The 72,089-nt window shown below is 39.2% G+C and overlaps 2 protein-coding genes and 1 long non-coding RNA gene across 3 annotated transcripts; all 3 read left to right on the plus strand.

The window, feature by feature from the left end:
* The first annotated feature begins 5,125 nt into the window (after window positions 1–5,125).
* LOC142630821 (uncharacterized) lies at window positions 5,126–7,444 on the plus strand. Its single transcript, XR_012843445.1, has 3 exons — window positions 5,126–5,188; window positions 7,055–7,150; window positions 7,305–7,444. It is a non-coding gene; the product is annotated as an uncharacterized LOC142630821 (long non-coding RNA).
* A 1,445-nt stretch (window positions 7,445–8,889) lies between these two features.
* On the plus strand, window positions 8,890–23,866 carry LOC142632127 (uncharacterized). The gene is made up of 8 exons (XM_075806543.1): window positions 8,890–9,018; window positions 9,130–9,270; window positions 9,510–9,558; window positions 20,009–20,543; window positions 20,716–20,935; window positions 21,791–21,883; window positions 22,983–23,117; window positions 23,203–23,866. Exons 4-8 carry the CDS (start codon window positions 20,257–20,259, stop codon window positions 23,209–23,211), a joined length of 744 nt encoding a protein of 247 aa, XP_075662658.1. The 5' UTR covers window positions 8,890–9,018; window positions 9,130–9,270; window positions 9,510–9,558; window positions 20,009–20,256; the 3' UTR covers window positions 23,212–23,866.
* A 5,966-nt stretch (window positions 23,867–29,832) lies between these two features.
* LOC142631028 (succinate--CoA ligase [ADP-forming] subunit alpha-1, mitochondrial) lies at window positions 29,833–37,767 on the plus strand. Its single transcript, XM_075805087.1, has 7 exons — window positions 29,833–30,275; window positions 31,179–31,388; window positions 32,045–32,215; window positions 32,744–32,867; window positions 33,487–33,548; window positions 36,098–36,179; window positions 37,396–37,767. The coding sequence occupies exons 1-7, from the start codon at window positions 30,066–30,068 to the stop codon at window positions 37,533–37,535; spliced, it is 999 nt and encodes a 332-aa protein (XP_075661202.1). The 5' UTR covers window positions 29,833–30,065; the 3' UTR covers window positions 37,536–37,767.
* Window positions 37,768–72,089: the final 34,322 nt, after the last annotated feature.

The raw sequence follows: 72,089 nt of genomic DNA on the forward strand, positions 1-72,089 counted from the left end.
TCATCCAATTAAGTACACAAATTACATCCTGTATACAATTAGGGACCAATATAATCAAGTACACAAATTACAAGCATCCATCAAAGCATAAACTGAGAAAAGAGAATGATTTCCTACAACTAAAATCTATTCCGATAACGTTTTATAGAGGAAAAGAATTCCAGCTTTACTTGCCAACTTTACTGCAATCAGAAACTTTGGGTTGGTTCTATCTTCTATTCAAAAAAATAAAAATAAAAGAACAAACTATGGGCTAAATTAATCATGCCATTTTGGAAGAGTAGGCATAATTTAATGGGACACGTTTCAGATCTTTAGAAACAGCAGAATACTACCAACAAATTTGGTCATGCCAAAAAAATATCCTGGTAATATCTGCTAGAAATTCCTTGTATGTATTTGTTTGTGGGAAATGAGACTTGGGGACAGATTTACTTTAAAGAAATCATGCTAACTTCAAAGATATAAAGCTTTAGGCAATTGATGCATTTTCTTCTAATTTAATATGTAGTATGGCTGCCGTTGCTGAGGTGGATGATGAGTTCGGTCCTGGTCCCAGGGTTCCTTCGGTGTTAAGGTTTCTAACAGAACATCGATCATCTGCTGTTTGGGAAGGCCAAGTAAAATTAAAATCGACGACCTGCTGAATTTCTATATTCTTTTTTTATCCTTTCACATTATGTTGATTTTTTTTTTTCATTTCTAAAATCCTAAGTTTGTCAATGGTATCACTAGCTTTGAATGCATAGTAATGCTTTTGCAAAATGGTCTCTAAATAATTATCTACCTCTTATCATTTTCATTTTAGGTTATACTCCTGATTTTGTTGATGTAATTCTTCTTGAGCATAACCTTAATCTTGATATATAGCTTTTGTATTTTTGGTTTTTGTATAAAAAAAATAAGAAGACTACAAACCCTTCGTTAAATAAGTTGTCATAAACTCATGGAAATTCCAATTGAAGAACTTATAGTCTATTTTCCCAACAATAGCTACAATCATTTATACAAAGGTTATGGCATATTACATCTCATCACCATGGTTCTATCATGTGTAGGATCCGGGGGTATTGAAATGTCGTGGTCGTAATGAAGAGTTTCGAAAACGAAGCCCGATGGTGGATGATCGCATCCTCGACATTGTCAAGAGAATTGGATTAGAGGGGCTGTATAGGACCCCATTTAGAGAGCTTGACCATAATTTGATAACGGCCTTTGTTAAGCGATGGCGGCCTGAAACCCATACCTTCCACCTTCCACATGGTGAGATGACGATCACATTACAAGACGTGGAGGTTCTGTTGGGGATTCCAATCAATGGTGAGGCAATTGTTGGAACTTGTGCCTTGAGGTGGGCTGTTGAATGTCAAGAAATGCTTGGAATTGTTACTAATTCCGTGGTGCTTAAAGGACAGAGGATCGAAATCAAGAAGCTACTTGAAAAAATTGACCAAGGGTTGCCCGATGGTGCAGAAGAGGTTGTTGTGCATCAGTATGCACGGTGTTATATTCTAGCACTCCTAGGGGACACAATTTTCGCTGACAAGTCTGGCGATAGGGTGCATACAATGTGGTTGCAGATGTTGAGGGACCTTCACAATCCACCTCGGTACAGTTGGGGGAGCGCTTGCCTTGCATGGTTATACAGAGAGTTATGCAGGGCAACCGACAAAAACGCTAGTCAGATTGGTGGGGCCTTAATACTCGTTCAATATTGGGCATGGTCCAGATTCCCTTTTTTGTGCCCAAGGATGGACCTCCCACCAGATGGTGCATATGGCCCACCATTACCATCTTCGCCATTGTCTATTAAGTAAGTCTCTTCCTTGACCGATTCTCTCTATTTTTTTTGGATCCATCATTTTAAACGATATGACACATTGAACTTAGCATTATTCAACATACATATCCTTTTTCTTTTTTATTACATTGCATATTTGGTAGATATTGATTTCCTCTTTCTTCATTGTAGGTTGGTTTGGGTTGTGAGCACGAAGAATAGCCCCGCCGAAATCTGTTTGGTTCGGTACCGTCAGCTTCTAGATTCTATGTATCCCAACCAGGTATCCAAATTGTGTTTCTTGTAATGTTATCTTAGTGTATACTGTTATAACTGTAAAATATGTCAATTCAAAATAATGGAACATTGCATAATGTGCTGTGCTTTTTTTTTACTACAACAGGTGGTGTGGCAACCATATTAAGCCGAATTAGGCCACCTGCCTGCGTTCTGTGTAGCAGGACGGGACATGTGGACGGCGAGGGTGTCACTTGTATGTTTCTGGCTAGTAGAGAAACATACACCGGATCGTGTTCTTCTTCAGTTTGGGATGGCGCAAGAAATTCCCAAAGATGTTGATACTGATGATGCCCTTCATAAGATAAACTTGAGGGGGAAGATTGAAGTGGATTGGAGGGTCAGACATTTTAGCCACATCCAAGTATGGAATACGAGAGCACAGAAATTATTACATGGAGCACGACTAGAGGGTGCTATGTCGAGTGTTCATCCATACTTCGGCTGGTATGGTAAAGTCACATGGAGGTTTCTCGACCACACTAGCGCCTCTCTTCTTATTATGGTAATCGCTTTGACCTTTCTTTCCAAATTTTGTTACGTATTACCATTTTTGCGTTAGGTGTACTAATTGTATTACAAAAATTGCAGGTCGCCATGCACAAGCAGATGTTGATGTGTTATGTAGTAGACAGTCCTGAGCACAAGCTAATTACAGCTATGCTGAAGGAAGTGGATCGCCTTCACCGTCTAGCTGCCCATCTTCCCTTGGAAGATGCGGATACAGCAAATCCAGAACTGCCAGAACATAATGCACGACCAAGCACGAGCTCAACTCCTGCCAGCCATAGCCATGGCTAGTGTGTTGCACCCCATCAAGGCCAAAATCAACCCCCTCCACCCTCACATGCTTATCCTGCCCTAGAGTTCCCTCCACCCCCATATGCATCACCTGCCCCAGAGTTCCCTCCACCCCTACATGCATCTCCTTCCCCAGAGATCCCTCCTCGTACTACTCTCGCATTTCCTGACCTACAGATCCCTGTACCCACTGCACATGCATCTTCTTACCCCGAGATCCCTTCACCCACCCTATGTACATTTTCTGACCGCGCTCATCTATCCCTTACTCCACCATCCTTTGATCTCGGCATTGATTTCAATGACACCCCTCAGGTCATGCACACTCAATCTCCCTTGTACTGCATTGGTCATATACACCATGTACCACCCCATAGTGACTCTATGTCATTCATGCCCACTCCTGGACTGCATACAGCTCCTATGACTATGAGCATCACTCACATTTCGTCCGCTACACCATCCTCCCCCGCAGTTGTAGTATCTTCAGTTGTTGGGAGTCAAGCAAATCAACCAGCTGTGCATGTCGAGAATGAGCAAGTTGATGAGCTACAGTCACCCGCACAAGGTCGGCCTAAACGCACAAGAAAAGCACCTCCTTGTGGGACAGGTGGTCATAAAGCAGGACACAAGGCTGGCCCCACGGTATGCATTGGTCATTTACTAGCTTTGAATACTTTCGTGACTGCTGTTATAGTTGGTATTAAAATTCATTTGATCCATTTTTTCTTTGTAACTTCGTCTTTGCAGCAACGCAAGGAGCCTGACCAAGGAGATGCGGTACCCCCTCCCCCACATACCAGACATAATACAATACAGCGTAAGCGTCAAGTGCCATAGGGTTAGCACCCCATCTGCCTACAAATGGTGTTCAACTCAGCATGTATATTTTGCCCAACTCAGCACCCCTTGCAAGATTTGTAAGGCTTATCAATATGCTTGAGGGTTTATGTTATCTCTTTTTATATGTTTATGCTACACTAGTCCTGAATATTTTTTTTTGAAATTATCTTATGGTTGAGACCATGGAAAGCATCTCTACGTTTATATTATAAATAGTTTTTCACTTCATTTGTCTGCAATAGAATGAAATAAATAAATGTAGTAGGAAGAGGTGTTTGCTTGCATTGTTAGTATGATGGTTTGCTCTATATCCTGATGCTGTTATTGGTGTTTGTTCAATTTATTATTCTTTGTTGCAATTGTTTAATAATAAGTCTCTATAGACTTGCCTTTTCCAGTTCATGGAATTATGTGAAGTATGAGTGGTCTGTTCTATTATTTTGTTGTACATGATTGTCTATATATCAAGAATTACCTACTTTTTTCCCAGCTTCTTACACCTGGTAGATTTTGGTGTGTGTGTGTGTTTGTGTATTCTCTACTTGTATGAATCTAATCGCATAACTGTGTTGCAAGGCCATTTTATAGATTCATGTTGACTGTGACATCAGTATATGTGGTTAAATCTAATTAGCTGATGCGTTTTCACAAACAGCTCTTTGCAGTGCTTGTACCAATCATTGGCTTGGGTGCTTTACTCTGGTGGGCTGGACGGGATATAGTTCAAGGCACTGTGAAGCTTCTTCAATTTTCTGCTACTTCCATTCTTGAAAATATTTGGTTTCTTCAACTGGCTATTTATGAGTTGTACAAAGCAGTTATATTATCTTCATAAAATTGTAACTCAAAATTGTTACTTAATTTTTTTCTTTAATAGTTCGTGAACCTGTAACTCATAACATTGGTTCAAGTACTGAAGATTATTTTTTACATCTGTTGGTCGGGCTGTGTTCAAATTGATCATTAAGGCCTTAGCATGTTGTATAAATTTGCATATGAGTGGATGGTTATATACTATGGGATTAATTAATTATGTGGCAACTGGCAAGTCATCACCCCTATTGAATAAACTAAGTTTACCCTGCCTAATTCATTAGGGGCTTCTATACATTAGAGATCCTAAACACATAGAGGATTGACTGTTTATTCATCAGCTTCGTTTGATTTGTTTTTTTGGAAATGAATAGCATATGTATTAGTTAGATGATCAGGATTTCTAATTTCTATATAATAGTTGCACCATTGAACGGATGATCTAGCTGGATAAACAGGATGCAGTGCTGGTTTGTTTCTCTATGGATGATGACTAGCATGAACCAAATGTTTGATGCTCAAACCTTTCTTTCCATATCAGAAATTGTATTAAAAATAAATAAGTTTTCTGACTTGACAGTGATGTTATCCTTTGCAGATCCGCCCCAAACGATGATTTACAGTTTTTCCCCTTCTGCACTCAACCTTTCTCTGGTAAAGTTAAATATGAATTTCCTGAATTCCTTTTATCAATTTGTTCCAGTACTAGGGTGTAGGCATTTAACTTGCAGTGATACTTCTAATCATAATATGGCTGAATTTCACTAAGTTGGTCGTTAGTTGTGTATAGTCATTGAGCTTTTAACTTTTAGCAAGGCTTTAGAGTTGTCAGGTGGAACATTTGTATCTTATAAAATTTTGGTGGAAGTACTGTTGATAGGTTTATGATTATTAATGATAAACTACTGTTTGATATTGAAAATTGTCCTTTCATTCCTAGCCGCAGCTTTGACAAACTTAGTCAGGTGACTTTGTTGTTATCTTTTATTATTATTATTATTTATTTATTTTTATTTTTTTAATTTACATATTTTTTAAATCCAAACCATGTAACTTTCATTTTCTGTTTTTATGTTATCCATATGTCATCATTATATGTAATATAGACTAATATTGTCATGCTCATACATACTGATGTGATCAGAAGGGAGTTAGTTGACACTATTTAGTTGTGCTCCATTTGGTTTGTTGATCAACTTCCAGTGCACTTGAAAGTGATTCAAACTAATTCCACTTCTCTGGCTCTCACTACCAATAATTAGGCTTCACCTTTTGGACTTATATTTGTTCCCTTGATTGATAAAGCCAAGTCTAAGCTATAATCAGTCATACCTTTGCAGTTTGTCGAGTGACCTATATTAACACCCCCCCCCCCTCCCTGTCCCACCCCATTCCTTTTTCTCCTCTTACCTCTCTGCCTATGGATAGAAAGGATTTTGCATTGATCATTGTGCTATATACAATTTCAAGGTGGCCCAAAACTGGAACAAACTAGGGAAGCTCTAAAGATGCATCAAACACAGAGCCCTAAAATATGCTTCTTTTAGGCCAAAAAAAGTCCATTATTGATATATAAAGATGATCAACAACAGTTAAGATATCTAAAAAATCTATTTAGACCCTTATGTGATTAATACAGTGGAATTATGGATTTATTGTTCAATTGCAGATTAAGTAATCCACAAGGTAATACAGTTTCACCGCAGATATCAATACCAAATCTATAAGCAATAAATATGAAAGCAAATAAAAGCATGACACAAGATTTGGTAACGCAGTGGAAAACCAAATAAGAACCTCTTTGATGGAAAAACAACTTTGGGAACCCAATCCCGTAGAAAATTCACTAAGAAAAAATGGTTACAATAGTCTACTTAGAAAACCTTTCTATTGCTAGAGTCTCTATTGCCACCTCCGCAAATGCCTTGCTTGCTTTTCTAGCCTAGAACCTTTGGAATCTTCCTCAACAAATCTCCTCCACAAACTCCTCGTCTGCACAAACTAGAACCCCTGCCTCTCCAAAGAACCTCGTTGAAATTTTTTCTGCAGTGAACCTTATTGGGAAAAGAACCAAGTGGTTTCAATCTCTCAAGCACTCTTTGGCTCACTAGATGAGTGAGTAAACGACTAAGGTTTTTGTATTTTGACTTAGTTGAAAAGAGGCACAAAGTAGTCTCTCAATAACACAGAGTATGGCTGCCTCTACTCACTGCAAGAAGCGTGCAAATGTAGCTTTATATAGGTGCAAATTTAAGGTTTAAAGAGATGGCACAAAACTAGGTCAAAAGTCAAAACAGAACTAGGGAAAGGAACTTGGGCATTTTTGCTTGAATTACACTAAAATCCTAGCAATGTCTTATCAATGGCTCTATTTAGCAGTATTATGGATTTTCTAGCCAACATCCTAGTTGGTGCAATTCATTTGTCTCTCATAGATTCAAATAAATTTGTTCTGGTAACTTATAGTATATGTATGTATGTCTTCATTTTTCTCATTTTGACAGTTGGCTTTATTTTCAGTGGTGGACAATAAGTTTGTAAGGGACTCTGTGCAGTTCTCAAACGAATCTACAACATTTGGGCAGGCTTTCAATGATTTTTCCCGCTCCAAGAAAGGTATTCTCTACAAAGCTTGCTGCTTTTTTTTCTTTGAGAATTTATGCAATCAAATATGTAAGTTTTATATGTTATATATATTTTTATAAAACTACTGCATTTTATGGTTATTAGCACCCATATATTTATATTCCTGAACTTGTGTCTTTTCCAGGAAAAGATTCTTCTAAAGCAGTTGTTGATGTTGAAGCAGAAATAAAAGATGCAGACTGAGGCCTCATAGCCATTATAGACTGGTATGCAGTAAAGATCCTTGTGATGGTCTTTTCAAATTATTGATTTAATGTGATGATAATATAGGCTTGGTAGAAATATTCTTGGTTACCTTGTTTGAAAAAAAAAGGTTCTATTTTCATCTTGGAAAAATTATAATGTCACCTATTTGTCCTTAAGTCCACTTTGTTTTTATTTGTGTCAGCATGTCTAATAGAATTGATATTTTAGAAATGAAAATAGGAATTAAACTATATTTTAGGAACAAAACAAGAAAAGAAAAAAGTTGAGGTTCTATTGAGGTTCTATTACATATCATCCAAGTTTTATCTTTGTCCTTGAAACTTAATAGGAGTGGACAGAATGACAAAATGTAACATTTTTAATTTTAAGGATGAACATAGAGCCTAGCCCTGGGATATATTTTAGGAATGAAAAGATATATTTATTTTAAAGCCAGTGGACATTTCTCCTTGCCCTTTAAGCTAATTAGTGACATCGCAAACTGTAATATAAGTTTTGACAGTGATGTTTCTTGTGTTATATTTTTGTAAATCATTTACTGTAACAAGTTTGTTGAGATAGAAAGTCATAGAATTGTAAGAAGGCTGTGTTGTTGTTTGCTTAATAGACGGACTCTCAGACGAGCTTGAAGTAAATTGTCTCACTTCCACCCAATGCTAACTCACACCTGCTTGAAGAAACTCTCTTAACTAGCATGACAACGTGCAAGGCATGTGCTAATATCTTTCATTAGAAATGTATTTGCTCTGTATGAGTAGTCATGCATGTTGTTTTGGTAAAAATTCTATTGTAGGCATCTTCGGTGGCAAAAATAATTGTTACAAGTCATTTGTTGAAAAATGGGCCATCCTTTGTCATAGATGATCAGGGATTCAGGGTAGACTAATCCAAGGTGTGATCCAAATTTGGGTGGGCTAAGAGTTGGTTTTACTTTTCTTTCTTTATCATAGGATGATCAGGGTGGACTCCCACACCTAGTAGAGTGGTTTATCATAATTCTCTTTTGAACTTTCACTAATCCAGGGTGTGATCCAACTTAACTGTAAAATAAGGGGCATAAATTGTTTTGCACCTCAGAAGTCACCCTCTGTGACCAATGAAGAACCCATTGGAACATGTTAAATTGGAAACTGCAATTTTGATTAAAATCAATTCATTTTGGTCTTGTGAATGTGTCCATTATATTAGATTTTGTGGAACTATGCTGTTAATATGGTGAATTTTTCCTTCATAAACCTTTCTATTTTCCACATCCACTTTCCTCCGCATAGGCCCAAATTGTACGAGCTGAGCCCATCTCCCAAAATCTTAAAACATAACAAATCTTCTTGAACTGCCACAGAAAATCTAGTGCGATGGTTCTCCAACCTTCTGCAAACAGGCATGGTAAATCAGAGTCAACACAAAATAAAAAACGTTGATTTTTTAGAGGCATAAAATTGTCCAGGAAAAAATGAACAGCTAAACACGCGTCTGACAGGCACATTTGTTGTATTGCAGAGATTTCTTTTCTATATTACCCTGGTTTTGCACTTATTTTCCTTTGGGCAATTTCTGTGCAAGCAAGTAATCAATTGGTTGGTTTTTTGGTTTCTACATATCAGACTGGCTATAAAATTGTATCATGATCAGTATGTGTTCATTCGTACTTTTTTTATTTTTTATGCTTCTGGTAATCAAAAGTATTGTTGTGATACATTATGATATAATTGGTTGTTTTTGTGTTCTATATATGGCTTCAGGACAATATACTACCAAAGTTGATGACATCCACTGGCTCCTATGAGGATCTTCTCAGGAAGGAGATGTCAAAATATGATCGCATTAGTGAAGATATTGCCCACAATATTGAGGCACAAGAACAACTGTTGCTGCAAATCCAGGTTTAATTCTTTGTTTTATTGCATATTTTTTTTACTTTCAATATCAGCTTTGTTTTTTCTTTTACTGAATGTGATGTTTTGCCAAATGAAATTGGTTTTGACTGGAGAATATGTAATGAACCAAATTTGATATCTTTATTCATATAATTGTTAGTCTCTAATATCTTCTCAGTTAAAAAAAGGAGAGATTTTAAGAGGCATTTCATGATCCTCAAATTATTGTTTGACATTTCTTTCAGGCTCAGAATGATGATTTTTCAGCCATCTTTAATCTTGAAGATTATAAAGGTTGGTTGAAGTGGTTTTTGGATTATAATATTTATTTTTCTTTTATCTGTTTGTCATATAGATTTTTTAAGCATTCATTCAATTTTCTGGCATTGATGTTGATATGGGATGAAAACACTCAAACCACCCAAACCGTCCATGGACGGTCATCACCTCGGCAGCCGTCCAGAAGTTATCCTCAGGACGAGGGTAACGAACGAGGGCGTCCAGAGGGTGATAGCGAACCTACATCCCTCGTCCGTGGGATGCGCACAGCCTACCCTGAGAGGACTCGTCCACGTGAAGATCCATGGACTAGGATTTTACACTTTGAATCAGCAGTTGGCGCTCGACGAAGGAAATTCAGGACGAGGGCACCATACTTGGGAGAATCTCCGAATATAATGTGACAATCCCTTATCCCACACATAACGGTCATGTATCCGTTGTGAAATAGAAGTGTAACTCCTGGACGGTTATGGCAGTTACGTTTAAGCCTTGAATCTAGGAGAGGTTCCTACTTCGATAACCGTCTATGAAGGCACTATATAAAGACTGATTCAGACAAGGTAAAGGTATGTTCAGTTTTTACTCAAAAAAGTTGGAACTCAGATTGCTTAGAGGGAAAACTAACTTTACCATCGGAGGATTTTTGGCCGGCAGCCCCGGTCGCCTTTGATACGCTTTTCTTTCTTCTTCAGGCCGTAGAAAGAACCAGTAGTCCTTTCAAGTCCGAAGCATCCAGCCTACTAATTTTCTTGGCATCATCAGTTGGCGCCGTCTGTGGGAAACGGTAAACTTGTTATTCTATCCCAGACAAAAGGTTGAATGGTTCGAACAAGATCAAGGGCTACCAGCCCAGGCCACCAGGAGAGTAGGGATGCTTCCAAAGAATCCCCTTCGTGATCGCAGAGATCGGCACGTAATGCAACCGCCTTCCATGCGGCACATACAATCCATGGCTGCCGCTATGGCGGGGCGACGCGTCGGAACCGGGAATTGAATAAGGAGATCAACTTCGTGAGGCGGCGTCAAGGACACATGGAAGGAAGGGCCCCCGAATCGGGAAGGAGGAGGGAGAATGTAGAGTCCGAAGATCAAATAAGTGGTACCGCTTCAAGAAGGGTGCCGCACTTGGAAAAAGAAATGGACCGGATGAGAAAAGCCATGGATGAAATGAGGGAAAACATGAGGCGAGCAAACCCGGTAGATGATATGGTCCACCGAACGGACTCCTTTCACGGCCTCCATCAACGGTCACCCTCTACCCCCGAAGTTCAAAATGCCTTCTCTAGACTCGTACGATGGAAATCGCGACCCATGCGATCACATTGCAACTTTCAAGACGACCATGCATCCGCAGGGGTCCCGAACGAGATCATGTGCGAGCTTTTCCCACTACACTCAGCGGACCGGCGCGAGTGTGATTCGGCAAGATTCCCCGAAACTCGGTAGGATCATTTGAAGAACCGAGTAGTTGTTTGTCAACAACTTCATTGGAGGACGGCGTCACAAGCGTTCCTCCTCTAGCCCGCCGACCATAGAGCAAGGGGACAATGAGAGTTTGCGATCTTTTATCACCCGTTTTAACAGAGAAGCCTTAACGGTGGACGAGATGGATGACAAGCTATTGCTGGCCGCTTTCCATAATGGGGTCAATTCTGACTTGTTTATTCATAAGCTCTACGAGCAGGAACCACAGACTATGGCCGAGCTTGTCCATTCGGCCCAGAATTTTATGAATGCCGAAGATGCCATCATAGCCAAGAAAAGAAAAAGGGCAGAGCGCTCGGAGGTGGGCCACCATCGCTACCAGGACCAGGGACCTCGTCCGAAGAAAGTTCGGGTAGACGAGAGAAAAGATAAGGATGGTAAGAAGGCCAGTTCCTCTACAAGGAATCAGCAATACACGCCCCTGTCTATGCCGCTAGAGCAGGTTCTTATGCAGATCAAGGATGATCCGTCCTTGAAGTGGCCAGACAAAATGAAGGGAGATCCCAACAAGTGTAATAGGAGCAAGTACTGCCGTTTTCATAGGGACCACGGGCATGATACAGACGAGTGCTTTGACTTGAAGCAACAGATAGAAAATCTCATTAGACAGGGGAAATTGAGGAACTTCCTTGGACGAGACCAGAGAGATGAGAAAATGAAGGCCAAGGTGGAAGAATCATCACGCCCCCCACTAGGAGAAATAAGGGTAATTATAGGAGGAAGCTCGACGGTGCAGTCGTCCAAATCAAGGAAGACATACGAGGTGGTACGGCAGAACATCCAACGATGCGGACGACCTCCTGGACGAGGAGGTAGACCAACGAGCGGCATTACTTTCACGGACGAGGAGGCGGGACGAATTCACCATCCACACGATGACGCGATAGTCATCACCCTACTCATCTCTCGACTACATGACCGGGGAGGGTATTGATAGACAATGGCGGCTGCGGACATTCTCTACTACCCCGCGTTCCAACAAATGAAGCTAGGACGAGATCGGCTTCGACCAGTGAACTCGTCGTTGGTGGGATTCGGAGGAATGAAGGTGCAACCTGTGGGCACCATCATGTTGCCAGTAGTCGTCGGGACGTATTCGCAGCAGATAACCAAAGAGGTGAATTTCCTTGTTGTTGATTGTGCATCGTCATATAATGCAATAATTGGAAGGCCAACTTTGAATAGCTGGAAAGCGGTAACCTCTACCTACCACCTGTCCATTAAATTCCCGACCAAGCACGGAGTAGGCCAGGTACAAGGAGACCAGCTGGCTGCCAGAGAATGCTACCTAGCCATGCTGGCCATGGACGAGCATATGCAAACGATGAGTATAGATGGAAAAAGGGTTGTGGCTGAGCCCACTGAAGCATTAGAGGACGTCCCTTTGGACGATGACCAGCCCGAGAAGTCTACCAGAGTTGGGGCGAGCATGGAAGAGGGGGCAAAGCACGCTTTGGTCCGGTTTCTGAGGAAAAACCTCGACGTCTTCTCATGGCGTCATGAGGACATGCCTGGCATTGATCCAAACGTCATTACCCACAGCCTGAATGTGTGTCCCTATTCGAAAACAGTGCGTCAGAAGAGAAGAGTTTTTGCTCCCGAGCGAGATAATGCCGTTAAGGAAGAGGTGCAGAAGTTGGTCGCCGCGAAGTTTATCCGAGAAGTTCATTACCCAGACTGGTTGGCGAACGTAGTCATGGTCAGAAAAGCCAATGGCAAGTGGCGGATGTGCGTGGACTTCACGCGATCTCAACAAAGCTTGCCCCAAGGATAGCTACCCATTGCCACGCATTGACCGAGTTAGTGGACTCGACGGCGAGGTCACAGGGGATACTTAGCTTCATGGACGCTTTCTCGAGGTACAACCGCATTCGGATGAATGAAGCGGATCGAAGAAGAACCTCATTCGTCACAAGCCAACGGGTTGTATTGCTACAAGGTTATGCCCTTCGGTTTGAAGAACGCAAGGGCGACCTACCAAAGGCTGGTTAACCATATGTTCCGTCCTCAAATCGGGCGAAATGTGGAGGTTTATGTGGACGACATGCTGGTGAAGAGCCAGGACGAGGATAAACATCTTGAAGACCTTCAAGAGACTTTTGACACATTGCGACGGTACCACATGAAGTTAAATCCGAGCAAGTGTGCTTTCGGAGTTTCGTCGGGTAAGTTCTTGGGGTTTATGGTGTCGCACGGGGAATTCGAGGCGAATCGGATAAAATCCGGCGATACCGAACATGGAGCCACCGAGAAATATCAAGGAAGTCCGAGTCTTTTACTTGGACGAGTCGCCGCCCTCAACGGGGTTTGTATCGAAAGCTGCGGACAAATGTTTACCTTTCTTTAAGGTCCTTAGGAAGGCTTTTGAATGGACGGACGAGTGTCAAAAGGCCTTCCAAGACCCGAAGGCGTATCTAATGACGGCCCCATTGTTGAGTCCGTCTATACCACAGGGAAGAGTTGTACTTGTACTTGGCAAAGATGTCCCCACACGCGATGAAAGCTCGAGCGTTGATCGAGAGAAGAGGGAAGAGTCCGAGAGGCCGGTTTATTACACAAGCCACGCGATGAGAGGGTAGAAGGATGATACCCGATGATGGAGAAACTAGCCTTCGCGTTAGTCACGGCTTCCGGAAGGCCGAGACATTATTTTCGTGCACACGTCATCAACGTCCCGAGACCATCCCATAAAAAAGGCGATGAGCGAGTTGGAAGGCTGGCCGGGACGGGTAGTACGGTGGGCCGTTGAGCTCGGCGAGTTCGATGTCGGGTACCTCCCAAGGAGCACAATAAAAGCGCAAGCGTTGGTAGATTTCATTGCGAGAATTTACCCCCGATCGGGACGACTCCGAACAAGGACGAAGGAAATGAAATGTGGGTGGTAAATGTAGACGGATTGTCCACAATGTATGCGGGGAGGGATTGGAATTGTACTTGAAGTCCCCGAGGTGACAAGCTGGAGTATGCGACCCGTCCGCGATCCAACTACCAACAACGAGGGTGAGTATGAGGCTCTACTCAAGGGGTTGGAATTGGCCAAGTCCTTAGGGGTGGAGTCGTTAACAATCAAAGGGGACTCTCATGGTCATCAACCAAGTACATGCGATGTGTGATGTCAAGGAGGATCGAATGAAGAAGTACCTTAACAAAGTGAAGCGCCTTGCCCGAAAATTTTCAGCCATAAGTTTTATTCAACTTCCCAGGGAGGAGAATGCAGAAGCAGACGCCTTGGCAAAAGCCGCCTCGGCAGGGGTCATAGACGAGTTCGACGACATCCAGTACATGCCGAGTATAGACATCCCCGACATACGGCATAGGAATGGAGGAGAGAATTGGATGAGTCCGATAATAATTTACCTCAAGGATGGGAGGCTTCTAGAGGACAAGGATGAGGCGAGAAAGTTGAGGGTCAGGTCGGCCAAGTATGTCCTCATTAATGAAGTGTTGTACAAGCGAGGCTTTTCCCAACCCTACTTAAGATGCTTGGCTCCTGACGAGTCAAACTATGTTCTAAGGGAAGTTCATGAAGGATCGTGTGGAAATCATTCGTGGGCAAGGTCCCTTGTCCATAAGGTCATCCGTGCCGGCTACTATTGGCCAACAATGCGGGCACGCTAAAGCCTATGTCAAGGTATGTGACCAATGCCGGCGTTATAGCAACGTGCCTAGACGGCCGTCGAGTACCGGACGATGACGGCCCTTGCACGACGGCTGGATATCCCGGGTCCTTTCCCCGTAGGAATCCGGCGAGATGAAATTTACGGTGGTTGGAATAGATTACTTTACCAAGTGGGTAGAAGCCGAGCCTCTTGTAGCAATCACTCGACGAACGTGAAAAATTTCATATGGAAGAACATCCTATGCAGGTTCGTAGTACCTGTGGTATTAGGTATCCGACAACGGGCGTCAATTTGACAATGCACCCTTCGAGGGATTCTTGCAATCATTTTGGAATTAAGAATCACTACTCTTCACCCTCCCATCCACAAGCAAATGGGCAAGCGAGAAGTAGCAAACCGATCCTCGCTGAAAATCATCAAGACTCGGCTTGAGGGGGCAAAAGTGGATATGGCCGGACGAGCTACCGGGTGTTCTTCGGGCCTATAGGACGACCGCACGAACTCCAACAGGAGAGACCCCGTTCAAACTAGCCTATGGGAGTGAAGCTGTCATACCAGCGGAGGTCCACATGGCGAGTCACCGAGTGATGGAGTACCAGGAGAAAGACAACGGGGAACAACTTTGCCTCGACCTCGATCTTATCGATGAGGTAAGAATGGATGCGGAACAACGGACGGCAAGGTACAAAAATCTCATGGCTAGACAGCATGACGCCATGGTGAAACCCAGACGGTTCGGTGTGGGGGACCTTGTCCTTAAAAGGGTCTCCTTGGCGACCAGGAACCCGGCTCATGGAAAAGCCCAGGGACCCAATTGGGAAGGACCCTACGGGGGTGATCAGCGCAAAAGGCAAGGGTCCTACTACTGGAAGCCCTAGACGGGCGAGAAGTTGAGCATCCTTGGACAGTGGAACATCTGCGAAGGTACTATCAGTGATGAGCGGGGACAAGGGAAGTCAGTGGCAAAATTACAGTTGTGATTTGCGTGTTTGCTTATGTTTACTTGTGCTTTTACTACTATTATGGTGTGTTACGAATAAAAGTGCACTAGTTCTTAAACTTTTGCACTACTTACAGACTAACTTATGAAAGACGATGCTATGTACTTGATATCTTAATAAGGCACTAGCTTGTAAGTGTGTGCCAAGTTTGTGAACAATGTTCATGTAATAATATGGTTTGGATTTCTTACGTACTTGAATTCCAGTTTCCTTGATAATATCCACGGACGAGGCAAAAGCCTTAGACAAATAAAATCTCGGGACGAAGGCAAACTCGTCTAAGATTTCCTTTAAATGAGGATAAAGCAAAGAAAAAATGCAAGGCATGCTCGTCCAAGATTCTTCTCGTCCAAAGCTTTCCTTCAAAAAAAAAAAAAAAGGGATAAAGCAAGAGAAAGAAGCCAAGGACTGCTCGTCCAAATCTTTCCTTCAAAAAAGGTAAGAGAAAGAAGCCAAGGACTGCTCGTCCAAAGCTTTCCCTCAAAAAAGGCAAGAGAAAGAAGCCAAGGACTGCTCGTCCAAAGCTTTCCTTTAAAAAAGGCAGGAGAAAGAAGCCAAGGACTGCTCGTCCAAAGCTTTCCTTCAAAAAAGAATAAAGCAAAAGGAAGGCCAAGGCCCATTCGTCAAGACAAGAAAGCATAAACATTATAAAATGCTTTCGAGAAGGCGAATAATAATTGCCTAAAGGACAGGCTAAAGTAATGCAGTCATCATCAGTCCTAAGTGGGTCGTCCATAAAAAGATTGTAGGCGGTCATTCAACACTTAGAGCATAATTTAAAGGACAATGACATAAATGACAAACAAACAAAGAAGATATTCTTTAACTTGAAAAGGGTAGACGGCCACCGTCCAAAAACCCTTATAAAATAAACAGTAAAAGACATTATTCATAAGCTCGTCTAGAACACTCTAGACGAGGAAATTGTACTTAAATGACATTTCAAATTCTCAAATACATTTCAAATAAAAAAGAGAAAAGAAGAAAGCTAAACAATAACAACTTCTTCAAGAGGAAGGGGCATCAACGTTGGGGTCGTCCTGAGCTGGTTTGGTGGAAGCGTCGTCCTCGATGTTGACATCGTCTGAGCCTGTGTGGACGAGGGAACTTGTAGACGGCAAGGTTGAGTTTAATGGTGCTAAAGTCAACTTCGGGGAAAGTTGTCCATAGCATCCATTCTAAAGTCCTCAAACCTGCCGCGTAGTTTGTATCCATCGGTCAATGAACTCTTTGGACGCTTTGAATTCTTCCCTTTGCCTCGTCTTTAGCCTTCTTCAAAAGTAGATTCAGCTCGTCGTTCTCCTTTTGAAGAAGTTCAAGACGCTCGTCTTTCTTGGCGGCGTCGGACTTCGGCTCCCCCACCAAAGCTTTGAACTCCTCGGCCTCGTCCTTGGCCTTGTTCGCCACCTGCGCCCACATCCTACGAATCGTTTTTGACCTCTTCTATTCGTTTCTCCGGGGAGGACCCTCGTCCCGTCCATCTCGTGGCCCGCCCGGACGCGGCCTATGAACTTGGACATTGCCTACATAGAAGAATAGGAAGTTCGGATGATAGAAGTAATATTGGGGAAAACATGGACAAATCAAGACGAGGCAAAGATGGTTACCTTGAAGAGATCGTGGACGCCGAGTGCTCAAACTCTTTCAAGGACATGTCGTAGCATGCAGCTGCGTCCTCGCCCGCCCTTCACGGCCTCTTGGAATCGTTCCCAAGCCAGGATCCTCGTTCTCCAATAAATTAGTAGAAGTCCTTTGAGGAGAAGTGTGGGACGAGTCGGGGAGCGAGGGGACTTGGACGGAGTGGCACGCGAGGGGAGTGGACGAATCTACGTCAATGACCGGGACGGGTGGGCCGAGGAGGAAGTTCGGTCTAACGATTTCAGTCCCTGGACGCCCGGACTTAGCTTTCTTGCCCCGACGACTTGGCAAGCTAGCCAAGTCCACATGCTTCAGAGTGCTTTTCCTCTTTTCTCCAGAAGCAGGACGAGGCTCAGGTCTAGCTACCTCGTCGATAACTTCCTTCCCCTTGTTTCCCTTCATGGTTGCCATTCCTAAAAAATAATAATAATAATAATAATAATAATAATAATAAATAAATATACAAGTAATCATAAACAAAAATGAAAATTGCATATCTTAAAAGGAGCACTCACGTCTACGGGTGGTTAACTCGTGTGCTAAAGCTTTGACGGACGGTTCAGGGCCGAGTCCCCACTTGTGTAGACGCTTGAGGGTCACTAACGAGTGGAAGTCTCGTTCAGGATGTAGACGGGCCCTGTGGACGCGGTCACGATGGAACTTGCTCAAAGAGGGTCGTCCAACGGCTGGAAAGGGAAGAAAGAAATTAAGGTCCAACCATCGTCCAAACAGAAAGTATAATATATAAAAAAAAATAAAAAATAAAAAAAGGAAGGAAGAACGTGACATACCTTTTGGACGAAGGTTCCCTATGTCTCCAGTATAAGGAGCAAATGAGTCTCTACCAATCTCAACGGGATGCCCCGCCCAGAAACCAGAGACGAAGAAAAACTCCGTCTTCCGGTTCGTCGACGAGGGCAAAGACTTGATCGCCCACGGTCATTGCCCCCGGGCCGTGAACCGATGATGGAAGCCTCGAGATTGATTTATCTCGGAGGGTTTATAGCAGTACAAGAACTCGTCCACGGTAATAGGACGGTCCCCGTCAAACACCTCCATCCATAAGACTTGCATGGAGACAACTAGTCTCCATGCGTTGGGGTTAAGCTGACACACTCCCAAGCCCAGCCTAGTGAGTAATTCCCTAGCAAAGGCATTTAAAGGAAGTCTAAGCCCCCTAACAAATAGGCTTCATAAACACCTATTCCAAAACGAGGCCGGCAACACCACTCACCTCGGACAGCCTAGCCTAGGGTTTAGATCATCGGGAATCGAAACCAAGTCCTAAGGGAATCTAACCTTCTCTCGTCCGTCCCGGAAGGAACCTCTAGAGCACAACTATATACGGTTTCCGTTCGTCTAAAGGGGAGAACGGCGGGGAGCTCGTCGAGGTGTCGGCCCCCGCAGGCCGTCCTCGTCCTAATACTCTCTTGAAGAGTTTCTACAGGGATTCCAGGAACACCAGATGTATATTCCTCAGTTGTGTGACCACTACTACTACTGACGTTACTAGAGGTGTCATAACTAGAGTCGTCGCGATACTCGTCTATGGCCCTGACCACACTGTCGCTAGACGAGCAGGAGGCCATTGAAAACGTCCTAACACTTAACAAGGAAAGCTAAAGTAAGTATAGAAAGATTACCTGGCTCTAGACGAGGGACACTAAGGACGCTGAGGATATTCTTAGACGAAGCGACGAACGAGAGTGTCAAAGCGGAAAATTTGAAAAAGTGAGAGGGGCATGAGAGAGAAACCACTATTTATAAGCAGAAAAGTCTCGGTAACCGCAACGACAGACCTAATTATAAGGTGACACGTGGCGCATGCCTCGGAAGGGTAAACCAGTTGACTAACCTCCTATGGATGTGTGACACGTGGTGCGTTTTAAAATCTATTGGTACATCGTATAACTCCTAGACGAGGGGCAACTGATATGGGATGAAAACACTCAAACCACCCAAACCGTCCATGGACGGTCATCACCTCGGCAGCCGTCCAGAAGTTATCCTCAGGACGAGGGTAACGAACGAGGGCGTCCAGAGGGTGATAGCGAACCTACATCCCTCGTCCGTGGGATGCGCACAGCCTACCCTGAGAGGACTCGTCCACGTGAAGATCCATGGACTAGGATTTTACACTTTGAATCAGCAGTTGGCGCTCGACGAAGGAAATTCAGGACAAGGGCACCATACTTGGGAGAATCTCCGAATATAATGTGACAATCCCTTATCCCACGCATAACGGTCATGTATCCGTTGTGAAATAGAAGTGTAACTCCTGGACGGTTATGGCAGTTACGTTTAAGCCTCGAATCCAGGAGAGGTTCCTACTTCGATAACCGTCTATGAAGGCACTATATAAAGACTGATTCAGACAAGGTAAAGGTATGTTCAGTTTTTACTCAAAAAAGTTGGAACTCAGATTGTTTAGAGGGAAAACTAACTTTACCATCGGAGGATTTTTGGCCAGCAGCCCCGGTCGCCTTTGATACGCTTTTCTTTCTTCTTCAGGCTGTAGAAAGAACCAGTAGTCCTTTCAAGTCCGAAGCATCCAGCCTACTGATTTTCTTGGCATCATCAGATGTATCATTAATGTGTAACAAATCTACATTCTTGCTGTACTTTTTAGACTATATACATCATGTGTTTGCAAGATTTTCTATTTTCAATAGAATTGACAAAAAAAGAGTGGATAAATGAGCTGTCTTATTTCAACAGGATGCAATCACAAATCTAAAGCAGCAATGCAGCGATTTTGTCATGACCAGAAACATCCAGTGCCGGGAAATGACTGAAGATGTGCAAAGACAAATGGCGGGGCTCAATTTCCAGGATAATAACAACGCAGGTGCTTACAACACCCTTCAGTAGGACATCAGAATCAAAGATCCAATGTTTCTGGCAAGCAGATCCTCGGCCACAAGCACCTTACTATCAGCCACCAGAGCAGCCTACAATGCCTGGGTATGGTCCCCCACCTCCCGCTTATAGCTCGCCACAGGTGCCTTCTCCTTACCATGTTCCACCTACTTCTGTTCCATATCCACATCCTCAGGCCCAACAGCAGCAGTCACATGCAAGCCATGAGTATGGCCAACCTACTTATCCGGGGTGGCGAGATCCATACTACAATGCCCATGCACATGCAAGCCATCGTATTATATTCAGATTTCTCATCCTTGGATGCCATGGAAAATGTTGAGGATGATGATGGTTTCTCTATTCCCATTACCGACAGTATGTCGACTCTCAGGTATTATCACTTTCTGTGGTTTTGTTAGCTGTCTTGTTAGGTTCTATGTTTTTTACTAGATGCTTTAATGTAGCTATTATATTGATTTTATTTTTTACAAATTTATGGAGTTCTTATTTATCAATAAATGGAGATATTGAACATTTTTTACCTTTGCAATTAACTTGCATAGCATGGACAACAACAACAACAATAATTGGGAAGAGTTAGTTCAATCCTTACTTTATACAGATGAGAGTTTGGAAGAACAGGAGAAACTATCTTATCTCTGCTACTGTGCTATAGCTTCTCTTAAAGTTGGTGGTTCTGTCCTCATTCCCATCAATCGACTTGGAACTCTTCTGCAGCTTCTGGAGCAGATATCAGCTTCACTAGAATCTTCAACACTGAAGGTAGCTCTTACCTTTTTTCTTTTCTTCTTTTGGAAGGTGGGGGGGAGGTTGGTCAGACTTGTATAAACAGTTGCTGTAAATTAGGCTACAAGACTAGGTAACTTTTTCCTGATGGCTCTTAACTTTTGATAAGAGCCAATCCCGAACTGAAGCAATGTAGTCCAGGTATAAACTATAAAGGAGATGCCTTGGCAATCAAACCTCACTAGGTGACATATAGCTTAGGTGTGTTTAGGTGCAAAAACCTTGGTTTATTCTTTCAAAGTGTGTGTCCTTTCTGCACATCTATCAAATACCCAATTTGAATTCTTGTATTTTTATGTTACCACAATAGCAAATCTAGGAGGCCCTCTTTTTTCCTATCACTTTGTTCTTTATAAATGGTCTAGTTGATTGGTTGTCTCCTTTGCATTAACCTAATGTTGCTTATTCTACATTTCTACATAATCCTTTTGCATATGGTTGGATAATACTTTCTTTTGTCAAATCATTCATCAAAGTTCTCAATGGAGTGCCAGCTGTATGATAAAGGCTGTAATCTGAACCCTTTGCAACTTCTGAGTGAAATTCCCCCTCTTTTGTTTTTAAGTCCGACGTGAAATTCCTTTGGTGGTTCAGCAATGTCATAGGAATAAATTAGTTATATTGCTGTAACTAAAGAGGTATAATTGGCCAGTGAAATTATTGCTGCAATAAATAGAAGGTTGAAACTTCATTTAAACACTTTTCCATTTTCAGAAATGTTAAAATGTGCATTACTGATGTCAATGCCTTGGCTTATGAGTAGGACATGCTTCTTATTCATATCAAATTGATGATTCCTAACTTCTAATCAAATCATTAGCCATGATGTAGGTTCCTATATATGTTATTTCTTCTATAGCTGAAGAACTATTGGCATACACCAATGTCATTCCAGAATGGCTATGCAAAGAGCGGCAAGAAAAGGTAAAACAGATCTATAGGCTTATTGCTTGCAGCTGCATGAAGCTTTTCTCAATGCATGCTTGGCTCCTCTTTATTCTGCAGTTTACTGAGGATGTCACTTATCGAAAAAATTTATAACAACGATGCCATATTGAGGCCTACATTTGAGAGATGAGTTTTGAAAATTTAATCGGTGATGTTGGATTCAAAGTGATAACCTCATCAGAACATGGAATCCCAGTTGACTTGAACATAACTTAGTAGTTCAGATCACCTGAAAACTGTGACCTGTACCATCTCTATGAAATAGTTTACGTCCACCTATCTCTCAACTATTTTAGATGAACTTGTAATATGCCACTAGGATTCTGACCTTGTTCTTTCTGTACCCATGTCTATCAATATACCTGAGACAAGTACTGACAAGGTAATAAGCGATGTTTTGTTAAAGGTTTACGTCTTGTTTAGTTATTTACTCTAGACCATGTTCAGCAGAAAATAATCATTGGTATCACTGGTGGGACTTCGCATGGTCGTACCTTTTATCGAAAGTGCTAGAAAAAATGAATAAAATGGAAGTTTTGTAAAATACTTGTCCTTGTATTTTTTTTTAAAAACCATTGACTAATGTGAGATGAAAAGGGAATCAAACAAATGTGATTTCCGCATAGTTACTTATCTGATGTGTGACAGCTGTATCAGTAACAAGCATCATAAAATATCTTCTGCAACCCATATTTAGAGAGGAGTAGCCCCTTCCACTTGTTCTGTTTTTCCTTTTCCAAATAATTCAAAAAAAAAAAAAAAGAAGAAGTGCTTGGCTTTTCTAATTGATCCTTAAACTCTCTAAATTGCCAGTATTTCAATCTGGAATGTTTTCTCTCATCAGTCTCCATTAGAATCATGGAACGGTAACATCTGCGAACTTTAAAGTGGAAATGAAACCATTAAAGATTCTGTGTGAAAACTAGAAATAGATCACGGATTGCTTTTATATTAAATGATGGTATTCAATCATCTTATTCTTCATACATAAATGTGTAGTTGCATACATATATGCATATACAGTATAAAGTTATAAACATATATGTGCGTTGTTTTTGTTGTGCTGCCAAATCAGGTCCCTAATTCATCACCAACAGCTACTTTTGCAAGTTCTGATATATATGGATCAGCAGTTTTGGATGCATGCGAGCAAATAAAGGCACGTATGGCACCTATTGCTTCAGAACATAATTTTGACTCATTTACCAAGGTACCTTTGTTTTCATAGTTTTGTATAACTGTATTAATCCTTTGGATGATCAAATCATCAAATGTATGATCTATTTGTTTTACAGATTGAATGATGTTAAGGTTTCAAATTCAATGTTTCACTTCTGAAGGTACATCTGCGAACTGAATCATCAAGAATGTGTGCACTCACATGCACTACATGCACTACATGCTTGAGAGAAAGAAGGAAGAGACATTGAAATTCTATTCTTGCCAATCCCTTCTCCAAAGGCTACAAGGTATTCTTCATCATGACAACTCAAGGTTCTGTTGAATAGGCCAACTTTGGTTATTCATTACTTAATGGCTCAAGCTTGATTTTATTTTAGAGATATACGTTATGGAGATGTGAAATAATTTTTTGTTATTTCGCGATGAATAAGACGGAGGAGGAATCGGAAAACCTGCACAAACAGCTCTTAGATAGGGATGTGGACCTTGGGACCTTTGTGAAGAAATACAAGAAGCTTCGTACCACGTACCATAGGCGTGCGTTTATTCACCTTTCAGCCAAAACTTCTTCAATTGGTTGAATAGGTATATCAGATGTTGTATAATTTCATATTGAGGAACGTTGCCTCTTGTTTTATTGTATGATATTGGTATAATTTTGTTTTGTTGGCATAAGTTCGTTTTGTATATCATGTGAGTCTTTTTTTGGCTATTGTTATTATGTCAATCCTTATTAAATCAAAGCCATTGTTGTGGTTAACAATAACTTCATTGTTTGTATGTGCAAGTGCTATGTTCAATCTATCACTTCGCACATTATCACCGACGTCCCACTCTTTGTATCAAGTTTGAGTCCTGACAGATTTGATGTTCTCTGACACTTTGCGAATTGTTATAGTATAGAATCAGGTGATCTTTCATGGAGGCTTGACTGCAGCTTGTGATATATTGTATAGTGCAGAACTTCTGCATTATTTCCTATGCTATATGGAGAAAAAAAATTGGTAGAAGATAATTTAACTTGTATGACAGGTGTGGTTCTCCACACGGATTCATAATTGAAAAAAATGGAGTCTATAGGCTATAGTCTATACTACCTTACCTTTTTCAACAAACTAAGGGTCATCCCTGTCTTCTCATACATAATGTAATTAGGAAGAATTTTTGTTCCTAAAAATTGGTTGGGGTGAGTAGCTAGATGTCGAGGGCATGATCTCAGGTAAAAACGTGAGCCTTGAGCTGGTGGCTTTTTAGCACTACCCTTCGTCATCTATGATCTCTTGATTTTGATTAGGAAAGAAGACTCAACTAGAAGTTATAGTTGAAGGTTAAACGGTATATTCATTTAAGTGCAAAAAAAAAGGTGTCATGGTTCATGCTAAAGGCATTAAAGCACTAGCATGGCCACTTTAAAAAAAAATTAGCATTTGGCACATCAAAAACTCACTTTTTAACACAGCCTTTTGGACAAGTTATTCTATAATAAAATCATGAGGGTAATAGTGAGGACTGAATGGGGCAATTATTTTTTGTGAGGTTGACATGTGGATTCAGTTAGGGCCTAACAGGAAATCACCCAAAAAAAAAAAAAAAACCTACAAATCGAGTTCATAGAACTCGATTTCTATGGACTTATAAATCGAGTCCTATGGACTCGAGTTCTAGAGTGAGTACTCGACTTCCCCAAATTCGAGTTTCCAGGCAGAGAGGTCAGGCAGAGAGGTCACACATTTTTTTTTTCAGTAACTTTTGCTTACTTTTTTTTCTTATCTTTTTTTCTTCTTATCTTTTCTTACCTTTTTTTTCTTACTTTTTTTCCCGTTTTTTTGCTTTGGTTTTTTTTCTTATTTTTTTTTCCTTTTTTTTTTTCTTTTAGTCTCAACAAGAAGGACCAACACAGATGAGTATAACAGCTAATAGAAATAATTAACAACTAATTAAAAGATAAAATTAACCATTCATAATATCACAATATAGAAACAGGTACATTGGATACAGAATACTTCGATTACAAGTGCATTCAGTGATAAAAGAAAATAATAATTGTGCCGATACAACCCAGTAGTAAGTTTGAATACACAATAAAGAGAACCACAATTTACATCTACAATGGCATTCCAAAATCGAGTATCTGCATACCTGAGAAAATTATAAATATTGTCGTTAGATACCAACAGCCAAAACAACGGTACTAATCTACGTAACTTGGATAATTAATATAATCATGACATTTTATATAAAAGCATCACTTACCTAGGTTGGGTCAGTATTGCTTGTCGAAGCCCCACGAGAAAGCGAACATCTTCTACGGTTATGCCCATGTTGATGACACAGTCCACAGCTCTGCTTTTGTTGAATTCCCTCAAGTCAGAATCTGGCCTTCGGCTTCCCGGTTTTCGCCGGACCCCATCCATCTCATTCCGTATCCTAGACTTCACAGGTCGACCTTTGGCCCGCAACAGGTCTGGGTCAGGCACCCACTTTGGACCTTCCACATCCCTCCACAATGACTCTGACTTTGGCACCACAAATTGGTGTGAGTAGGTGCGAATGGCGTTGTCCAAACTATAACATGGGTCAATATATGCAGTTCCATCTTGCCCCAAGTACTGAAGAACTGTAATCGCATGTGAACAAGGGATCTTTCGATTTTGCCACTTTCCACAACCACATGTTCTGGCCAATATGTTTACTTCATGACTATGTTGTCCCCTCGAGCTATGGATGTTGTACGCGATCGTTACTTGATATACACCATGGACATTATTAAACGGCCTTACTTGGTGTGTTTTAGATTTTTTCAAATTTGCATCAAAGATTTCTAAGGCATATTTACTCCACACCTTGCCCTCCAAGAGATCATGAGTAATTTTTTTGTGTCGATCATGGAAATACGCGACAAGTTTGCTCCAAGTGAATTCAACCAGTGTAGCAATGGGCAGGCCACGGGCACGTTTGAGTACTCCATTGAAGCACTCCGAGACATTGGTTGTCATAGCCCCATAACGGTATCCACCATCACGTAGCTGGGTCCACTTCTCTATATCCTCTTTCATTAGATATGTGTATGGCATGATGGATGGGTCAAGTTCACTTACCTATTGTTCAGTGGCTGATTTCTTCCTAAGGGCCTCGATCTCAGCTTCCTTGATAGGTTGCATGTACAACTCAAATTTAGCTTCCTGAGTAGCATACCCCGCTTTCAAGGCCAATGACTTTAAAGTGGCGTCCTGAAAATGCGTGTTGAAGTTGCTAGCAACATGTCGAAGGCAACGTCTGTGGTATACTCGTACTCGTACATGATCATCTTTAGGCCAGTTTGCGATTGCCTTTCGAAAACCCTTACGTCGGTCAGAAATTATGCATATGTCCTTATTTGCTATCACATCCCCCAGTGCAAACCTGACGCAATCTAAAAACCACCTCCAACTAGGCCCTGACTCTTTGTCCACAACAGCAAAGGCGAGAGGCAAAACCTTGTTGTTGGCATCGGTGGCCATTGCAATCATCAACACCCCTCGATATTTACCATACAAATGGATCCCATCAATACTGATTACTGGCTTACAATGTCTGAATCCTTCAATGCAAGGAGCGAAAGCCAAAAATACATATCGCAATATTGTAACACCTTCCTCCCTCGGTTCAGTGAGATACCAGTACCGGGTGCCAGCTTCTTGATCCAAGTATGCCAACAACAACTTTTTCAGCCTTTCATAAGACTCTTCCCAATCATCGAATATCTTTGCAATAGCCCTTTGTTTCGCATCCTATATCTTATAGTAAGAAAGCTTATGTTCATAATACTTCCCTTTGATGTAATCTCTAAGGTGTTGAATTGTTGACGTGTGATTTTCTCGCAACATTGGAACAAATTCTGTTGCAAGAAAATTACAATCCATCATTCTACCATCAAGAGCCATGCCAAGGGTCATACAACTGTGAGGACCCCCATAAGATGTGACCATCCATGTTCCCTGTTTAGGCTTCATGACTGCTCCAACGTACCACTTGCATGACCCATCCATGCATTTCACATACAGTCTACTTTTGGTCGACCTACTAGTCAGAAAGTTTCTGTTATGCTTTGCGGCATAAATTTTTAATGCACGTTTCACCGCTTCTTTATTCGCAAAAATCAACCCCGTACAAAAATTCATGTCCGCATTCCAAGAAGAAGCAAATGCTTGCTCACCAACTTCAGGATCAACCATATTTTCCCAAGTATTTTCATAAAATGATAAGGCGAGAGGTTCATAAACGGGGGTTGCATTTGTAACATGATGAACTCTAACAGTAGGGTTTGCATCATCTTCATCACATTCATCCATATCATCAACATTAGGATTGAGAGTAATTTCATGGTCATCAGCACCCTTATCAAAGTCACCTCGCTCAATCCTCTCTTCGTACTCATCTCTATCGTCAAGATCTTCCTCAACACAGTGTTCGTCTTCATCTTCAACTACTGGAACTATAGAGGATTCACCTCGATATGTACAAAATTGATCTTCATATCTATTGCCAGGTTCGCTCTCAACTGTTCTTGGTGTCTCTTGAAAAGGGGGTGTATAGCCTCCCAACGTGGTGCATTGATCATCTAGGACTGCAAACTGTAGAGATGTAGTTGTTTGTACAATATCCTCTATGTCGACTTCTGCACGCGGCTCCAAAGTGACGTACAACTCAAAATTTGCTACTTGTTCCCATTGACGCATCTTGTGAAACATGAACTTCACATGTTTGTCTTCTGTTATCGCCATATATCTATAATTAATGCATTGATTGAGGACTTCATGTGGAGAACGGAAAGTAATATGTATGTCATGCAAAGCAGGGTTCAGTTGCAGCTCTTCCATAATTTTTATCCTCAAATCACTTAAGGTCTTTAACTTATGGCGTATCATCATATAACAGCACTGGATACCCAGACCTTGAAATGGAAATCCGTCATAAGGGTTGGCATTGCTAAGGGATCCACCGTAGTATATATTTATATAGATCATTATCAACCTATAGATCATCAAGTGCAATTGTGTTAGTGACAAATTTATAACTCTCAATCAACATCAATCACAAAACTTTGGGTATGACATGCCAACAATACTAACCTCAACCAAATTTGCATATACTCACATCCAAATCATTCTAGAGGCATGACTTTCAAAACCCATTCAAATAAGATATGATGAACAAAAATATTATAGCAACTAGTTACCCATTGAAATCTTTGTTACAAATCTGAAACAACTATATCTTGAAATAATTTATACTAAAAAGACTGTAATGGGTGTATTAGGTATCAAACTCATAATCCATTTCATACCAATGACAAAAACCTAAAAGTACTAAATATTCCTAACAATTGATCACAATATTTAGTACTAAATATTCCCAATATTAATTTTGAATAAAAACCTAGCATAATCACAATATTTGGTACTAAATATTTCCCCAATACTAAATATTCCCAATAATTAATCACAATATTAATTTTTTTTAAAAACCTACAAAATAATTTAATCACAATATTTACACTAACAAAAAATAAGCAAATATTCCCAATATGTTGTAATAACATAATTAATCACAATATTTGGTACTAAAAATTCCCAATTTACAATCACAATATTAATTTCCTAAAAAAAACTTAGCAAATAATTTAATCACAATATTTACACTAACAAAAAAAAAATTTCCAAATATGTTGTAATAACATTAATCACAATATTTAGTACTAAGTATTTCCAATAATTAATCATAATAATAATTAAAAAAAACTAACAAATAATCACAATATACTAACAAACTACCCACAAACAAACAAACTAATCACAATATTTACACTAACAAACAAAAAAACAAAAATTTTCCTAATATGTTCTAATTGTTTCTTAAAAAAAATAACCTGGCAAATAAACACTATATTTAACTAACAAAAAATATTATCAATATTGTAAAAAACATTACCTGAGAGTTGATGGAAGTTGATGAAAGTTGAGTGTGATTGTTGTGTGAGTGATGAAGTAAGTTGTGTGAGTGATGAGGGTTGTGTGAGTGGTGCTGCTATGAGAGCAGAAGAGAAATGAGAGCATAACAGAGGGTGTGAGCCGGGTAAGGGGGAAAAAGGTCCTAGTTGGGACCCACATGACACGTGGATGGATTGGGGACCATTCACAGAAATCGAGTTCAGGAGACTCGATTTTTAGAAGCAAATAAATCGAGCCTCCTTGACTCGAGTTACATCCACGTGCCCGAAAACCATGGTGCCCAAAAATCGAGTCCAGTAGACTCGATTTACCTTAAGTGATCACGTGACCAAAAATCGAGTCCAGTAGACTCGATTTACTAAAGTGATCACGTGTGCCCTCGTGAGTGTGGATAATAGAAATCGAGTTCATTGAACTCGATTTTCTTGACCAAAAATCGAGTTCATTGAACTCGATTTTTGTGCCTACGTGGCCTTCCTGTCCAGCTCAGCCAGTGCCGCGATGGAGAAATATAAACCGAAAATCGAGTCCAATAGACTCGAATTGTTAGAAACCAAATTTGTTTCAAACCTTTGCTTACTAATGATATAGTTTGAGTTTTGTAGTTAGTTCTGTAAAAACACCTAGTTTGGGACATGAAAATTTCCTAATTTATTTTGGTTATTTGTTTCCATTTCATATTGGGCCGAGATGATGAAGCCCGGTGTTGGGGGTGGTTGCATATCAACTACATATGTAATGGTAACGTAGGTTAAGCTTAAAAAGTGACTAGGAAGTAAAATACTAGGAACTAAAATTACTAGTATTTGAGAGTAGTGTGTATAGTAATAGTATTAATTATAATAAAAATATTATAAAGAAAGAGAAAGAGAGCCGGCAGTAGCAGAGGAAGGCAAGGGCAAGGGCAAGGGCAAGGCAGAGACTAGACTAGACGCACGAATCGAATCTCTGCTGAAACAAGTGAAAGGAAGAAGGATTAGAATTAGATGGGTCGCCAAGCCTTCGTCAAGCTGATCGGCTCGATCTCTAGAGCTTCTTCTTCTTCATGGACTCAGACTCGGCAATACGCCGCCGCTGCTGCGCATCCTCCGCCGGCAGTTTTCGTGGACAAGAACACTCGTGTCATCTGCCAAGGCATCACCGGAAAGAACGGCACCTTCCACACCGAACAAGCCATCGAATACGGCACCAAAATGGTCTCTTCTTTTCTCTCTCCCTGCTAACATTTTCTAGGGTTTTACAGACCAAATATTCTGGCTTATATATATATTTGAGTGTTTGTTTGTTTTATACAGTTTTTTTTTCTCAATGTGATATTTGGGATTTGCAATGTCATTTCTTTCTTTGTCCAAAATTTATTTATTTTAAATTTTCTCTTTCCTTTTTCTTCTATAAGGGGAAAAAAATCTATGATATGTTAGGCTAGCATGGATTCAGACTTCATGACAGTTACACCATTTTTATTTTATGAGAAAACATTATCATCCAGATCTTATCAACAATGATTTTATAATCAATTTTCAAGCTCAACTTATTATAAGGATTGGACTTATAAAATGAGCAATTTAGGTTTGAAACAGTAATTGAACCCTGGAGCTGAGGAAGCTTAATTGCTATCAGCAGGATTTTGCTAGAAAACCCTTTAGAGTCATTCATTATATGTTGATTTGTGCAAAAGGGCTATATTGATTTTTTTACTGCCTGCAATGTACAAGTTACAGGGCAATGCAATGGTGCAGTGTAACAATGGCTGGGTTTTGTAACAATGGCTGGGTTTTTATGCTCTTTAATGCAAGCTTTATATTGCTTGACATTACATGGAGTTGTCATGCATTGCAATTTGTATCTCATACACATGTGAGACTTGGCTTGATTATACCATGTTTGAGTGTTTATCCTTGGTTTTTAGGCTTTGTCAAATTTAACTGCAGGTTCATAGAAGGGCCACAATGGGAAGCCAGTCTTTTGTTGTGGTCTAACATTTAAGTATGCTCTTTTAAGTGCATAATTATAGCATGTATCTGGTATCATTTAGTTATGATATTTATATAATATTTAAGGTCAATATTGTTAAAAACTTTTTTACTTTTTTGAATTAGGTGGGTGGTGTAACGCCAAAGAAGGGCGGATCAGAACACTTGGGACTTCCTGTCTTCAACACGGTTGCAGAAGCAAAGGCTGAAACAAAGGCCAATGCCTCTGTCATTTATGTTCCCCCACCTTTTGCTGCTACAGCTATTCTGGAGGCGATGGAAGCTGAGTTGGATCTTGTTGTGTGCATCACAGAGGGGATCCCTCAGCATGATATGGTAAATAAAATTATGTTAGAAGGATTCTTTTTAAAAAGAGAATGTGTGCAGTGAAACTATAGCCCCGTTTGGTATAGTAGCTTAACAACATGTTTTCAGTTTTTAAACAACATTACACGCATTTTCATACATTTTTTCACCCACACGTATTTCCAAAAAATACAAACAACGTTACTAGAACAATGTTACCAAACGGCCCCTAAATTTGTTGACTATGTCATTGCAAATTACATTTCATAATTTCAAGAATGCTTGTGTATGACATGATTTGGATGAATTTCTACTTTTTTTTTTTCAAGGAATATCTGAATATCCATTCTTTTGATGGACTGGAAATATTTTTGATTCACTTTTCTAATGAATCTCAGCTATAAAAATATTTTCATGTACATGATTGTGATTGAATCTCTGGAAATCTTTTTAATTCTGTTAGCCAATGTCAATATTTCAATTCCTTTTTCTGGGGTTGTCTAGCTTATACAACAAAAATTGGTTTACAACTGACTAGTCACATTTCCACGTGATATGTGTGTGTGTGTATATATATAATATTTTTATCATTTTTGATCTGTTGACATTCCTAGTTATTATAAATTGTTTTTGACCTTTCATAGTTGATTGAAAAATGGCCTTGAAGCTAGTATTTATGGTTTCAGGTACGGGTGAAGGCTGCTCTTAACAGGCAATCGAAAACTCGGTTGATTGGGCCAAACTGCCCTGGAATTATCAAGCCCGGAGAATGTAAAATTGGAATTATGCCAGGGTACATCCACAAACCTGGTCGTGTAGGAATTGTTTCCCGATCCGGTACCTTAACTTATGAAGCTGTGAGTCCTAATTTTAACCTAATGGAGAGTTTTCTTATAAGGCATTTGTAATGGTAGTTTCATGATTTATATTTTAGAAATTGACTTGATTTGGTAACTTGATTAATAATCCATGGGACCTAGGTGAGGAGCTGACATGTTCAAAATTGAATTTCTACAGTTACAATGTTGTGTAATTTATTTTATTTATTTATTTTGATAAGTAAGAAAAATCTGTATAAATAAAACTATAGTAAAAAAGTACATAGAAAGAAAGAGAAAGAGCAAAAAAGAAAACTTAATTACAATGTTGTGTATTTTATCCTGTAATTACCTCTAATTGCCAGGTAAAAGCCCTGTGCTTGCTTATTATTTTGAATCATTGTGCCTTTCTATCAACAAGACAATAATTCCTTGTATACCCATATGCCATATTATATGACCTACAAAAGGATAATATGATATATTTTCACCCTCCCTTAAAGTATTGTGCATCATAGTTTGATGCCCTATTGTTTATTTGATATTTATAATTATTTTACTTTGCAGGTGTTCCAAACTACAGCTGTTGGACTTGGACAATCTACTTGTGTGGGTATAGGGGGGGATCCTTTTAATGGGACAAACTTTGTTGATTGCATTGAAAAGTTTCTAGTGGATCCACAGACAGAAGGTATATTGATTTTTTATTTTTTGGAATATATAGTTTAGTTTTTTCTATTTCATGGTGTGGCTTGGAAGCTATGGCTGCTAGTATTCTCCTTTTCTGGGATTTCTTGGATAATGCCTAAATGAAGGGAGTGATTACCTTTTGGGTAATGCCTCAATTGGTGGAGTTATTGGCCTTGTTGAGATGTCATTTTAAGAAATCAGAGTAGTGTGTCTGAAATGCCATATCATTATTGGCTAATGTGGAGTGTTTGGAGGGAAAGATATGGTACAACTTTTGATGAGTTGAATAATCATTGTTTTGATTAGAATCAATATTCTAGAGATGAATGTGCAATTGATTAGAGCATGCAAGAGGTTCAATTCTTCTCTCTCTCTCTCTCTTTAAAATTCAATTCCATCAAATAAGAAATGATAAGTGATTTTAAATGGTTTCACACCATATTACCCATTAGATTTGTGAAATACTAACATTATTATTGGAAGTTTGCAGGGAGTGGAGAGGATAAGAGAAGGGGCAGGGGGGAATGCTAACATTTTGTTGTGAATTTTGACACCATATTCAACATCAGTGAGGAAATTAATGTGCAGACAATCAAATAATGATGCTTTGTGCATGTCAGGTATCGTTCTTATTGGAGAGATTGGTGGGACTGCAGAGGAGGATGCTGCTGCACTTATAAAGGTATGTATGAAATAGCCCTTCCACCATATTTTAGAATGCTATGTTTTTTCCTTATCCATCAACATTAGAGTTATTATAGGCTGGTGGGAGAATGGCAGTAGCATCCCCCCACTTCCTCAAAAAAAAAAAAAAAAAAAAAAACCAATTCTGCCCATTCTTCCCTTTTTAACGAAAAGAAAAAAAACATTGACATGTACCGATAGCTTGCATTGTTTTCCTATGAAATGTTGAAAGTTGCTTTGCAAATGTTGAAGAGTCCTAAGGTTTCAGCTGACAAGGATTTTTTTTAATAAATTTTATTATTGTTTTTATAGGTAAGTTACACATGCATTTAATGGGTCTTGAACCCATGACAAAGATTCTTTTTCTATTACCTTCTTAATTTGATTGGGTGGGGGTATCTGTCATAAATTCTATTCCACAGAAGATTATCCCTATTTCTGAAATTTTGTATCTCATGGTTTCTTTAAAAAATCACATTATTATCATCAGTAAGGGTCTATTTGGTTGGAGAGATAGAAAATAGAGAGAGTATGGAAAATAGAGAGGATAGAAAAGATTTTAGTTTCTCTCATTTGTGTTTGGTTTACTCACATGCCCCTAAAGCAATAAACTATTTTTATTAAAAAATTGTGTATGAAATTAGGGATGGACATTCTATATATATATATATATATATATATATATATATATATATAAAGAACCCAAAGCAGATAAAGAAAAAAAAAACCATTAAAAAAATTGAGGGAATCAGGAAAGGAAAAAAAAAGAATGAAAAGTTAGAAGTCAAGTCGTTTGGAAATACAACGTTGCACAGTTCCTAAAAAATAGAACTTTGCACAATAATAGAAAACAAAGAAGAAAAAGATACAAAAAAGAAAAAGAAAAAAAAGAAGTAGAAGAAGAGAAGAATGTTGCAGGGACATTTTTGTCCAAATAACTGGTCCATTTTGCTGCCTAGTTTTCCCTCCATTTTGGGGAGAAAACTTTCTAGTGGGCCCCAGGAACAAACACCTGAGCCACACCATCTTTTTATCCTCTCCCCCGCCCAATCAAACACCCTCTAAAAAGTTTTCCCTCATTCTCTCTCGTCTTTTTTTTTTTTTTTTTCATCCTCTCTAGAATCCACTCTACCAAGGTCTTCTCCTTGACGATGAGGGCTTAGTTTTTGGGGCTTGAAAAATTGGTGGAATATGGTGTTTGGAATTAAGGGTCCGTTTGGATAGAGCTTATTGCTGAAAACTGAAAACTGAAAACACTGTACCAAAATAATTTTTAAATGTGTGAATAGTACTGTGGGACCCATTTTTAATAAAAAAAATTCTGTAAAGTGAAGTTTGTGGGTCCCGTAAACAGTACACGAGACCCACAGATGTACTGAAAAGTCAGCAAATGCGGTTACTGTTCATGCACAGTAGCATGAACAGTAGCCGCTGTCCCCCCTGACCCGTGCATCAGCAGAAAAAAAAAAAAAAAAACGCAGAATCGTGGACGCTGGACGCTGGCCACTGTATCCAAACTCAGCCTAATTGTGGGTTTTTAAGGTTATAGAATTGAAGTGGTGAAAGGGGGTGCAGGTGTTTTGGTTTGGGGAGGAGTGGGTTTGTGGGTAACATTGTGAGATAAATGATAAAGGTTGAAAAGGAAAAAAGTGGGGGGGGGGGGGGGGTGTTGGTGAGTGGTAATTTATGGGTTTTATAGGACAAAAAGAAAAGTAATTGGATTAAATGGATAATTACAGCATCTCCAACGATGATAATTGTTTCTTTTTTGTATTTTGCTTACAATCTTATTAGTTTAGGATTTATGGGTTTTATTTTAATTGTTTTAAATAGGTGTTTACCATAATTATTTTATATGGAACATTGTATATTTTATGACATTTTTATGTCAATTTTGCTATAAAAAAGGAAAGAAAGATTTTCTAGCGTTCTAACAAAATTCAACTTTAGTAGATCCTAGGACACTCAAGATAACACCATTTTAGTCCAGAGAGACAAGTAAAACAAGGATTAAGGCCATGGACAGTTGAACACCGTTATAGGAATTGAGTATTGAGATTTAGTTCTAGCAAAAGAGAGTACTCTCTGCTGTTGACCTTTACCCTTTGAAGAACTTGCTGGGCCACACATAATTTCTTATTTAACGTGTTCAGGAGAAGTCTACATTTCTTCTTAATGAGATTTATTACTTAACAAAAGAAGCATGTCAAGGAAAAGTGAAACAAAGTAGTTGATTAAATTCCTGTGACCTTGAAAATGAAACATCTAAAACTTAATGGAAATATTTGGCCTTGTGCTTTTAACCTTTTATAGTGACTTTCTTCTTTTTATTCAACTTATCAGGTTTGGCTTTTTTCCTTGTATACATTTTACATCTTGTACATGACGCCTTTTTATTGTTTGATCAAGTTGTAGTTTTATTATTATTTATAAAAAAAATTTATAGCTCATACTACTTAATTCTTTGTGGATCGTTATGTTTACTGCTGCAGCATTTCTTGCAATATGTATATCAGTGTGTAAACTGATCCTGTATTTAACAAACAGGAAAGTGGGACTGAGAAGCCTATCGTTGCATTTATTGCTGGTCTAACTGCCCCCCCTGGCCGTCGTATGGGTCATGCTGGAGGTATAATATTTTGACAATGCTTTAATAAGTTATGTTTGATTTGAATACACTGAACTCCAGTGCATTATAATTTTGTATGAATTGATATATATGTGCATGTAACTTATGGTTGTCTTGAATGTAGTAATGCCTATAATGAAGTTCTTTTAATGTTAGGTTTTTGTGGGAGGATATATTTTAACTGTGTTTTTGATAAATTAGTAAACTTTATTAATTAAAAGAAAAACGACACCATACGGAATATGGGAAATATACCTATCAAAAAAGTTCTTACCTATAAAAAAAAAGGGAAATATACTTTAGGTGAATCAAGGAACAAGAGAAGTACAACTATCAAGGGAATTCAATAAGCTAGAGCCCGAAACATCATTCACATGATACAAAGAGGGGGTAGCATTCCAACCACCTCCTATACCAGTCTTAGAATACTGCCCTTTCCAACTCGGCAGCATATCCACCACCCTTCCACTGCACCCCAAACAAACAAAATACAAAGGGCCATAGCACTGTTTTCATTTGACACAGTAGCAATAAATGTTCAACGGACTCCCCATCTTGCTGACTTACACATACAGTACCATTTCACAATTAGAACCCTCCGTCTTTGTAAATTATCAGTAGTAATGATCTTTCCCAAGGCTGTAGTCCAAGCAAAGAAAGCCACTTTGTTAGGCACTTTTACTCTTCCATGGCAAAAGGAGTTGCTGGCCCTACATTCAACACTTTATAATATGATTTAACTTCAAAAAGCTTTCCTTTTGTTGGCACCCAGCAAATTTGCATCCTTTGCATCCCTTGTTATTTTTGTTGAGGAGATCAGCTGGAAGAAATCTGCCAACATTCCTAATTCACAATCTTGCAAAGCCCTGTAAAAAGTCACTTCCCACTGAATCGGAACCCTTCCTCCAACTGATGGGTCCGATTCAGTGGTGATGCTGAGACAATTGAACTTGTAACTGTGTTGTTTGAACTCTCTGAGTTGTTACTAACCTTTAGATTAAACCTTTTCAAGTTAAATGTGCATTTGCCAATTTGTATATTCTTACTAACCTTTAGATTAAACCTTTTTAAGTTGATGGGATCCTCTCTCTCTCTCTCTCTCTCTCTCTCTCTCTCTCATTTTGAGAGGTTCTATGTCCATCTAATTGTTGCATATGAAATGAAAAAAAGTATCCTTAATTGGAGCTATTTTCTTTGCTCGTCTCTGCATGTGCAGCTATTGTGTCAGGTGGGAAGGGCACGGCCCAAGATAAGATCAAGACCCTTAGAGAAGCTGGGGTTACAGTGGTAGAGTCTCCTGCAAAGATTGGTGTTACCATGCATGATGTTTTTAAGCAGAAGGGCCTTGTTAGCTAGTTTGGTTGATTGTTTTACAATATTATATACATTTTGTTCTTGGACAATATCCAAAACGGCGTGAAATGTACACCTTGATTTTAGAACTGATCCTAATGTTGGTAGAGGTTTTGGAAAGATGAGATTTCTTTCCCTTTGGTTTTGAACCAAAGTGAATGGCATTGAATAACAACGGTCTTTATCCGGTAAGTACATTTAATGTTTTTTATTTTAATTAATGGTAGTTTTGTTACATTGAGGGTGTTTTAGCAAAATAATCCGATTTAACTCTTTGGATTTTTACTTCATATGGAACCTTGTAATAAGTTGTTGACAAAGGACAGTTTCTTTCCAAACATGTTGGATTGCATTTTTTTTTTTTTATTTTTTAAAGTGTACGTGCAATTTTATTTAAATCAGATGTTATTTACTCTTTATACATAAATGATACATAAACTCATTTTTTATGCATAATTAAAGCTATAAAAACTTGGAATTTAAACATTTAATTGATAATGTGATTGCTGATATTTGATTTTTTTGAAATTTTGCAAGCAGAGTGTAATATGAAAATATATTCTAACAGTGTATTTGTTAAAATTCACATCCATATAAGGGCAGTTTGAAACTTTGTAATTTTTCTATCATTGTTGATTTTTATTTTTTATGTTATACTAGATTAAAATCGGTGTTGGTGGAATTGATATAATAAGTTTCGAATGATTTTGTAACTGAAAGTTTCCCACGCATATATTTGTATTATTAATTTTTAGATCTCAGATTCTAATCAACCCTGTGGCTGGTCAAAATAGTTTCTCAAATACCAAGAGTTCTGTAGTTTAATTGCTTCGCATATTTTAATGTTTTCAAGAGACCTAACTCCACTTAATAATGATATGTGTGTGTGTTTTGAATTTCTTTTTGCCATTGTATTTAAAAAAGGTTAATTAACTTGATTGCATTAAACTCACCTGTTTTTGAAATTGTTTTAAAATTACCTGCATATGGTTTTAAAAGTGTCATTTTATCCACTTAAAATCATCTCTCTAGATTTATGTAACTCATCTAGTCACTTTTACCGTTAAATAAATAAATAAAAGATCTAAAAGTGGGTTTTTTAAAAATCAAGAACAAAGAATGTACTTGAAAGAGCTAACCCATTTAGATTTGGGAAAAAAATTGGCATTTACCACCTAATTTACAAATTATGCAAAAAAAAAATTTACGTTTTGAAGCTATTTAGCAAAATGTCCATGTTTTTTAAACTCGATTTTAACAAAATCGAGTTACAGGTAGAACTCGACGTTAGTAATATTCTATGCATATTTTGCCACTTAAATTTTTTATAAAATTTAATGGAATTGAATATTGCATAGAACTCAATTTTGAGGATATCGGGCTTTACATATAACTTGATTTTGTTAAAATCGAGTTTAAAAAAACAATAGCATTGTGCTAAATAGTTTCAAAACAAGGACCTTTTGGTGTATAATTTGTAAAATAGGGTCAAAAGCCAAATTTTCCCTTCAGATTTGAGCTCAAATATTGCATTTTCATGGGGAGTATGAAAAGAGCTAAAATGACTTTCTCTCCTATCTGCTATCTGCAGGTTGCCGCAACAATTAATAAATTTACATTCAGCCAAAAAATAATAATAATAATAAATTTACAAAAAAATCTATTTTGCGAATGGGCAAAGGACAATATCAAGAGATTTGGGACCAATTGGGCACCTGGGGTCCACTTAAAAGGAGGTACTGTAAATGATGGAGAGAATCTTGGGCATTTGATGGTGGAAGCAGCGTAAACAAAGAATCAATTTCACTTTCTGAAATAACAAAAGCAAAACTGAAAGGCTTTTTGACAATATGAGTATTAAAAGCCTCATTTTTCCCCGATTAAATCAAAGAACCTATAAACAAAATTAAGAAAAAATACCTTTTAGTTTTGCATAAAAGAAATAAATAACTTCCACAAAAATGCAAACAAAATACAAATGCATATATATATCAAACCCAAAAACATTTAATAGGGTGTCAACGAAAGTCCCTCTGAAGGTTAAGTCAATGATTGAATGATCTCTACTAACTCAAGTATGAGAGCTAGGAAATTACATGTAACTTTTGATGTTTATATAGTAATATAGAGCTGATCAAGCTCCCGTGAATGTAGAGTTTTTCCTTATAGGGAGTGCATAGAGTTAATGCCCCAAGATCTTTGGGCTTAACTTCCCATATTTGGAGGATTAGAATATGAAGAAGGATATTTGGGCATGGTGTGCAAGTTCTTTCCATATGTGGATAGTTGGGTGGAGAATATGCAAGATGATGTGTAAGGTTGAGTACAATGGATCATTTGCCAGAAGGTATTGTGGTGGTCCTTCTTATGTTTCGGGCTGGATTGCTCTTGATGTACCCTAGCTCATAATTTTGGGGTAGGAGAGTCAAGACTGGCCTAACAGAAACTCACCTTAGACTAGCTTGTGCGCAAGTTGGGCCCTCCCTATGCTGAAGCGCCTTGGCAGGAACCTTGAACGTATCATGTGCTCACAGGCACCACTAATCTTGGGTGTAACCTAGGCATCTTGTTGTAGTCCCATGCAAAGACATCTCTGAACTCTTTCAATAGCAGGATCAATTCCGCTTCCCTAATAGCTTTGAACTTATGGAAATCGGTCTTGGCTTTAGTAGGTCTATGCCTATGTCAACTTCTTTTAACTTTTCTTTTGCTGTTATTTGTGCGTCTTTTTCTGTTGCAACCTCTCTTTCACTTTCTGTGTCACTTTCTTCTTCTGAATTTTCTTAGGCCACACAGCACACTAAACTCTTATGTTGTGACCTTTGCTCGGGACCCCCTCACGTACTACAAGTGGGTCCCGCGCACCTTCATAACTTGTAAACTATCCTGCATTTAGGTGTCTGGATCTTAACACATTGTGGCATAACACTTACCTCCGAAGTGGGCGCTTCTTTCCTTTTCTTCCTCCGCATTAGCAACTCTCTCAAGTCAGGCTTTAGGTCGTCCTGGACGTTCTCCAACCTGGGGACAAAGGTGCCTTGCAGTTTAGACACCGAACTTTCACAAGACAGTGCCCACTTGTCATAGAATATGGTTTCTACTATGTGGGCTTTTGCTTGCTCAAACGGTGACGAGTTTTCCGTTATTCGTATCATCCTGCCATTCAATCTTCCTTTCACGCATTGATGATAGATGGATGGAACTAGACGGTGCTTATGCAACCATGGTCTTCCCAAAAATATATGATATGAAACTTTCATTTTCACTACATGGAAGCGGACCAAGGATGCTATTAGCCCTACTTTTAGCCACAACCGTATATGGCCTATGGTATATTCACCTCTTCTTCCGAACCCTGTTACTTCCATTGGACATCCTTAAATCTTGCTTTCTAAAATTCCTGCTGTTTGTAGCATGCTGAGTAGGATGAGATTCATTGAAGCGCCCGTATCAACTAGGGCTCTCTTAATGTGGATTTGGTTTATGAAGGGTGCCAAGTAGAAAGGCCTCTTGTGGTCTGAGTATTTTACTTCCATGTCCACATTGCTTAAGGTAATTTTGTTGGTGTCTTGTAGGAAAGCTTTGTTAGCTTTGGTGTCCGCCGCGAGGCATTCTACTCTTGCCCCTGAGGTGATGCTTACTAGATCCTCCGTGGCAATTCTTCGTTCGTTGGCTGTGAGTTCTAGTTGATTGAACAAGTTCTTGAACCTAGAACTTTTCTGCAAGGTGGTAATGGCTGCGATAGGCAGGGCTAGCCTTTCTTCTTCATCCTCTCTAGAATCTATGCAAATAACAACTGCTGCTACTCCTTTTCCCTTGTGGTTCAGGAGTGGGTTTCTTTGTACTTCTGGCTGGGACAGCTCAAGGTTTCCTTCTCTAATATTGCGGTGCACTAGTCTGTGGAGTGCCCAGCATTTTGCCATAGGATTTTGCACATAATTATGCAAACGGCAGAAACGTGGGTCCCTCCGCTCTTCCTCGGTGGGTTCTCTGGAGACTTGATTGGGTTTGAAAACCCCATCTGCAATCCATTTGTCCAGGAGCACATCTAGCTCCTTTGGTGTACATAGTAGTTTCGGGAGAGTTTCATGCTTCCTCCAATCTAATTTCCTCTTTTTCTCACCAATGGATACTGCCATAGCCTGCGGCATAGATCTCCACTCCTTGGGCTTGTCAAAACTGAGTCTGACTGATTAAGCAGTCTTTCTAGCCTTTTGGAGCAATTGCGCAAATTGCAAAATCTCCAGGTTTTCTAGGAGAGCTCTATATTCCATGATCATGTTTCCCATGCACATTTCTACCAATGTCTTCTCTTCACAGTGATCATAGCAATCAAGGGCTATGTCCCTAAACCTCTTGATGTACTCCATCAGGTCTTCACCATTCTTTTGCTTAGTTCCTTGCATACTTGCAAGCTTTACCATTTCTTCTTCGTGAAAATACTTGGTGCAGAACATGTCTACCATATCATCTTATGTCAAGATTGACCCTGGCTTCAAGCTAGTGTACCAAGTGTACGCTCGGTCACATATGGATTAAGAAAACTCCCGAAAACACAAATACTCATCTACTACATAGGGACCAAGGGTGTCAATAAACTTACTTATGTGCTCAACAACACTTCCTCTTCTGCCATTGTATTGTGCGAAATTTCGCTGCTCATATCTCTCAGGATATGGCTTGCTGAGTATCCTTAGAGGCTTTGGAGGCCTTTATGCATGGAACCTTTCTTTGGGCGCCTTGGTCCTTTCCTGCTCCAAAAGTGCTGCCACTTCGACCATTGTTACAAAACGCTATACTGCGTTTTGTGGGCCATCGCCTACAAGGGTTTATTCCTTATCTGACGCATGATTTAGGTCATGTTGACTTCCTTTCTCTTTCATCTTTTCCACCTTTTTCTGGTGAATCTCTTCCATTAGTTGCTGTTGGGAATGCTGCACAGATTGCAGCACCTTGATTAAAAATTTGGTATTGTTAGCAGGGATTCTTTGCTGCTGCGGCCCAGCTCCCGTTCCATTAACACCTTTCGCCTGATTAGGTTGGCGGGGCATGGCGTGGCTAGCCTCGATTCCATATGTGAGGGTACAGTACTCATATTTCGCGTCATCTTTAATCTCAGGGGTATAACTTGCAAGGGCTTTATTTTCTTTTCCTGTCTTTTTCCCAACTCCCTAGTGAAGTTGTCAATTTAAATGTGGTGGGCCTTTTTGTGTTTCGAGTTGGATCACACTTGTTGTGCCATGGCCCGTAATTCTAGTGTAAGAGAGTCGGGACTGGCCTAATTGAAACTCACCTTAGGCCAACTTATGGACAAGTTGGGCCCTCCTTATGCTGACACACCCTAGTAGGAACCTTGAACGTATTACGTGCTCACAGCAGGAAAGACTGTTACAAATGTTATAGCAGGAGGCAAGATGCAACAGGATAACTAAAACATTTTAATTAAACATTTTCTACTGATAACAGTAATACATAAGGAACTCCACGAAGGAATATATCACAACATGATTACGAGTGGCAAGGCCATGACAAAGAGAAATTAATAGTAAGGTAATTGGTTTGTCATTGATCAACCAAAGCAAGAGAAAATAAGATTCATCTAATAATGGAATGGGTTTAGCTCTTTAGCAGATGCAAGTCCAAAGAGGAAACCAATCTCCAATGTGAATAACCTCAGAGAAGGGCCACATTACACACTTTGGAGAAAGGACCTAGATGGCTTGATCTTGGATTCTCGATTCATTAGAGAGTGGGCTATTGACATGGAGAGAATAGGTAGCCTATTGATACATGCTTTTACTCCTATCACTCATGTTTTCTCATTACTTTTGGTTTTTTGTATTCTTTCTTTCTATTCTTCTTTGTTTGCTCTCTTTTCTTTTCTTTCTATCTTTTTGTTTCTTTTGTTTGCCGTGGTCTGTTTTCTTTTCACTATGCACATCTATGGCCTTTTATACTGTCTGTCGTGATAGGATTTACCATTTTTATCCCTTAACCACTTTTGGCTGGTTGTAAGTGTCCTTCCAGGATTGCCGGCTGCCCAACCACCACCACTACACTATGTTGTGCACACCGCGCCTCATTACCATACCAAAATGGTTTTGTTTTTTCTCTTACCTCCCTTGATACTCCCATCTGGATAAAGGTTAAATTTCTTCCATACCAACCTCTATAGCATGCATCTAGTGATTCCAGCTCATGCTTGCCTCTTTTAGATGAGATGTCATCCGAGCAAGACATTTTTCCCAAAAGAGCTTAAGCAAGAACCCTAAATAGGCTCCCCCTTCTCCCCACTGCTAGACCATATCCTCTTTTACCTCTGACCCGTGGCTCACCTCCCTTGTATTGGTTACATATAGGTAGGTAGTGCCTGAGCCTTGTGTGCATGCTCTACTTCGCCTGTGTCCATTGCTTTTCTAGCCTTCATGCGTTTGCTAATGCCTCTAGGTTTGTCTGATTCTGCTACACACTCTGGTATTTGTTTAACTCTTGTTGCATTAATGATATATGGGCCTTTGGGCTTTCGTTCTACGCATCCCATCTCTTCTTCGGACTGGACATTGCTTAGGTATGGGTTTTGCCCTTCTTACACGGCCCATGTCCCCTTCTATCTTGCGTTTGTGGGCTTACTAGCACTCTTGCCATGCCACGACATTACTCCTACTATAATATCACTTATCCTTTTTTCCTTGTTGTCATATCTGGGCTTACGGGTTGAGGCACCTACCATGTCAATTTCCTATATTATCCCTTTTTTTGGACTTTATTGCCTAGCATTCCTACTGGGCCAGTCCATTCCATCCTTTGGGCTTCCTTGACCCATTTTATTCCTTGGGCTTTCTCTGCCCTTTTTATTCCTTGGGCATCCTCAACCCATTTCATTCTTTCTTTCCTCTTTCGCTCCTATGAGTTTTTTGCGAAATCCTTTGGGCTTCCCCAGCCCAATTACCACATTCCTTACTTTACGAGCTTATTGGTCTTTGTGCCAATCCTTATGAATTTACTAATTCCTTTCTTGGGCTTCCCCGACCTATTTACTAATTCATTCCTTGGGCTTCCTTGGTCCATTTTCTTTCTCCTTGGCCACTTACTGTTTTTGTGGGCCTATTGACCATTATTCTTGCCATTCTTGCTCAATGGTCTTTATTTTACTATTTTCCTTGTCCATTTTTCTCATATTGTTAGGCTTTTTTTGCCATTGGGCCCTTTTGCCAAAAGTGGGCATCAACATTCGGCCCCTTGAGCATATGAGTTGCTCTTGCAATTCATATGCAAATACTAAAACAATTCTCTCTCTTTTTTGCGGGTTTTTTGAACAGTGGGCCCTGCCTTATTTCCTTTCTTACCGTGAACAATGTTGTCTCTTTGAATTCCCTAATTTAGCAGTTCTTTTGAAACATAACCTCTGCTTCATTAATACGATGCTTCTTTTGACGGCTGACCCGTTGGCTCCTTTTACATCACTTTTATTGTCCTTTGCCCTTGGGCTTTTCCTTTTCCCATCATTCTTCAAACCTCTTTTCTTCTTCCTTTCTCTTCACCGTGTCGTCTTACCCAAATCTTCACTACCTATCTTCTCTATTCAAACGCTTTTTTTATGTCACTAGCGAAAGATGAAGGTTCTTCTCACCATAAGGAAATAGAGGTCGCCGCCGATGATCCTCCTACCAAAACCATGGGTGAAGAGACTCCCCTCTCCGAATTGGACCGCTCCGAGGAGGAAGGGGGTCGCTACCTAAATAGTGAGTGCCCTCCCCTTATCGACTCGTGGTATGATACTCACATTCACTTCCTCGTAGCGCCCGGTGAGTATTCGCCTTTACCCCTAGGCCGTGTGTGGCTTTCCATTTGCTACCGTAATACGGAGGTTTCTTAGGCCCTGTTGGTTTCCACCTTTCTTGATCTTGATATACGTCAAGGGATATCGATTCTTGTGCCCATTCTCTTTGAATTTGGGTTGGGTACTTCCTTGGGTTGGAAGTAGTGGATGCATAAAGAGTTGTCTGACATGGGTTTCACGGTGGCGTTACAGCAGGCCAGTGTGTTGAAGGCCATTGTTTCATCTCGGTGCTTGTCCAACTACTAAGACTTGTTCAATCTTTGTCATTTGGTCCGCCGATGGTGCAACACTACCCATACCTTCTTCCTTTCTTGCGGTGAGATCATCGTGACCTTGGAGGATGTGGCAAACCAACTATTGTTGCCTATCCTTGGTGACACAGACCCGTGAAATATTGAACTTTCCTTTGAGGAAAAGGCTGTGGAGGCCGAGTAAAGGAAAGGGATGAGTGGTAACGTGAAGTTGTCCCATTAGGTTGGGGTTTTCTCCAAGGTTTCCAATGCTATCCACCGTGCAGCCTTCGTCGCATTTTGACTTTGTAAGTTTATCTTTGGCTCTCACCCACATTATGCCGCAAAACCTCTTTACTTTCAATTAGCCATAAAAATTTCTCTCAGGGTGAGTCTACCATTGGCCCTTATGTTCCTGGGTCATTTGTATGTGTAGTTGGATATTCTACAAGGTGATGAGTGGCAAACGGGCTCCTACCACATAGTTACTACTTCTGCCCATAGTACCATATTGCAACACTAGCTGTGAGAACATTGTGCCAGTCACTTAGCTAAGTGCAAGTCCGCCCATTTCGCCAAAGAGAAGTACCGGTCTTTTTTCGAAGATTATTATTGATTTTTGTGGTCACTTTGTTTCTGATTTTCCGTTGGCTTACTGTTGGGTTAGGTTGAAACCATTTGGGTATCCTGCCGTTGAGTTCTTCGATAAGGGAGTTGGTTTTTCTTGGAAGCCTTACAGAAATTTAGGCAGTGGTTTCACATGTGTTGATTCAGTCATGGGTCCCTTTACAGACACTGCTGGGACCACCACTTCGTTGACTGCCTTTGATGAGAGGGGGATTACGTACTTGGCAGCCACTAATGCTGGGTGGTTGCCTTATCTGACTGATGAGGGCATCCGTTTCGTTCATTATTCTGCCAACAGAGTGAGGAGGTAGTTTGGGTTGGATCAAGACATACCTGATGATTTTTGCACCCTAGTGCTTTTGAGTTTTGGAGTAGGCATTTTACAATAGTTACCATTCTGGGCTCACAGAGAAAGGGTCTTTGTATAACTGCTATGCATGGGTATTAGCTGGCCACATTGGCTTCAACAGAAGTACCAAGGATGCCTTCCGCCGCCACTAACTCATTCATTAATTCAGACAAAGAATAAATCTTTTTGTTCATATTGTAATTGAGTCTGAATTCCTTGAATGATTCTGGTAGTGACTGGAGTATCATATCCACTTGGGATTCTCCATCAATGTCGGCACCTAAAACTTCTAATGTGTTCAGATTAGCAATCATCCTGAGACAATGCTCTCTCACTGAACTTCCTGCAGCCATTTTGGTATTATAAATTTGTCTCATGGTTTCTTGCCTTGCAAAACGACCTTGCTCACCAAACATCTCCTTCAGACTATGCATTATGTCCGAAGCAAGTTCTACATCCTGCATTTGATGCTGTAGAACATTTGAGATAGATGCTAGGATGTAGCACTTGGCCATCTCATTAGATTTCTACCAACGATCATATCGCTGTTTTTCCTCAAGAGGAGCATCTAATGAAGGAAAGTTAGGACATGGTTGAGTAAGCACATATTTATGCTCTTTAGCAGTAAGAACAATATCCAAATTTCTTTTCCAGTTAACATAGTTGGATTCAGTCAGTTTGTTTTGGTTCAGAATAGAAACAAGTGGGCTAAATGATGCCATGATAAAATCTGAAAATAATAAACATGAATATAATAAGTAGACTGGACATTATCAATTTAGCATATAAGCATATAATATGGAACCTTAACAAACCCATAAAATAATATATACAACGACAACCCAATCTCATATTCAATATCCCTCAGCATAGAGTGAACATAAAATACTATGATTGATTGAGAACTATTCTCATTATTATTAGTGCTATCATGATAACTCTTATCAAACACTAATAATATGTCGTTTTACATTTAGCCTCTAAGTAATAATAGTAAGAACTCAGCATAGAGGATACTATAATACTTAGTCTAGTGTATACCATTGTCTAGAATCATGTGTAACCACATTTCATCCCTTTAACAGGCTTATTTTGTAGTACCATGATAAAACACCCTCCACATGGAATGCAAAGCTCGAAGCTAAGACAAGGTGTTTATCAAACCACTATAAACCAGGAAATTCAATCTTGTAGGACCATGAAATAAATACTCTCCGCATGGAATGCTAAGCTCGAGGCAAAGACAAAGTATAAATTTCACACTACTATGAACCAACAATGGAGGCCGTGAGATCCAATCCTTGTATCTCTCTCCCACTAGATATTTTACAATAAAGGTTTTTTAAGATCAAGAATGATAATAACGCTAGACACATGAAAAACATAATCCTAATCTCATTAGGAATAAATTTCATAATCCTAGCATTAATTAATATATATATATATAAATATATATAACGTAATAAAAACCTTTATTACATATAAAAATCCATATTATATTATATATAATATAATACACAAATTAATATATGTAATATATAATTATTACTTTTTAAATATATATATATATATATATATATATATATATATGAATGCAAGTTGGCCATAAAATATATATATATATATATATATATATATATATATATATATATATATATATATATGCATGCAAGTTGGCCATAAAATATGCAAGACATTAAAAAACTTTGAATAGCCAAGTCATGCACTCCATGCAATTGGATTAAGTCCAAGCCATGCAAAACAAATGGGCCAAGCGGTGCATGTACAAGTTCAAGCCGTGCATTCTTCTTAGAGTTACAAACAGTTACTACCAAACAATAACCACCATTTCAAGATACGACACTATTCACACCAACTTCCAATATATACATATATATATACGGATTCAATCATTCTAACGTAACAATGCTTTATATGCAATCCGTACATGAATCCATTAACAATTCCTTATATTCAATCAACCATATATAACAATTCTTGGTATACAATAAACATATATATATATATATATATATGTTTTTCTTTTCCTTTTTTTTTTTAAAGTCATATATCAATGGCCATCACGAAGACACAAAAAAAGACAGTTTTCTTAAATTTCTGAAACTCAATCACACGCTATACAATCATGATATGAAAACCTAGCTCTGATACCAATTGAAGGAAAAATTCTGGTCTTGTATCTCATACAAAACACATAGCAGAAGCAACAAACAAGGATCTATTTCATTCATGATTGATAACGTGCACTATGTAAATTTCAGAATTTAAGAACAAGATGGCGTACCTTGGTGTGGAGAAATTCAAAACAAAGATTAGAAGCACTTGGGAGCACTCTTAATTTTCACTCCAATTCCACTTTACGCCCAAGATGTGTGGTCTCTCAATCAGTTTTCCAAAGGGAGAATGAAAGTGTGTCTCACACTCTCTCACACACCGTTTCTTATTTTTCTTTTCTTTCTCACTCACCGTTTCTTATTTTTCTTTTCTTTCTCACTAATAAAAATTTTGTATGTTTCTCCCTTTATAACTAACTGATTATCTAATTGGGCTGGCCTATTGGGCCTTTCCAATTGGGCTTTAGTGTGTGGCTTGGAGTGGGACCAAAAGGGACCAATAAGACACTAGCTCCAATGGGCCTTGGGCTTTTCCGTCAACTCTTGACAAGTCCAAAGTTACCATTAATTATATTTAATACCACTATATAAATATAATTGCACTCTAGGCCTTATTAATAAATTATATCCCAAGACTTTATTATACACGTAACCCCTTCATAAAATATTCGTAGTAACACAAAGTCATAAATGTAGACTGTCACTTTGTAAATTACTACATCTTATCCTTGAGTACCCGGTTTAATTCTTTAAAGTTATTCATTATATATTTACGAAATCCAATTTCATAAATATATACTTTAGTAATTTCTTACTAAAGTGGTTAGGCCTAACTCTCTGAATAACTGAACACATTAAACTTATCTCAAGAGAATATTTTATATCTCCATCAAGAGACTATGAATTCCATCTTGAGAATATATGTTCCATCAACACTAAATGTGGCTGCCCAACATACTGAGGTTTTGACCGTCACTTTAGATCTCACTCCTGATATATCAAAGTAACCCACACCTCATGATCAGGTTCATTATTCTCTCAGGATTAAGAGTTCATGCAAATTGAAGTCGTGAGATTTATTATTCATTTGACAGTCGTTAGGAGAATAATAAATCTCACAGCGGTCCTATTCAATATGTCTTAACTCTTAAAACATATCAACATATCAATTAGAAGTCTCCACTTCCATGATCAAGACAAATCATCTTAGTTGATACGTTATAGTCTTCGCAGATGAAATGCCCAATTTCATCACCGACTACGAACTATAAATTCTGAGTTTACAAAGAACTTGCAATTTACATCTTCTGTGACTTTTCACATAAATCACATACAATGCATCTCATGGACTATATAATAATGTCCCATATTCATGTTACCATTATTTTAGATAATAATAAAATAACTTTATCAATCACAATATTAAGTCATACATCATGTCATACATAATGTCATACATAATATCATACATAACATCATACAATATAATTTAAGGGCACTAATCCTAACACCCGATACCAATGACCTTGATCCTGCAGACTTCTGGGATGTTGGAGCTTCTTACATTGATTTCATGGCTTCCAAGTTCCTAGGGAGTGCATTGCCCACTAGGAGGGAGTCTATAATAGCTGTGGGGACTTTATGCAGGGATTTCTCTTCGGTCAATCCACGAGGGAGCACTGCCTTAAGTTATTGGGGAGTGTGATGAACGTCATTGAGCATAACTTCATCGATATTGTGATTGTTGAGAGGATTTTTGCAACGGAGGACTGCGGTTCAAGAGTTAATCAAGGTCAAATTTATTGTGGAGTTCCTACTGGATCACTTGCGAGAGATTACGCAAGCCTTCTTTATGAGGAAGGTTCAGACTGTTGTGGATGCTATAGATGCTCGCATTAAGAGTTTGAAGAAGGAGGTGGTAGACTTAGAAGCGTCATGAGCGTCTTCTTTTCGGTGTCATTGGCCTAGTCGCTTTGGAGATCAGACCCTAATTTCAGGCCTTTGATTAGACTATCACTCGTTATGTAGCTTTATTTCCTTTCCTCATGTTTACTTCTCTCCCTTTTCTCCCTACTCAGAACACTTATTTATTTTTCTAGCACTTATTCGATAAGTCTGTTATGACTTGTACATTTTGGGTTTGTAATCTATTATGCCATAACTACTACGACTACTACTATGTTTTTATGATACAATATGTTTTGATAATATTCCATGGTCTTCATTACTCTTTTCTTTTGGACTTGATCATCAACAACAAATGAAAACATCCTACAACGCTCTTGTGACAATATCCCTTGCAAGTGTGGTCACTTGGAGAAAAAAAAACATGAAGGAAAGGAATAACTACATAATGTTTATTAGGCATAAAATAACGCTTTAGCCATTTTCCATTAATGGGGTCCATTAAATCTTTTCCATCCATTTGGGTTAGATGGTAATACCCACATGCATGTGCCTTCCTTACCACGAAGGGTCCATCCCATTTTGGCGAAAATTTAGATGGTCTTGCCATACCTCGCTTGACGTGCTCTGCTGTCTTCAACACAAGCTGTCCTTCCGCAAACACCCTTTCTTTAGTTGTCCTACCATAAGTTTCAGTCATCCTTTGCCTGTATCTGTGGCTAAGCTCTTGGGCCTCATCCTTTTTTTCATCCAACCCTTCTAGGTCCTCACATCTTTCTACCATAGACTTCCTTCTCCTTTTCTCTCTTTCGTGCCTACATAACCCTTAAAGAAGGTATCATCACATCTGCTAGACTCATCACCTCCGTTCCATAGACTAAGGAGAAGGGAGAAAATCCTATGGCAAATTTGGGCGAACTTCGGTAGGCCCAAAGGGCATTTGGCAGATGCATTACCCATCCTCTGGTGTACTTTTCGCTCATCTTGCTAATAATCTTGATAAGGGTTTTGTTTGTTGCTTCCGCCTGCCCGTTCCCTTGGGGGTAATAAGGCGATGACTGATGGTGCTTAACCTGATAAAAGTCCAGCATCTTTCTTACCTCTCTATTGACAAATGGAGTACCATTGTCACTTATGATTCTATGAGGCACCCCAAATCTGACAATTATGTTTCCTTTGATGAAGTTTGCCATAGATCCTCTTGTGGCTTTGCGGTGTGGTATGGCCTTTGCCCATTTAGTGAAATATTCTGTAGCTATAAGGATCCATATGTACCCGTGAGATAATGGATTAACTAGTCCCACCAAATCAAACCCCCAAGTGTGAAAGGGTCATGGGGTGACCATACTATGTAAGCTTTGTGGGTGGGTGTGGATCAAATTGGCTTGCAGTTGGCAGCTGTGGCATCTATTCACAAATTCTGTCATATCCCTCTTCATAGTAGGCCAGTTGTAGCCCATCTGCAGCATGCACTGATATAGCTTTTTCTTTCCTCGGTGCTCTCCACATTCCCCTGCGTGTACTTCCTTTAACATTTCTCCAGCCTCATCAGGACCCAAACATCATAATGGGTCCCCGTTGTATCCCTTTTTGAAAAGGATTCTCTCATGTAGGAAGTAGCGGGTTGCCAGCTTCCTGAGCTCATATCTTTCACTATGCTATTGTGGCAGGACACTTTCTATCTAGTATTGTATGAATAGGCTTCTCCAATCTTCATTGGCAAACGTGGCATAACTTTCTTCCTTATCTATGGCCAAATGGTAGGCCTCACACTGGGTTTGGACTAGACTTGTGTTCTTTCCTATGTCTAGCCAATAAAAACCCGCTCTCTAGAGCATCTGGTAAAGGCTAATCTCACCACAGAACCCACAAATTCTACCGTGCACTTCCTTCAGTTTTCTTTGGGCCACTTCATGCCCACGCATCATGACAAAATTCCTCCTAGCATTCTGTGATACAGTTCCCCTTTCATTAGGACATAGTCCTTTAATGTCTTTAATTTTTCCACATCTCCCTTCTTCAGTAAGGCTTCCTTAATAGGAACCCCTCAATCCTCTTCACATTCTTGCTTTTTGGAACCTTTCCTGAAGTATTTTCATGATGGACTCTCTTTGTTTGTTAACTTCAACTCTGGTACTATTTCCTTCGAAGGCCATTTATAAGCCCAATGCAGCCAGCGCGTCCATGTACCGATTCTCGCTCCTCTCAGTGTGCTCTACCTCAAAGGTGGAAAACTTTTCTTCCATTTTCTGGGCCAACATCCTTACAGGACCAGGCTTGGTTCCTTTAAGGAGAAACTCCCCTTAGCTTGGCAGAGCACTAGATTGGAGTCACCTATTACTTTCAAATGTTTGATACCCATCTCAAGGGTTGTGGCTAACCCCGTGAGATATGCCTCATATTCTGGGGTATTATTTGAACATAAAAACTCTAATTTAAATGAGAGCTCCACGGTCTTTTCTCCTTCATGATAAAGGACCACTCTTAGGCCTCCCAAGTTTGCTATAGAAGAGCCATCGAACTTCATTACCCATTACTCTTTGGTTATTCTGCCGTAGCCACTTCTCCTGGGACCTCATCATCTAGTAGGATTTCCTCTTCTCCCAGAAATTGGGCTAGCAAGTCCACTATGGCCTAACTTTTCACTGCCTTAGGCGTTCTTGCCTTCAAATCGTATTGCGACAATAGTAACAACCACTGAGATATCCTTTCAGAGAGAATAGGTTGTCGGAGAAGAGCCTTAATTGCATGAGACTTTGTCATTAAATGTGTCTCGTAGGCCAAGAAATAATATCATAGTCTTTGCGATGCATAGACTATTGCCAGGCATGCCCTTTTTGCTTTAGGGTAGCGGGCCTTAGCATCCCTTAGGGTGCGACTTATGTAATAAACTGGTTGTTTGACACCCCCTCCGTCTTTTTGGGCTAGCAAAGCACCTATGGCAGACGGACTTAAGGCTAAATAAAGCAGTAATAGCTTCTTGTGAATTGGAGTTTGTACCGTAGGGAGGTTTGTCATGATCTGTTATAGCTTTCAAAAAGTTGCTTGCTGCGCCTCTCCCCACTCGAAGCCTTGTCCCTTCTTGAGCAATCTCGTAAAAGCTAAGGTGATTGATGCTAAAACATGAATGAACCTCCGAATGTAAGAAACCTTTCCCAGAAAGCTTTTTAATTCCTTTACTATGGCTAGTGGCCTTATGGTCGCTATGGTTGTTGCTTTGGCTAGGTCTACGTCTATTCTTCTGCTGTGGACTATGAATCCCAAGAATTTCCTGGTAGACACTCCGAAAGCGCATTTTAGTGGGTTCATTCTCAGCTTGAAAAGTCTGTACCTTACAAATACCTTTCTTAACACTTTGACATAGTTTTCTTGTCTTCTTGATTTCATAACTATGTCATCAACATGGGCTTCTAGCTCGCGATGCATCATGTTATGGGATATGGTGGTCATTGTGCACTGGTAGGTTACACTTGCATTTTTCAACCTAAAAGGCATCACAGTGTAATAGAAATTACCTATGGGCAAAGGCAGTTTTCTTCGCATCTTTAAGCGCCATTTGAATCTGGTTGTACCCATTGAACCCATCCATGAAGGAAAACATGGCATTCCTTGCTGCAGAGTCTATCAACAGGTCCATGTTGGGTAGCGGGAATTTGTCTTTGGGGCAAACTCGGTTAAGATTTCTAAAATCAAAGCAACACTGTATTTGCCCATTTTTCTTCTTCACTGGTACAATATTGGACAACCATTGTGGGTGTTGGATGGGTTTGATAAAGCCAGCCACCAGCAGATTTTGCACTTCTTCCACTATCTGTTCTTCTATTTCAGTGTGAAACACTCTAGCAGGCTAAGCCACTAGCCTAGCCTTAAGATCTACGTTGAGTGTGTGCACCACTAATCCCGGGTCTAACCCAGGCATCTCGCTGTAGTCCCATGCAAAGACATCTCTGAAACTCTTTCAACAACAGGATCAATTCTGCCCTTTCTTTCCCTAACAGCTTTGAACTTATGGAAATCAGTCTTAGCTTTTGTGGGTCTGTGCCTAAGTCAATTTCTTCTAACTTTTCTTCTACCGATACTTGCATGTCTTTTTTAGTTGCAACCTCTCTTTCACTTTCTTGGGCCATACAGCACACTAAATTCTTATGCTGTGGCCCTCGCCCAAGACTCCGTCTTGTACTGCAGGTGGGTCTCACACACCTTCATAACTTGTAAACAATCCTATCGTCAGGCATCTGGATCCTAACGTATTGTAGCATATCACTTACCTCCGAAGTGGGCGCTTATTTCCTTTTTTCCATCTGCATTAGCAGCTCTATCAAGTTAGGCTTTAGGTCATCCTGGACGTCCTCCCACCTAGGGACAAACGTGCCTTGCGGTTTGGACACTGAACTTTCACCAGACAGTGCCCATTTGTCATAGAACATGGTTTCTACTAAGTGGGCTTCTACTTGCTCAAACAGTGATGGGTTTGCTGCTATCCATATCATCCTGCCATTCAATCTTCCCTTCACATATTGATGATAGGTGGACAGAACTAGACGGTGCTTATGCAACCATGGTCTTCCCAATAATATATGATATAAAGCTTCCCTCTTCACTACATGGAAGCGAGCCAAGGAGGCTATCGACTCCACTTTTAGCCACAACATTCTGTGGCCTACTGTATATTTACCTCTTCCTTCGAACCCCGTTACCTCTTGCTTTCAACAATTCTTATTGCTTGTAGCGTGCTGAGTAGGATGAGATTCACTGAAGTGCCCATATCAACTAGGGCTCTCTTAATAGGGATTTGGTTTATGGAGGGTGCCAAGTAGAGGGGTCTCTTGTGGTATGAGTTTTCTACTTCCATGTCCTCATCGCTGAAGGTAATTTCTTTGGTGTCTTGTAGGAAAGCTTTGTCAGCTCTGGTTTCCATCGCAAGGCACTACCCCTAAGGCGATGCTTACTAGAGCCTCCATGGAAATTCTTCGTTTGTTGGCTGTGAGCTCAACTGATCGAACAAGTTCTTGAACTTAGAACCTTTCTACAAGGTGGTAATGGTTGTGGCAGGCAAAGCCGGCCTTTCTTCTTTATCATCTCCTGAATCTGCACAAATAACGATTGCTACTACTCCTTTTCCTTTGCGATTCAGGAGTGGGTTTCTTTGTACTTCTGGTTAGGACAGCTCAAGGGTTCCTTCTCTGATTCTATGGTGCACTAGTTTACGGAGTGCCCAGCATTCTATGGTAGGATGTTAAACATACTTATGCAAATGGAAGGAACGTGGGTCCCTTTGCTCTTCCTGTTAGGATGTGTGCCCTTAAATCCTATTGTATGATGATATGTATTTTATTGTGTATGACTTAATGTTGTGTTTAATAAAGTTGTTTTGCTATTATCTAAAATAATGGTAACATGAATATTGGGACATTATCATATAGTCCATGAGATGCATAGTATGTGATTTATGTGAAAAGTCACAGAAGATATAAATCACAAGTTCTTTGTAAACTCAGAATTTTAGTTCGTAGTCGGTGATGAAATTGGGCATTTCATTTACGAAGACTATAACATATTGAACTGGACCGGTGTGAGATTTATTATTCTCCTAACGACTGTCAAATGAATAATAAACTCACGACTTATATTTGCATGAACTCTTAATCCTGAGAGAATAATGGACTTGATCATGAGGTGTAGGTTGCTTTGATATATCAGGAGTGAGATCTAGAATTACGGTCAAAACCTCAGTATGTTGGGTAACCACATTTAATGTTGATGGAACATATATTCTCAAGATGGAATTCATAGTCTCTTAACGGAGATACAAAATATTCCCTTGAGATAAGTTTAATGGTTTTGTTATTCAAAAGGTTATGCCTAACTACTTTAGTAAATAGTTACTAGAGTATATATTTATGAGATTGGATTTCATAAATATATGATGAATAACTTAAAGGATTAAACCGGGTACTCAAGGATAAGATGTAGTAATTTACAAAGTGACAGTCTACATTTATGACTTTGTGTTACTATGAATATTTTATGAAAGGGTTGCATGTATAATAAAGTCTTGAGATATAATTTATAGATAAGGCCAAGAGTGCAACTATATTTATATAGTGGTATTAAATATAGTTAATGGTAACTTTAGACTTGTCAAGAGTTGACAGAAAAGCCCAAGGCCCATTGGAGCTAGTCTCTTATTGGTCCCTTTTGGTTCCATTCCAAGCCACACACTTAAACCCAATTAGAAAGGCCCAAAAGGCCAACCCAATTAGATAATCGGTTAGACACAAAGGGAGAAACATACAGAATTTTCTGTAAAGAATTGTAAGAATACAATTGAAAAGTGGTGTAAGAAGTGTTAGACACTCCTTGACATTCTCCTTTTGGAACTAATTGAGAGACCACACATCTTGGGCGTTAGTGGAATTGGAGTGAAGATTGAAAGTGTTCCCAAGCCATTTTGATCTTCAGTTTTGAAATTCACCGCTCCAAGGTACACTCTCTTGTTCTTAAGTTCTGAAACTTATTTAGTACATGTTAACTTTTATGAATGAAGTAAATCCATTATTTTTCCGCTGCGCACATGCATTTTTCCATCACTTCCTCAGTGGGTTCTCTAGAGACTTAATTGGGTTTGAAAACCCCATCTACGATCCATTTGTCCAAGAGCACATCTAGCTCCTTTGGTGTACATGGTAGTGGCGGAGGGGTCTTATGCTCCCTCCCTTCTAATTTCCTTTTTTTCTCACCAGTGGATACTGCCATAGCCTGTGGCGTGGACCTCTACTTCTTTGGCTTGTCATAACTAGTTCTAACTGATTGAGTGGTCTTTCTGGCCTTTTGCAGAAACTAGGTAAACTGCAAAATCTCTAGATTTTCCAGGACAACTCTATATTCCATGATCATGTTTCCCATGCAAATTTCTACCAACATCTTCTCTTCCTAGTGATCATTGCAATCGAGGGTTATGTTCCTGAACCTCTTGATTGAAGGAAAAATTCTGGTTTTTCATCTCATGCAAAACCCACAGCGGAAGCAATGAACAAGGATCTATTTCATTCATGATTGATAACGTGCACAATGTAAATTTCAGAATTTAAGAACAAGATAGCGTACCTTGGTGTGGAGAAATTCAAAACAAAAATTAGAAGCACTTGGGAACACTTCTAATCTTCACTCCAATTCCACTTTACGCCCAAGATGTGTGGTCTCTCAATCAGTTTTCAAAGGAAGAATGAAAGTGTGTCTCACACTCTCTCACACACCGTTTCTTTTTCTTTTCTAGTATCTTCTAATAAAAATTCTGTATGTTTCTCCCTTTATAACTAACTGATTATCTAATTGGGCTGGCCTATTGGGCCTTTCCAATTGGGCTTTAGTGTGTGGCTTGGAGTGGGACCAAAAGGGACCAATAAGACACTAGCTCCAATGGGCCTTGAGCTTTTCCGTCAACTCTTGACAAGCCCAAAGTTACCATTAATTATATTTAATACCACTATATAAATATAATTGCACTCTAGGCCTTATTAATAAATTATATCCCAAGACTTTATCATGCATACAACCCCTTCATTAAAATATTCGTAGTAATCCAAAGTCATGAATATAGATCGCCACTTTTAAGATTACTACATCTTAATCCTTGAGTACCCGGTTTAATCCTTTATGTTATTCGTCATATATTTATGAAATCCAATTTCATAAATAAATACTTTAGTAACTCCTTACTAAAGTGGTTGGGCCCAACACTCGAATAACTAAATTCATTAAACTTATCTCAAGGGAATATTTTGTATCTCCATTAAGAGATTATGAATTCCATCTTGAGAATATATGTTCCATCAACACTAAATGCGGATGCCCAACATACCGAGGTTTTGACCGTAACTAATAGCTCTCACTCCCGCTATCTCACAGCAACCTACATCTCATGATCAGGTCCATTATTCTCTCAGGATTTAGAGTTGACGTAAATAGAAGTCGTGAGATTTATTATTCATTTGACAGTCGTTAGGAGAATAATAAATCTCACAGTGGTCCAGTTCAATATGTCTTAACTCTTAAAACATATCAACATACCAACTAGAAGTCTCCACTTCCATGATCAAGACAAATCACTTAGTTGATATGTTATAGTCTTCGCAGATGAAACGCCCAATTTCATCACCGACTACGAACTAAACTTATGAGTTTACAAAGAACTTGTGATTTATATCTTCTGTGACTTTTCACATAAATCACATACAATGCATCTCATGGACTATGATAATGTCTTAGTTCATTTATAGATAGTCTCATATAATTAAACAATTTAATTATTAAATACATGCCAATAAATTGGGTTTTAGGGCATAAACCCCAACATTGATGTACTCCATCAGGTCTTCACCATTCCTTTGCTTTATTCATTGCAAAGTTACAAGCGTTACCGTTTCTTCTTTGTGAAAATACTTGGTGCAGAACATGTCTACCATATCATCCTAAGTCAGGATTGACCTTGGCTTTAAGCCAGTGTACCAAGTGTACGCTCGGTCACATAAGGATTTAGAAAACTCCCGAAGACAAATCCCCTCGTCTACTGCATAGGGTCCAAAGGTGTCAATAAACTTACTCACGTGCCTAACATCACTTCCTCTTCTACCGTCGTATTGTGTGAAATTTCGCAGCCATATCTCTCAGGATATGGCTTGCTGAGTATCCTCAGTGAATAAGGAGCCCTTGGTGCATAGAACCTTTCTTTGAGCGCCTTAGCCCTTTCCGGCTTCAAAAGTGCTGCCTCTTCGGCCATCATTATAGAATGTTGTTCTGCATTCTACGGACCACTGCCTACAAAGGTTTCTTCCTTGTCTCCTACATGCCCTAGGTCATGTTGACTTCCTTTCTCTTTCTTGTCCGCCTTCATCTAGCAAATCTCTTCCATCAGCTACTGTTGGGAATGCTGCACAGCTTGCAACACCTTGATTAAAAAGTTGGTATTGTCAGTAGGGATTCTTTGCTGCTGTGGCCTAACCCCTTTTCCATTAACACCTTCTGCTTGATTGGGCTAGTGGGGTGTGGCTAGCCTCGATTCCACCTGTGAGGGTACAGTACTAATATTTCGCGTTGTCTTCGATCTCAGGGACATAACTTGCGAGGGCTTTATTTGCTTTCCCTGTCTTTTTTCCAACTCCCTAGTGAAGTTGCCAATGTAAATGTGGTGTGCCTTTTTGTGTTTCGGGCTGGATCGCTCTTGCTGTACCACTACTCATAATTCTAGGGTAGGAGAGTCGGGACTGACCTAACTGAAACTCATTTTAGGCCAGCTTATGCACAAGTTGGGCCCTCCCTATGTTGATGTGCCCCAATAGGAACTTTGAAAATATCATGTTCTCACAGCAGGAAAGACTATTGCAAATGTTATAGCAGGAGGCAAAATGTTGCAGGATAACTAAAATATTTTAACTAAACATTTTCCACTGACAACAATAATACATTAGGAAATCCATGAAGGAAAATATCACAATATGATTACGAGTGGCAAGGCCACGGCAAAGAGAAATTAATAGTAAGGTAATAGTTTAGTCATTGATCAACCAAAGCAAGAGAAAAGAAGATTCGTCTGCTAATGAATGGGTTGAGCTCTTTAGCAAACGCAAGTTCGAAGGAGAAACCAATCTCTAATATGGATAACCTCAGAGAGGTTCTATTGCCATAGAAATTACACACTTTGAAAAAAGGACCTAGATGGCTTGATTTTGGATTCTTGATTCATTAGAGAGTGGGCTATTGAGTGGCAGAGAATGGGTAGCTTATTGATGCATGGTTTTACTTCTATCACTCATTTTTTCTCATTACTTTTGGTTTTTTGTATTCTTTCTTTCTTTTCTCCTTTGTTTGCTCTATTTTCTTCTCTTTCTATCTTTCTCTTTCTTTTGTTTGCTGTGGTCTCTTCTCTTTCCATTGTGCACATCTATGGCCTTTTATACTATCTGTCACGATAGGATTTGCCATTTTTACTCCTTAAACACTTTTGGCTGGTTATTGTGGTTATTGGTGTTCTTCCAGCACTGCCCATTCTTACCTCCATTGACACTCCCATCTGGATAAGGGTTAAACTTCTCCCTTCTCAACCTTTATAGCATGCATCTAGTGATTCTAGCTCATGCTTGCCTCTTTTGGATGAGATGTCATCCCTACAGAACATTTCTCCTAAAAGAGCTTGAGCGGGAACCCCAAAATAGGCTCCCCCTTCTCCATACTGCCAGACCATACCCTCTCTTACTTCTAACTTGGGTCATTTCCCCTCTATTGGCTAGGTACAGGTAGGTGGTGCCTGAGTCTTGTATGCACGATCCATTTCTACCTATGTCCATTGCTTTTTTGGCCCTCACGTGTTTGCCATTGCCTCCAAGTTTGTCTGATCCTGTTACACGCTCTGGTATTTGTTTAACTCTTGTGGCATGAATGATACATGGGCCTCTGGGCTTTCATTCTTTGCATCCCATCTCTTTTTCGGATTGGGCATTGCTTGGGTATGGGCTTTCCCCTTCTTACGTGGACCATGTCCCCTTCTATCTTGCGTTCGTGGGCTAACTGGTGCCCTTGCCATGCCACTGCACTACTCCTGCTATAATATCACTTATCATTTTGTCTTGTTGTCGCTTCTGGGCTTATGGGCTGAGGCACCTACCATGACAATTTCCTATATTATCCCTTCTTTTGAACTTTATTGCCCAATATTTCTGCTGGGCCAGCCCATTCAATCATTTGGGATTCCTTAGCCCATTTTATTCCTTGGGCTTCCTCGGCCCATTTCATTCATTGGGCATCCTCGGCCCATTTCATTCTTTCTTACTGCTTTCACTCCCATGGGTTTTTGGCTAAATCCTTTGGGCTTCCCTCGCTCAATTACTACATTCCTTACTTTATGGGCTTATTAGCCTTTTTGCCAATCCTTATGAATTTACTAATTCCTTTCTTGGGCTTCCCCGGCCCATTTTTACTTTCTCTCCACCTCTTACATTTCTCATGGGCTTACTACTTCATTCCTTGGGCTTCCTTGGCTCATTTGCGTTCTCCTTGGCCACTTATTGTTTTTGTGGGTCTATTGACCGTTATTCCTACTATTCTGGTCCAATGGTATTTATTTTACTATTTTATTTCTCCATCTTTCTCATATTGTTGGGCTTTTTTTGCCATTGAGCCATTTTGCCAAAAGTGGGCATGAACAGGTATTTTTCCGTCATCATAATGTATTGGACAAATAGGTGTAGACTAGGTTGCTTTAGAGGCTATCAGACGCATGGGGTCCTGAAGCTCCCACAATTTTCCAAGTCAGCACAATATTAAAAAAAAACAAAAAAAAACGTAATAAACCTGATACTCAGGCCTTTCCCTTTCATGATGCTTTGCCTCCCGATGCTCTGCCTTTCCCTTTCACGATGCTCTGCCATCTCTTCCCTGCCTTCCTCTACCAGCTCCTCCTCGATTAGACCCACGACAAACCAACAGTAAAGCATCGCATTGAATTGCATTGCATCTAAAGACCCACAAATTCCTCAATGAAAACCCACCATACCCACAAACCAACAGACATCTTCTTCCTTAACGGCAAGCCAGTCGCTCACCAATATCAAGCGGCCTAAGCCCCTACCGGTAATATATATATATATATATATATTCTAAATCTGGTACTCTTTTTTTCTCCCAAACCCAATGCCTTCCACTCTTTTTTAAGATTCTTTCATGCAACCATCTTCTTCCCTGAAAATCGAAACCCTCTCCTTCCCTAAAATCAAAACCCAAAAACCTAGAACTCAGTTGCCACCGGTTTCGTCGAAGAAGCTGTAAGCAATCCAAAAACTATAATGCAGCCTTTAAAGCAGGTTTTGGGTTTTTCTTGAGATTTTTTTTAAATATATTTAACCGTTCATGGTTTGTAGTGTTGGAGAATTGGAATTATTAGGATGAGAGGAAAGGAGGATGGTATGACCCTAAAAATCAAAATTTCTTTTTATGGGTATTGTTACATATCGCTACATGACTGAAATATTTTTTTTTTTTTGGGAATTTTATTTTTGTTTTGAAGGTTGGGGTTGGTTACTATAGTTGTTTGATATTCCTAACAGGTGTTTGATAGAATGCCTAGGAGAGATATACTCTCAGGTGTTTGTTCTTTGTTAGTGTTGGTAGTAATAGTTTTAAATCCATGCATTTTTGTTCATGAAATCTTTTAACCTCATAACCAATCTTTTAATACATGCATTGTACTTCTTTTAACCAAATGGTTGGAAAGAATGAAAATTGAAAGAAAAGCTTGACTTACAATAATATGATTGTTGTTGCACGTCAGTAATTATGTTAAGGAACAGGTGTAGATGATTTTCAATTGTATAGGTTGGCGATTCTTTCTTCTAGACATGATAATATATAGTTTTTGTATCTGTAGCTCAAAATTTTTATTTTGTTCAACAAGGCAAATAGGTTATGCCATTGTTCCTATGATAGCAAGGGGAATCATGCTGAGTCCTGATCAGCTTGTGATTCTACGCTTGCTTGATATTGAACAGGCAGTTGAATCCTTGAATGGGATAAGAATGGAAATGACTGTTGCTACCTTTCCTCTTCTGAAAGGTATGTCCCTTATCTTGAGAGTTAATTCTAGGTAGGTAGAATTATTCTCTTCCATCAGGTTTCTTAACTCATGTCATGAATATGGTTCAATAGGTGTGGTTGCTACCACAGACACTGTTGAAGTGTGTAAAGATGTCAATATTGTCGTTATGCTTGGTGGATACCCATGGAAGGAAATTACGTTAAGGAAGGGTATGTTGTCTACAAATGTGTCTATTTACAAGGTTTAAGAACATATCCTAATAGTTATACTAATTTGTTAATATTTTGTAAATTCTTAAGAGTTATTTCTACATATGTTCTGATTACAACATATCCTAATAGTTATTTCTACTAAGATTTTTCTATGGTATTCTATTTTATTTCACTTTTGTTGCAGGTGCTTGCATTTTTTTTTTTTTCATGTTTATAGGTGAACATGATTAAGAATTTAAGTTTGTTAAAGTTTAGAGATAAATTTTATCTAAATCAAAAAATTTTGCTAATTATTATCCTTTACTTTGAGGAATTATATCATAAAAAATAATATAATATTTAGTTGTTCTCAAAATATTGATAATAGAGTTTTAGTTAGAGTAGAGGTCAAAACATGGGTTTTTTTTTTTTTTTTAAGAAAAAAAACGTGGGTAGTTGTTTGGGATTAAATTTATAATTTCTTATAATATACTTTTAGTATAATTTAAATGATAATATTTTACCTAAATTAAATAGTTGTTAAATATGATTCCTTAATTTGAGGAAATATATCCTAATAAATAATATAAAATTAATTTACTAAATAGTGAGAGTAGTCATTTGGCACAACTATGGTTTTTAGGCTTAATTTTATATATATATATATATATATATATATATATATATATATATATATATATATATATATATAACCGAAGTCTCTGAAGCTCCCACAATTTTCCATGTTAGCACAATATTAAAAAATAATAATAAAAAAAAAAAACGTAATAAACCCGATACTCAAGCCTTTCGCTTTCACGATGCTCTGCCATTTCTTCCTTGCCTTCCTCTACCAGCTCCTCCTCAATCAGACCCACAGCAAACCAACAGTTAAGCATCGTATTGCATCGCATCTAAAGACCCACAAATTCCTCAATGAAAACCCACCATACCGACCATAACCACAAACCAACAGACATCTTTTTCCTCAGTGGCAAGCCAATAGCTCACCAACAAATCTGGTACTCTTTTTTTCTCCCAAAATACCTGATGCCTTCCACTCTTTTTTCATATTCTTTCATGCAACCATCTTCTTCCCTGAAAATCAAAACCCTCTCTTTCCCCAAAATCAAAACCTAAAAACCCAAAACTCAAATGCCGCCGGTGTTGTCGAGAAAGCTATGACGAATCCAAAAACTCTAACACAACGTCTGAAGCAGGTTTTGGGTTTTTCTTGAGATTTTTTTAAAAAAATTTATTTAACCGTTCATGGTTGGTAGTGTTGGAGAATTGGAAATATTAGGATGAGAGGAAAGGAGGATGGTATAGCCCCAAAAATCAAAATTTCTTTTTATGGGTATTGTTGCATATTGCTACATGACTGAAATATTTTTGTTTTTGTGGGATTTTTATTTTTGTTTTGAAGGTTGGGGTTGGTTACTATAGCTGTTTGAGATTCCTAACAGGTGTTTGATAGAATGCTTAGGAGAGCTATACTCTCAAGTGTTTGTTCTTTGTTAGTGTTGGCAGTAAAAGTTTTAAATACATGGATTTTTTGTTCATACAATCTTTTAACCTCATAACCACTCTTTTAATACATGCATTGCACTTCTTTTAACCAAATGGTTGGAAAGAATGAAAATTGAAAGAAAAGCTTGATTTACAACAATATGACTGTTGTTGCACGTCAGTAATTATGTTAAGGAACAAGTGTAGATGATTTTCAATTGTATAGGTTGGAAATTCTTTCTTCTAGACATGATAATATATATTTTTTGTATCTGTAGCTTAAAATTTTGATTTTTTTCAACAAGGCAAATAGGTTATGCCATTGTTCCTATGATTGCAAGGGGAATCATGCTGGGTCCTGATCAGCCTATGATTCAGCACTTGCTTGATATTGAACAAGCTGTTAAATCCTTGAATGGTGATGATGCCGAGAATTGTCAGTAAGCTACATGATCCTTGCACGCTTGAGAAAAGACCTGCACAACAAAGAAGAAGAAGAAAACCTTACAGAGAGTACCGGTGTGGTATCGGCCAAATACCCTCCGAAGGTTAAGTTAGAGAACTTTCACAATTCTAAAGTATCAGAGCTAGGGTAAAATTATGCGTACCTTGATTTTTGAGGGTTTTGAGTATTTATAGTAGTGTAGAACCGACTTTTGTTTCTTGGTGAAGATGAATTTTTCTTATAGGGAAAATCCTCATAAATGTACATATTTTATAGGAGCCTTTCCATATAGTGATTCTATTGATTAGGGTTAATCGTGAGGCACAAGAAATTTCCATTTGAAGTTTCTTGAGGACTACTTAAATCATCTGGATACCACGTGACCTTGCCATCGTCCACTTTGTCTCTGTTTGCTTTCTTATCCGTCCGTCATGAAGAGTTCGTCCTCCTTGGACGCGTCCCCCTGTCCTCTTCCATCACTTTGATGATGCACTACCCAGTACCATCGCACATGGCAAGTTCTGTAAAATGAGACCGTCTACTTAAATTTTATCCTCTTCAATTGTCCCCTCACTCTATTGGTCCATCGCTTTATTTTTCGGACGAGCCAGTGGAGTGACAGTCTAACTAAACCCTTGGGAAATGCATTCTGATCTGATAGGCTAGCCTAGCGCCATTAATGCAGTAGGCACACATGGCACATTTTTAGTGTTCAATTGCTCGTACCAAAGCGTCCCTTCATCTTCCGTGCCGTTCCTTCTATATATATGTTGCTCCTCCCTTTCATTTTCACTTTCCACAACAAATTTCCAGAGCCAGAGTGCTACCATCTACCTACTTTTCAGCTATGTCTTCTCTGTTGCTTGGGGTGACCGTCTACTTGGTGCAATCGCTAAACTGGTAAGCATCCGTTGCTTTACACTGTGCTCTCCTTTTGTTCTTTATTTTAAATATTGCATGCTTGTCGCCTATGTAGACCTGTAGAGTCTTAGGGGTTTATCTATCACATGTAGGTGATAGATGTCTAGTGAGGCGTCGAGTGAGCAATCGTGTGTCCGTGAAGGAGCAGGCTACGATGAGGTGTATCTGTCAGGTTAGGAAGACCCCGACACCTCCCATGATGAAAGGGTTCCGTCTGCCAATTCTTTCACAAAGGAGGATAAGGACATGGACGTGGTCGGATAGGAGGGAGGTTTAGGTGGTGATTCGAACAGTTCAAACGTTTTGTATGTTGATCCTCCCATCCAGTCCATCGTAGGCCCTGATGGCTTTAGGGAGTTTATCCTTCTCCCTTTATGGACGGTAAATGACTTCAATTCTACCATTCAGCAAAAACACTTTGAGACCTTTAGGGAGAGACACCAAATTCCTATTAGCATCCCTATCCCTTTACCTTTCAAGTTTGAAAAGTGTTACTACGAGGGCGTCGAGGATGTTGGGGTGTATGAGCAAATGTTTGAGGCGAGACTTAGGTTCCCTCTAAGTGCTCTTCACCGTCGTCTTCTTCAGTACCTGGCGGGAAAGTTTTGCATGGAGTCTTGAGTGATGGGGAGCGTAGGATGACGGTGGATGAGTTCTCCCACTGCTACCATCCATCAAAAATCAACCAGTCCAAGGGTATGTATAGCTTCCTACCAAGGAAGCTTGTACTCAGGCTAGTGTGTGACACTCTTGACTCTAACAAAAACTAGAAGAGCCGATACTTCTTCATTCAGGGTAATGACTGGATGTGTCACCCCAACGATCAAGAGTACATGCCTGTAGACAAAACTTGGGGCATAATGCCTCTATCTGGTTTAAATTTTGTCTTTTATTTATCATTGTTGGTCTAACCGTCCCCTTTTTGCAGCTTGAGACTGTCTAGAGGCGACCTTGGAGCAGTGGAGCTTTCTAGAGAAAATTTTTGCAATTAAATTGAAAAAGAGGACGTAGGTGAAGCTTGTTACCTTGGACACAATCCACTGGTATTGCGACGGTCTTGAACCCACTGAAGCTACCCGTCGCTACGATAGTCAGACATGCAAACGTAAGTCCATTGTCCTTTATTTTCTCCTTTTATTTCTTGTAATTTACCTAACCCTTTATTTTCTTCTATCTTGATGTAGAAATGGAAGAAGGCAAGAGGAGAGCTTTTATAAAGCAGCAGGCTACTGTGAAGAAGAAGCAGAAGGAAGCTTACCTCCTAAGGGAACGGGTCAAGTCAACCCATCCACGAAGAGGAAACAGTCGGAGAAGACTGACTGTCCTCCTAAAAAGCCCGAAGTTATGGCGGAGTCAGCCGTTGGGGTCAAGGCTGAAACAAAGAAGACGCCTACTCTGCCTAGTCTAGGGAAAGGTAAGGGTCTCATGACAAGTCAGGTTCCCATCACCGAAAAACCACTCGTCCTCCTCTGTGAGGACTCTTGGTACGCACTTGAGCAGCTTTCATCCATCATTAAAGTAGACGATTATAAGGACTTAAGCAATCATGTAATCGAGGCTATGGGGGAGATAGGTCTCTTTAGCATCGCACAGGTACATATGTCCGTCCCTTTCCTCTTTCTGTCAAATTGTCTCCTTATTTTTCTAACCCTTTTTTGGTTTTTGCAGGGGATGCTAATGATGAAGGGGTTGATGGACCATTGTTTATCCCATGAGATGGTGTTGGATCGTGTAAGGGCAAAGGCAAAGGCGACAGTGGTGGAGTTGGAGGAGCTGAAGGCCTGGAAGGTGGTCTAGAAGGAAAAACTTGCTGCATCGGAGCAACTTCAGGGTGAATTGGAGAAGCAGACGAAGGTGCTAAGGAAAGTCCTTGAGGACAAGGAAGGAAAAATCAAAGATGCCAAGGATCAGCTTTGTCAGGCTAAGGAAGACGCGATATAGGAGTATCATGACTCTGATGCCTTCCTAGAGGAGCTCGGCAATTCTTTTGCGGACTACTTTGACAACTGCTTTCGTCAGGTCAAGACCTCTTTTCCAAACCTGGAGTTGTCCCTTATTTTCATTAACACCCAAGCCCAGACTCCAGCCCAGCCCATCTACTCTGTAAGCACCAACGAGTTGTTTGCTGATGACACCGTTGTCGACCCTCAAGGTGACAGGGAGACTGCACCTGTAGACCAAGCCAAATTCGTTGGGGGTGAAGCTCGTGCACTTGAGGGGGACCAGACGGCTGAAAGGAAGGACAGAGAGAACCCCGTGGACTAGGAGTAGATTTTTCTTTTTTTACTTTGTTTTAGTTTTTTTTTCCTTGTTCAAATGTAAAGATCTTTTGGAAGAACAATATTTATGTCAATGTAACTGTTGCCTATTGCTTTCTAGGCTTTGTATGTAGACATTTCCCTTTATGGGCCTTTATAATATTTTGATTATATGCCTTACAGCACATATTTGCAATATACTGCAGATCAACCCTTGGGATGAACTCATCCTCTTGTGAACTTAATAAATATAAGCCATCACTTAGGATGAACCAGTCCACTTTGTGGACTAAATAAATATAAGTCACCCTTTAGGACGAACTTGTCCAGTTTGTGGACTTGATGAATGTAAGTCATCCCTTAGGATGAACTCATCCACTTGTAGACTTGATAAATATAAGTCATCCCTTAGGACGAACCCGTCCACTTTGTGAACTTAATGAATGTAAGTCGTCCCTTAGGATGAACCCGTCCACTGTCTTGGAGTTATAAAAATCATATCTGTATTTAATGAATTTACAGATCAGTTTTTGAGTTAAAAAAATCAAATCTGTATTTAATGAAAATACAGATCAGTTTTGATTCTTTAAAAAAATCAGATTATATTTAATGAAAATACAGATCAGTTTTGAATCTTTTAAAAAAAATCATATCTAAAAATACAAATCAGCTTTAGAATCTTTAAAAAAAATCTTTGATTGTCATTAGTAGATTTTGAAACTTAAGAAAAAGAATTACAATAAACAATCATCTAAGAACATGTTAAAGAAACTTCTACCAGAGCATGGTAATTATATATCTAGAACAAGACATAATAAAACATGTTAAACATATTCATGCATCAAACAATAACATAAATTAATGAAAGAAGACAAGAAAGAAGAAAAATAGAATACCTCTTGCACAAGCATGCTCTTCTAATGAAAGAATATTTTAGAATTAAAAGAAGTTTGTTCACCTCTTTGAAGCCTAAAATACTTTACTTACAAAAAAGAAGTTCCTAAAGCAAAAGCCTCTAGAACATCTTTAACGTAAGGGGAATTGAAAAGTCAGAAGAGAAGAGCCCCTAATTCTGATTTGTTTCCTCTATTTATAGAGGTTGGGATGCTTCAATGAGATCAGATACGAATTGGGATGCGTCCTTATCTCTAAAAAGTCGAAAAAGATAGGCCTTATCTCAATCAGAGAGTCCCTAGGCCGAGCCACAGGCACTCCAAGAGTGCCGAATGGCCTTCTTGGGTGCTGAACCCATGTTTGAATTTTGGTCCAATTTGGACTCCTTTTTTTAGGATTTTTGAGCCGGGAATTCTACCTAGACGCATTTTTAATCCGTATTCTAAAAATTAATCCCTTTTCTAGATATTCAGATCTTTAAAGTGATAATTATCTTGTAGATAAATATTCTAAAAAGGCTTGATTATCCACAACTTCCTTGCTATCTGATTATCCACTTTATTCTTGTGCAAGCAAGTCTATTTTTAACACTAACCAACAACCAATATTAATTAATTTTTATTGTATAGCCAATCATGATTAATTTAAATTAAACATGCATGGTCGATTCCACTAAAAAAAATGCATGTAGACCATGCAAACTTGATCATGTGATATCTTTCAATATGACGGTTCAATTTGGAAATTGGACATACTGTCGCAACCATTAGAACCTCAAGATCACTTTTATGATATGCAATGAATGAATTAATGCATGTAATGCAACTCTAAATTTTGGGTATATGAATAGTCATTCTAGTCATCTTCCAAGATTAAATTATGAGTGCAAAATTGAGTGTCTACAACCATTCTCATCAAACCTTTTTTTTACACAAAATAAAGTTCCAGATCTAAGGTTCTTAAATAAGATTTTAACCCTAGGTTTAGGATTTGACATGGCATTTGTTGTACATCATATGACATTCTGAATATGGATATTTAATGGTCATTTAAAGTCTAGAAAACTAGACTCTGTTTGGGTAGGGTGACTACCTAATACCTTCCCATCCTGTAACCTAGCCCCCGAATTTTAGAATCTTAGGTTGGTAGATTTAGTGTTTTATTTTATGTTGGGTAGAATGTAACTAGGAAACAAAGCCTTGTATTTTCTTTGTTATTAGATTGTAATTAGAAAACAAAGCCATGTAAAGCTCTTTCTACCAAGATGCAATTATTTCCCATTAATGAGAAGATTATTATTCAAGACATGTTGTAATTTGTGTAGTTTTCTTACTTTACTTATAAAATAAGTGGCAACTCCATAGAAACCTAAAAAGGGAAGGTGCCAATGCCTACACCCTTTTCTGAGAGCACTCAAAATTTCCCTAGTCTCTCACACATAGATCATTAACACACTTGATACTTGTATCAAAGGCATGGCATAAACCCTAGTATCAAGGGTTTATGTCATGCCATGCTTGATGCTAGGGTTTATGCCATACCATCCATCTTTGTCTTGTACAACCAATACAAGACAATGATGATCTATGTTTGCTTGCCATGCCTATGTTTCTTCCTTGAATGAATATGATGATATGATGATAGTAACATGATAGGGTTTATGCCATGCCATGCTAGATGGATGCTAGGTTGGTTGACATGTGTGCTACATGTATGTTAGGAGATGAATGTTGTGTGTTTAGATGCATGTTAGTGTGTACGTAAATTAGATAACAATATTGACTATGCCTTTAATAGGGTTAAGATATAAGACACAATGAGAGGAAGCCAACCTTAGGGTTGGGCGGTTTTGGATGCCTACCACCTTCCCAAGACCATACCTTAACTCCAAACCCATATCTTTGATAATAAGATCAATGTTCCTTCCTCGAGAGGATGCTATACATATGGTTCCTAAACCATTGCAAAACTAGGTGGCGACTCCCATTTCCATTATGTCCAAACCACTCAACCTACTAGAGTTGGGTTTCAGAGGGTTAAGACTAGTCATTGACCACTAGAGGTGTCAGATTCAGCTGTGATGGGTCAGTTTTAGTCGGGCTGGTCGGCTCTCCAAGTTGCTTGGACAGCCCTATGGGCAATGGCTCACCCTTTTAAAAAAATTATTAGTATATATATAGGTATTAATTTTAGTAATTTTGTTTTATAAAATTACATTTTATCCCCCTTAACAATATCTTTAATTATTTTGTGAGTAATGCTACAACCACAAAACTTTCTACACTAATTTTACAAATGGTTGAGGTAGCAAATTTTTATTAGTTTGCATCTAGACCGATCACTTACATCACTTTTTTACATAATAATAATCACTAATCATATCAGCAATTTATAAAAACATTTGTAACTATAGCGTCTTCCTCCTTTTGAAGGCTATAAAAAAAAATTTGAATCTAAAATTTTTGAAAAAATATGCCAACTCAAAACAATTAGCCCATCAACAAAAATTTCCAATAGCAAATATATATATATATATATATATATATATATATATATATATATTAAGTCCAATCAACCAATTTTACTATAAAAAAAAAAAAGACAATTCAATCCCTTAAAAAATTTTAAATAAAATAATTTTGTCCTTACCCAATAGTACGCATCAAA

The sequence above is a fragment of the Castanea sativa genome, chromosome 4 (genome assembly GCF_040712315.1).
Source record: "Castanea sativa cultivar Marrone di Chiusa Pesio chromosome 4, ASM4071231v1".
Classification (NCBI taxonomy): domain Eukaryota; kingdom Viridiplantae; phylum Streptophyta; class Magnoliopsida; order Fagales; family Fagaceae; genus Castanea; species Castanea sativa.

Excerpts from the sequence above, each read along its gene's own strand:
- LOC142632127 (XM_075806543.1), top strand. The coding sequence starts at position 20,257 with ATGGTCCCCCACCTCCCGCTTATAGCTCGCCACAGGTGCCTTCTCCTT. Across the intron at positions 20,936-21,790 it reads TAGAATCTTCAACACTGAAG|GTTCCTATATATGTTATTTC; the intron begins GTAGCTCTTACC and ends GCCATGATGTAG. Across the intron at positions 21,884-22,982 it reads GCAAAGAGCGGCAAGAAAAG|GTCCCTAATTCATCACCAAC; the intron begins GTAAAACAGATC and ends CTGCCAAATCAG.
- LOC142631028 (XM_075805087.1), top strand. The coding sequence starts at position 30,066 with ATGGGTCGCCAAGCCTTCGTCAAGCTGATCGGCTCGATCTCTAGAGCT. Across the intron at positions 30,276-31,178 it reads TCGAATACGGCACCAAAATG|GTGGGTGGTGTAACGCCAAA; the intron begins GTCTCTTCTTTT and ends TTTTTGAATTAG. Across the intron at positions 32,868-33,486 it reads AGTGGATCCACAGACAGAAG|GTATCGTTCTTATTGGAGAG; the intron begins GTATATTGATTT and ends TGTGCATGTCAG.